This window comes from Hyla sarda, chromosome 5 (genome assembly GCF_029499605.1).
Source record: "Hyla sarda isolate aHylSar1 chromosome 5, aHylSar1.hap1, whole genome shotgun sequence".
NCBI lineage: Eukaryota > Metazoa > Chordata > Amphibia > Anura > Hylidae > Hyla > Hyla sarda.
In genome coordinates, this window is record NC_079193.1 from 177,050,063 (window position 1) to 177,122,151 (window position 72,089).

The following is a 72,089-nucleotide window of genomic DNA, read 5'->3' on the forward strand; positions in this document are numbered from 1 at the left end:
AATCACTGACTAAAAGTAGGAGGAGCAGGAGCATCTGGAGTGACAGAAGGAAGGTATGACACACAGTTCCCTTCAGCTGAGGTGGTGGAGCCTTGGTTGGCTGAAAGAGAGAGCAGCGTGCCACTGGGTAATACAGCAGACTGGACCACTACATCGGAGCTATGGTTCTTCCAGGCTGCTTTATGGTGGCACAGCATATGTTGACGCAGGGCCATAGTGCCAACATTTGACCCTGGCCACGCTTCACCTTCTGCCTACATATCTTGCATGTGGCTATGTTAACCTCCCCGGATGCTTGATGAAAAACTGCCACACCGCCGAGTAGCTGATTTTCCCACCAACAGCCTGCACTAATTGACTGCTACTGCCACAGTCTCTGGAACCCCTGTTCCACTACCTCCCGGTAAGGTAGGCTGCCACAAAGCAGGTGGTCTCCCACAGGCACGTTTGGATCCAGAATTTCCACTTCTGCCACTATGCTGACTGCCAACCATGCTTCCACCTTGCTGGCTCAGCTGCTGCCTCACGGGCAACCAGCAACTCTCTTCTCCTGATGATGATGAAGCCCCTTCTGCACCTGGCTCCCAATTGCAATCGGCTTCATCATTATCAACAAGTGTCTGCACATCACTCATGTCCTCCTCAGGTTCCTCAACAGTGTCTGCTTCAGGACCCTGAAAGCAGGCAACACCGCCTCCCACGTCACTCTCCTCATCTCTACTTGCCTGCCTATCTGGGGAAGCGGTGGATGTCTCCTTCACTTCTTGGCTGGGCAGTAGCTGCTGACTGTCCTCTATTAGATCTTCCTTAGGGAATAGTGGAGCTGAACCCGCAGCATAAGATAAGTCTTTAGGGGAGGGAACAGCATAGGACAGAGACAATGGGAGGGCAGGGACTGCTCCCGGGTCATGCCAACTGAGGGTTGTGTCTGAGGAACCCACCGACTGTTAACTGGGGGTATGAGATGTCACTTGTGATGAAGTGGATGACCGTGTTAACAAATCAATGACGGCAGATGGGTTGCTGGTCGAGACACGACTGCTAGCTGATACCGGGAGCTCAGGCGTCTCGCTGCGACTCCTGCTGCCACTCACCCCTGGTCTGCTGCGACCTCTGCCTGATGAATTTAGGCCTCTGCCACTCCTCTGTGCACATCCTGGCACTTCACTGCCTGACATACTTAATGCGTATGAGAGGAGTACAATACGCTTCACTACGCTTAAAACAGTATTTGTCTAGAACAGCAGCAGGTGTGTACTTTTAGCTGTCCTTTCACAGTATCTAGGCCCTTGACAGATTAACAGCTACAAAATAATACACTACTTAGATGTAGGTATGTGGTGTACACTTATGAGGGCAGAAAAGTGCTCTACAATATGCTTAAAAAGCACTGGGCTGAAACACCAGCCAGAGATTACTTTTGCCTGGACTTCCACAGTATCTAGGCCCTTGACAGATTAACAGGTAAAAAATAGTACACTACTTAGATGTACGTTTGTGGCATGCACTTATGGGGGCAGAAAAATGTGCTACAATACACTTTGAAAAGTATCCAGCCGGTGGATACTTTTGCCTGGACTTTCACAGTGTCTAAGCCCTTGACAGATTACAGTGGGGAACAAAAGTTTGGGCACCACAGGTAAACATTTGTATTAATGTGCATAAAGAAGCCAAGGAAACATGGAAAAATCTCCAAAAGGCATCAAATTACAGATTAGACATTCTTATAATATGTCAACAACAGTTAGATTTTATTTCCATCATTTACACTTTCAAAATAACAGAAAACAAAAAAATTGAGTCTGCAAAAGTTTGGGCACCCTGCAGAATTTATAGCATGCACTGCCCCCTTTGAGAACAATCCATGACACTGGCATGTCTCAGCTTTGCAATCATCATCTGGGAAGACCAGGTGATGTCAATCTCAAAGGTTTTAAATGCCCAGACTCATCTGACCTTGCCCCAACAATCAGCACCATGGGTTCTTCTAAGCAGTTGTCTAGAAATCTGAAACTGAAAATAGTTGACGCTCACAAAGCTGGAGAAGGCTATAAGAAGATAGCAAAACATTTTCAGATGTCAATATCCTCTGTTCGGAATGTAATTAAGAAATGGCAGTCGTCAGGAACAGTGGAAGTTAAAGCAAGATCTGGAAGACCAAGAAAAATATCAGACAGAACAGCTCGCACGATTGTGAGAAAAACCATTCAAAACCCACGCTTGACTTCACAATCCTTCCAGAAAGATCTAGCAGACACTGGAGTTGTGGTACGCTATTCCACTATAAAGAGATACTTGTACAAATATGGTCTTCATGGAAGAGTCATCAGAGGAAAACCTCTTCTACATCTCCACCACAAAAATGGGCATTTGAACTTTGCAAATGAACATATAGACAAGACTGATGCATTTTCGAAACAAGTTCTGTGGACCGATGAGGTTAAAATTGAACTTTTTGGCCGGATTGAGCAAAGGTACGTTTGGAGAAGAAGGGGAACATAATTTAATGAAAAGAAGCATGGGGGTGGATCAATCATGCTTTGGGGTTGTATTGCAGCCAGTGGCACAGGGAACATCTCACGAGAAGAAGGAAAAATTGATTCAATAAAATTTCAGAAAATTTTGGATGCTAACTTGATGCCATCTGTGAAAAAGCTGAAGTTAAAGAGAGGATGGCTTCTACAAATGGATAATGATCCTATACACACCTCGAAATCCACCGGGGATTACATCAAGAGGTGTAAACTGAAGGTTTTGCCATGGCCTTCACAATCTCCTGACCTCAACATAATTGAAAATCTATGGATAGACCTTAAAAAAGCTGTGCGTGACAGACAGCCCAGAAATCTCAAAGAACTGTAAGACTTTTGTAAGTCAAACAAGAATTGAAAAACACTTGGCTGGCTACAGAATGCGTTTACAAGCTGGGGCCGTACAAGATATTAACTCTGCAGGGTGCCCAAACTTTTGCAGACTCAATTTTTTTGTTTTCTGTTATTTTGAAAGTGTAAATGATGGAAATAAAATCTAACTTTTGTTGACATATTATAAGAATGTCTAATCTGTAATTTGATACCTTTTGGAGATTTTTCCATCTTTCCTTGGCTTCTTTATGCACATTAATACAAATTTTTACCTGGGGTGCCCAGCTTTTGATCCCCACTGTAACAGGTACAAAATAGTACACTACTTAGATGTATGTGGTATGCACTTATGTAAGCAGAAAAATGCGCTACAATACACTTAAAAAAGTATCTGAGTAAAAACACCAGCCGGTGAGTTATTTTGCCTTGACTTTCACAGTATTTAGGCCCTTGACAGATTAACAGGTACAAAATAGTACACCACTTAGATGTAGGTATGTGGTATGCACTTATAATGGCAGAAAAATGCGCTACAGTACGCTTAAAAAACATATTTTACCTACCTACACACCTTGCGGCAGAGATAAGGTCTCTTGCCCCATTCCAGTGGCCTTCATCATCTATGAAACCTCTGTGCATTCGACTCCCTAACGCGCTTTCAAAGCTCTTTGAAACTAACTAACCTCCTCTCTTACGAAAACTAACTGACACTTACATGCTTATGATATACCATATCTATTGTGGATGGGCCACAAAAATCTGTTACAAACATATGTACTACCCATATTCCTGTACACTCTGTCCTCACTCCCAACTCATTTACCTAAATCATTCCTTCAAAAGATTAAACGTCTTTTTTCCAACTTTCTCTGGAAAGGGAGGAAGCCACGTTTGGCCCATTCGATATTAATCCGCAAAAAACGAAGCGGTGGGCTTGGCCTACCAGACATAGAGTGCTACTCCAAAGCAATACACCTGAAACGCTGGGTGGAATTGGCCTTGGGCAAAGGTGTTCTCCAAGACCGAGATTTGGAAATCAGACAATTGGGTGATAGGGCCCTTCGACTCCTTAGGCCTCCCACGAGAGATGAAGTCTCCTCCATTGAGAACCCTTTATTGAGGGGTACCTTGCTAGTTAAATGTTGTATGATCCCCTCAGACACTAATGCACAGACAGTATCACCAATCGCCCCAGCTTCCCTTATTCCTCAAGCTTTAAGTACACAGGGTTTCAGACTAACCCGCTGTGGCCCTTAGTCTCCTCCTCAACCATATCAGACTTTCTCAAATGACACCCCACCCTAGTATAGAGGTGCTCCAGTCTCTGCTAGGGTCTCCCCCTGATGCCTTTTTCCACGCCTGTTCTGCAAGACAAACATGTATGACTTTCTTTAAAAAGTTCTCTATTGCCAAGTCCCTTTCATGGATAGACGAGCTCTGCATTCATGGAACTCAGAGAAAACTGAAGCTGTCACTGTTTTATGGCCACTTGGTCCGAGAGAGTGGTAGTAGCCACCCATTATATTTACACTCATGGGAACAGGAATTAGGTTTAGATCTAATGGATGAGCAACATTGCTCTGTGCTCCCGTGTTCACATGGTTTCTCACGTTGTATTAAACTACAAGAGAATCACTTTAAACTGCTTACCAGGTGGTACAAAACTCCGGAAGCTCTATTCAAATTTGGGCTTACATGGGACAAGTCATGCTGGAAATGCAATGCCGGGGTGGGTACGTTTGAACACATTTGGTGGTCATGTTCCAAAATTCCACCCTTCTGGAAGGAAGTTGAAGATACGATTAACTTGGTTTGTAACTGCTCTATCTCTCTCTCCATGGCCACTGTAGCACTGGCCCTCCCCACGGCCTCCTACAGGCTAACAGCTAATTCACTACCTACACATATGCTAGCAGCTGCCAAAACTCTAATACCTTTGCTGTGGAGACAGTCATCCCCACCATCTACCAACCAATGGCTTGACAAAATTAGTCAGATATGTCGCATGGAGGAACTGACTGGCACTCCCACACTCATGACACCTTTGATCGCATCTGGAAGCCATGGCTCACAAACATCAGGCCTTTCCCCACACTGCTGCATCTTCTTGACAACCCCTTTATCATTAGGTAACTGTAACGGCACTCAAACCACATATTAATTACCCTCAATCCCCCCCCCCCCCACACACACACACACTTTCTTAATGCTTCCCTGTTTTACTCACCCCATGGCCTGGCTGGGCCACCCTCTTGCGTGATAACTGTTCTTACCATGTTAATTCAGTTGGTTCAGCAGTTTTCATAGACGAGCCAGGACCCTCTTAACCACACCCACATATCGATGTACTTAGCATATGTAATTGACCGGTCCTGAAATTGACCACTGTTATTTCCTTGTTTATTTACTACAATACTTTATTCCGGAAATACTATAAATGGCCTATGACTACGATGATTATTTTGATCCACAGTTACCAACAATGACATTGCATGCATATGTATACCTTGTACTGAAATCCATCACTACCATTGTACCGTAAATGGCCAATTTGTTCTCTGTTATTCTACTTTTTTATACCAATAAAAAAAAGATTTGTGAAAAAAAATATTTTTTTGCACAACACCAGCATTACACAGTGCTGCAGCACACAGTCGCTGTTGAGTAAAACATCAGCCGGTGATTACTTTTCGCTGTCCTTTCACAGTATGTAGGCCCTCTACAGATGAACAGGTACAAATTTGTACACCACTTAGATGTAGGTATGTGTTATGCATGTAATTAATGAAGTGACGAGCCGCAATATAACTGCCGATTATATAGGACTGTGACATCACAAGGGTGACTGGCTGCTGATTATTCTGCTGCTCCTCCTGTTATTCATGGTCATCACCGCCTACCTGCCTTCCGCCTTCCCAGTGTTCCTTTGCCCATGTACTGACATGTGGATCCACCATTTTAGATGCCCTGGAGCCTGGACAGCACTAAATGGAGTTTAATGAAGTGATCCACGCGATAGAATCGTGGCGATATTCGCATTCATTGCAAATCGAATTCAGATTTGTCAGCTTTGATTCGCTCATCTCTAATAAGTAGCTCCAAACAAGTTCCAAAGATATTCAAGCTGTCCTGCAGGCTCAGGGAGTATCAGTGTCAGCGCAAACTATATGTCGACATTTAAATGAATTGAAACACTATGGCAGGAGTCCCAGGAGGACATAGTATATGTGGGCACTCTTACTGACAGGCAGCACTGAAAAGATCACTGTTATAGTATATGTGGGTGCTATTACTCACAAGCAACATTGAGGAGATCACTGTAATGGTATATGTGGGTGCTATTACTGACAGACAGCACTGAGAAGATCACTGTTAGGCCATGTTCACACATCAGAATTTTTGTGCCGGATTCCGCATTGGAATTCGGCATGAAAATTCCACTGCAGCAGAGTCCCATTGAACTCAATGGGATTTTGCTGTGCTGTGCACTTGGTGGAATTTCCGTGCCAGATGTTTCCGGCACAAAAAATAAATTTTCTGTGTCTGCACAAAGAATGAACACATTCATTCTTTGTACAGAGTTCACACGGAATGCATAGCTATCTATGAGATGGTGCATTCCTGTGCGGTCCTAGCCCCGGCATAGTATGCCGCTGGGGACCCCGCAATCTCTTGGCCGGCAGCGGTGGCGTCCGAAACACAGAAGCTAGGAGCTTTTAATGTTTGTGACATCATGCCCTCTCCATTCATGTCAATGGGAGGGAGCGTGACAGCTAGTACATAGCCGTCACGCCTCCTCCCATAGACATGAATGGAGGGGGCATGGTGACCATGTACGCAAGTCATCGATCATGGAGCGGAGTTCCCTCCGTGCACCGGATGACAGGGGTGTCGCAACAGAGATTAGACATCTTATAGTAGAGTACCCCTTTAACTAGTAATATTGAGACTTTACACTCAGAATTGTCATGCCTTGGAGTGATAACTTCATTATTGGCTTTTTATTCATTTTTTGATTGAATTAGATAAAGTGTGAAAAATTTAAAATATTTTGGGGGTTTTGTACCATTTAAGCATTAATTCAATGAAAGACACCTTTTGCTGTAAGTATTTGCTTTCAGTTTTAGTCTCATCTAACTTTCTGTTTGCTCATGATTAAAAAATAAATAATACCGTAATTCTGAAGACGCCTCCATAAAGCCCCACTCTGTAGTGTGTACAACTTTATGTCCGGTCTGTGAGATGTAGTTGGCAACCTTTTTTTTGTCAGATTTCTAGTTGAGCCATATTTTACATTTCGTTATAATGTATTTAATGGAGATCCAGGTGATGTTCAAAGAATGGGATTTTTTTTTCTTTTTAAGAATCCAACCTTATTTGTACTTCTCCACATCTTTGCCTCTGCCCTCTTTGGTCTTCTTGTTGCTTGCTTAACTGTTTTGCAGACTTAGGGGCCTTGTACATCAGGTATATGTATACTTACATCATATAATTGCACACAGGGGACCGTTATTCTACAAATGGTGTCTTCTCAAATTCATTTCTTGGACCAGACCGTATATAGGGGTTTTTTTTTACAGTAAATGTGTAAATACATATAAACTCTTCAGTTTTTATTAATTTATTCATATTTTAGACAGTATATTGTTGGTTTTTTTTTTATTCCACAGCAACAATCTGAACTTATTTCCAGGTTGTAAAGCAATAGCATTGCATAGCATTGATCAGTGTTATCGGTGCTCTGCTGCTCCAGCCTCCTGAAGCTTCCTGGATCAGCGGTGCACCGATAGTATGGAAAGGAGGCAGGTAAGGGCCCTACCACCATCCTCTCAGCTGATCGGGACATCGTGATTTCACTGCGATGGTCCCGATCAGCTCCGCTGAGCTGCCGGAATGGTTTTACTTTCATTTCACTTTGATCGCAGCATCTAAAGGGTTCATTCCTGGCATCAGTCCGATCGGTGATGCCCGGCATTAACCCTGGGTCCTGGCTGTTTACAGCAGTCAGCATCCACTGGGTTTGAAGCATGCTCAGCTTGTGAACACGCTTTAAACCCTCGTAATGGGACCAGGGTGTACAGGTATGCCCTGCGTCCTTAACAGGTTAAAAGTATGATCTTCATCTTTGTAGAATATGTTCTATATAATGTTTGCTAAGGTGAATGAAACCAACACAATTGTAGACTACAGCAATTTCTAAAGCTTTTTTTTTTTTTTTTTTTTTTAAATAACATAACTATAGTTGAAATATATAATTACATTTCTAAGAATGTTCCTGTAACCACTATAAATGTTCTAAATATAGTAATTCTTTAAAATATGTTCTGGCAACACTGTAAAAGTGAAAGCTTTAAATGTCAAGTATTTCAATCCAGTTGATGTTCCAGAGAAAACGGTCATCTTCTCTACGGGAAAGATTGTCAACTAACTGTAAGAAAAGAGTACATGAAATTGTATTAGTAAAACCATAATTATAATTCATTTTTTAAGTAGGTAAACACCAGGCTGGGTGAAAGTAACACTTGTTAAAGTGGCCTTTAATGGAGAGTTGCAAATTATAATAATAATAACGAAAAGTATTTCCTTAACCCATTAAGGACTCAGCCTATGTTGACCTTAAAGGGGTACTCCGGTGGAAAACTTTTTTTTTTTTTTTTTTTTATCAACTGGTGCCAGAAAGTTAAACAGATTTGTAAATTATTTCTATTAAAAAAAAATCTTAATCCTTCCAGTACTTTTTAGCTGCTGAATACTGCAGAGGAAATTCTTTTCTTTTTGGATCACAGAGCTCTCTGCTGAATCACAAGCACAGTGCTCTCTGCTGACATCTCTGTCCATTTTAGGAACTGTCCACAGTAGGAGAAAATCCCCATAGCAAACCTATGCTGCCCTGGACAGTTCGTAAAATGGACAGAGATGTCAGCAGAGAGCACTGTGCTCGTCATGTCAGCAGAGAGCACTGTGTTCCAAAAAGAAAAAATTTCCTCTGTAGTATTCAGCAGCTAATAAGTACTGGAAGGATTAAGGTTTTCTAATAGAAGTCATTTACAAATCTATTTAACTTTCTGGCACCAGTTGATTAAAAAAAAAAGTTTTCCACCGGAGTACCCCTTTAACCCCTTGGGACAGAGCCCATTTTGACCTTAAAGTCAAGAGCGTTTTTTGCAAATCTGACCACTATAACTTTATGCATTAATAGCTCTGGGATGCTTTCACTTATAAATTTGATTCCAAGTTTGTTTTTTCATGACATATTCTACCTTATGTTAGTGGTAAATTTTTGTCGATACTTGCATAATTTCTTTGTGAAAAATAAAAAAATGTCATGAAAATTTAGAAAAATTAGCATTTTTCTAATTTTGAAACTCTCTGCTTGTAAGGAAAATGGCCATACCAAATAAATGATATAATACTTCACATATACAAAGGGAGGCATTTATCATTGTAGGTATAAGTGAAGCATTTTTCTACACCTTTTTTTTGTGTGCTGGTAATATCTAGGAGCACCAAATTTATTAAATGTTCGCAGAGCATTTTATAAATTTTGTGTAGGAAAACATTTTCTGACATTTTGCTATTCACATACACCATAAAGCTAAGCTAAGTCTGGGCTGGTGTACTTTAGAGACTTTTCAGTGGCTTTACGCCTCTTTTGCACCTTTGCACAATGAGGCGCAGTTCATAAAACCCTTCCATATCATGGGTATTGCCAAAATCAGTGGATTTCAACTCAAAACCTGCAGAAATGTGTAAACCAAAAGGCGCAAAAAAGGCGCAAATAAAACAGCTTGAGCCTTTTTTGCACCTTTTCTAGACACAAAAAACTGTCTAAAGACAATGATAAATGTTGGCCATTATGTCTACTTTATATTGGCATCATAAAGTTGACATGTTTTTACTTTTTGAAGACATTAGAGGGCTTCAAAGTTTTGCAGCAATTTTTCAGGAAAATTTCAAAATCGGAATTTTTCAGGAGCCAGTTCAGATTTTAAATGAATTTGTGGGTCTTTATGTTAGAAATACCCCATAATGGACCCCATTATGAAAATACACCCCTCAAAGTGTTTAAAATGACCGGAGCGACATTGGGCTTTTAGAGAGCGAATTTTGTTGAAATGGTTTTTGGGGGGAATATAGCATATAGGAAGCCCCCAAGATGTCTGAACAGCAAAAAAAAAAAAAAAAAAAAAAAACACATGGCAACTATTTGGGAAGCTACACCCCTCAAGGAACATAACAAAGGGTATAGTGAGCCTTAACATCCCACGGGTGATTGATTTGTTGTCGTTAAAGTGGGAGGTGAAAATAAAAAAATATATTTTTTCACATAAATGCTGGTGTTACCCCCAATTTTTCATTTTCACAAGGTGTAATAGAAAAATCCCCCCAAAATATGTAACCCCATATGTGGATGTAAAGTGATGTGGGCGCTCTACAATGCTCAGAAGAGGAGAGCCATTGAGCTTTTGGAGAGAGAATTTGGTTGGAAAGGAAGTTGGGGATCATGTGCATTTACAAGCCTCCATGCCGCCAGAACAGTGAACCCCCCCCCCCCACATGTGACTCCATTTCGGAAACTACACCCCTTATGGAATGTAATAAGGGGTGCAGTGAGCATTCACAACACACTGCTGTTTAACAGATCTTTGGAAAAGTGGGCTGTGCAAATGAAAAATTACATTTTTAATTTTTATATTGTGTGAGGGGTGTAGTTTCTGAAATGGGGTCACATTTGGCAGGGTTCACTGTTCTGGCATCATGGGGGTTTTGTAAACGCACACGGCCTTCAATTCCAGCCAAATACTCTCTAAAAAAAAAAAAATGTTGTTCCTTCTCTTCAGAGCCCTGTAGTGTGCCTGCAGAGCACTTTAAATCCACATATGGGGTATTTCCTTAAATTTTGGGGGGATTTCTCTCATATTACCCCTAGTGAAAATGGAAAATTTGGGGTAACACCAGCATTTTAGTGAAAAAAAATCAAATTTTTCATTTTTGCACCCAACTTTAACGACAACTCGTCAACCACCTATGGGGTATAAATGCTCACTGCACCCCTTATTTATCACGTTCCTTGAGGGGTGTAATTTAAAAAATGGGGTCACATATGGGTGTTTTTTTTTTTTTTTTTTTTTTTGCGTTTGTCAGAATCGCTATAACTATCAGCCACCCCTATGCAAATCACCAATTTAGGCCTCAAAATGTACATGGCTCTCTCTCACTCCTGAGCCTTGTTGTGCTCCTGCAGAGAACTTTACGTACACATATGGGGTATTTCCGTACTCAGCAGAAATTGTGTTGCAAATTTTGGGGGTCTTTTTCTCCTTTTACCTCTTGTGAGAATGAAAAGTAAGGGGCAACACCAGCAAGTTAGCATCATTTTTTCTTTTTTTTTACACTAACATGCTGGTGTAGACCCCAACTTTTCCTTTTTATAAGGGGTAAAAGGAGAAAAAGCCCCACAAAATGTGTAGCACAATTTCTCCGAAGTATGGAAATACCTCATATGTGGCCTTAAACTATTGCCTTGAAATACAACAGGGCTCCGGAGTGAGAGAGCACCATACACATTTGAGGCCTAAATTATTGACGGACCCAGATGCAAATGTTACACTTGACTCTGCCACCAAAAATACACTACGGCAAGGTTTCCAAAATGGGAGCCTCCAGCTGTTGCAAAACTCCCAGCATGCTTGGACAGTCAATGACTGTCCGACAATACAGGGAATTATTTTGCAACAGGTGGAGGCTCTGTTTTGGAAATTGTGCCATATGTGATGTTTTTCATTTTTATTGGGAGGGGGGGGGGGTCACTGTGTGCATATGTAGTGTTTTACTCTTTATTTTGTGTTTGTGTAGTGTTTTTAGGGTACATTCACACGGGCAGGGGTGTACAGCAAGTTTTTCGCTGGGAAAATTTGCCGCATCTCAAACTTGCAGCGGGAAACTAACTGTAAACCCCTGCCTGTGTGAATGTACCTGGCACAAATCTCCAGCTGTTGCAAAACTTCAATTCCCAGCATGCACTGAGCATGCATGCTGGGATTTGTAGTTCTGCAACAGCTTAAGGCACACGGGTTGGGAGACACTGAGTTAGGTAACAGACCATAACTCAGTGTTTTCCCACTAGTGTGCCTCCATCTGTTGCAAAACTACAACTCCCAGCATGCACTGACAGCCGAAGGGCATATTGGAAGTTGTAGTTTTGCAACAGCTGGAGGGGCACAGTTTGGAGATCACTGTATAGCGGTCTCCAAACTGTGGCCCTTCAGATGCTGCAATACTACAACTCTCAGACGGCCCAGACTGTCCAGGCACGCTGGGAGTTATAGTTTGGCAACATCTGGAGGGCCAGATGTTGCAGAACTACAACTCCCACCATGCCTGGACTGTCTGGGCATGCTGAGAGTTGTAGTTTTCCAGCATCTAAAGGCCACAGTTAGGAGACCACTGCACAGTGGGAGACCACTGCAATGTGGAAGATTAGCAAGACATGCATATGTCCAGTTGCAGGAACATAGCTGCAAGGAGGTATGCATACCATATACATCCTGTCCTTAAGATAAATGTGGTACATACCAGCTGAGAGGTTAAATACTGTCTGACAGATAAAGTTACAGGGATGCGCACACATAGGCATGAAAGGGGGCTGGTGCCCCTGCCCATTTTCTGCACCTGCCCTTTGATGCCCTATTAACAGGCATATCATTGCATTTTGCCTCGATTTGCGCAAAATTGAAGTAAAATAGTGTCAAAAAGGCAGATTGCAATAATAAGAAATGTTTCCAATAGCTGTTTGGGCTGCACAGAGCGCATAGAGGAGCACAAACACTGTTACAGGAGCTTTTAGAATCTGTGATGACATCATCAGATCCTGAAAGGTCCTGTAACAGTGCACAAGTGAAGATGAGGTAATAGAGGAAATATGGGGGAAGAGGAGGTATAGAAACCAATGTATATGGAGGTAGGAAGGTCATACGGAGCAGTAAATGGGGGGGGGGTTGTAGGGAGCAGTATATGTTCCTGAAATGAGGCGGTATATGTGAGATAGGGGGTAAAGAGAGCAATATATAGGGAAGCAGTGTGTAATGGGGCCATTTGAATTGATTAGGGGGTCTGTATCCTAAGATTAACCCCTTAAGGACACAGCAAACTTCCATTTTTGCATTTTTATTTTTCCTCCTCGCCTTCTAAAAGCCATAGCTCTTTTATTTGGCCACCTACAACCCCATATAAGGGTTTGTTTTTTCCAGAACAAATTATACTTTGTAGCATTATCCTCGTACTGTGACATCACTGGGTATTATCCCCGTGCTGTGACACAATTGTGTAAGATTTCTGTACTGTGACATCACTGTGTTCATTATCTCTGTACTGTGACATCACTGTGTGCATTATCTTCATACTGTGACACAGTACTGTCACTGTGCACATTGGGGGAGATCTATCAAAATCTGTCCAAAGGAAAAGTTGCCAATTTTTCCATAGCAACCAATCAGATCGCTTCTTTCATTTAAAAAAAAAAGCTCTGAAAAATTAAAGAAGCTATCTGATTGGTTGCTATGAGCAACTTGGGCAACTTTTGCTTTGGAAAGGTTTTGATAAATCTCCCCCATTATCCCTGTACAGTACAGGGTAAATATTCACCGGGATGTCACAGTCCTGTGTTAATATGCAAAGTGACATCACAGTACAGGGACAATACACACAGTGATGTCACAGTACAGGGATAATTACCCCGTGATGTCCATGTACAGAAATAATACAAAGTGATGTCACAGTACAGGGATAATACACGCAGTGATGTCATAGTACAGAGATAATACACATTTAGGTGTTACACCTAAGAGCGCTTGACGCTTTAAACACGTAATCTTCCTTGTTCCTGTTTGTGTCCATCCAATAAATGGATTTTATTTGCATCTAGAGCTGGATACTGCCTTTCGTTTTTCCACTATTATTTGGTGTTGTCCAGCACCAGGATCCTTGCTCCAGCTGTCTAGCCGGGGTGAGCTGGTTGGACTCTTTTCTCTTCCAATACACATTTATGTCACAGTACAGAGATAAAGCTCACAATGATGTCAAAGTACAGGCCAACTACGTATGACTAAGGTCATTTCTATTGGCCGAAACATGTTACTTCCTGTGTCTCGTTCCTGTGTGTCTATGTAGCATCCAGAAATAAAGCTTGCAATTTGATCAAGAGCAGTCAGGCTGGACATTTGCTACTTTATTGGCCCAGAGAAGTGGGGTGAGATGATCCTAACTGTGTGGACACACAGTGAAGTGCCCTTTTTTTTTTTACTTGAGCCCCTTGTGTCTGTGCATGTCCCTGTAAAATTATAATAGTATTTTCACTGCATAGTGAATGGCATACAAAAAAAAAACAAAAAAAAACATGCAGTCTGGAGAAGGCACCTTCAAACCAGAGACAGCTGGAGCAGTTTGCTTATGAGGGATGGTCCAAGATACATGGAGACAAGGGCAGAAGGCTCATTGAAGGTAAGGTCACATGTAACGGATCCGCAGCGTATTTTATGCTGCGGATCCACCGTTAACCCGACCCACAGTGTGCCTCCGGCTGTTGCCAGCATAAAATACGCCACGGATCCGTTACGTGTGACCCTACCCTGACAGTTACAGAAATCACTTGACTTCAGTGACTGCCTCAAAAGATTGTGCAAGAAAATATTATGTTCAGGTATATATATATATATATATATATATATGATGAAACATGGCTTACATCCTATACTATACTTTTTTATTCACCTAGTATAATATTTGATTATCTGTAAATTCAAATTTCTATATAAATTTTCCTGACTGCTTGAACTTTCTTTATTTAAGTGTCCGTAAGATTTTACTAATTAGTCATTTTCTCAATTTGAAGTTATTTCAGGGAGCATTGTGGGGGTGTCTGCTTTTAACGGAAGGGTACCAACAATTTTGCCCACGTCTGTATTTATAATGATAATCCTTTCTGTTTAGCATGTGTCCAATAGCTTTTAAACACGGCTTTAGAAATCACTTCCCATGTTTGTTCATTCTAATGCAAAAGCAGAGAAGGAACTAGTTTGCACTTCAAAAGGGTTTAGAGTAATTTCAGAAACATTTTTTGGCCAGTACACATTGCATTTTTTGGCCAGTACTTTGACAGAATCCAATGTGTTGTAAGTAAATGTACGCTGCTATCTCTCATCAAAAGTCATAGTACATGAAAAGATGACAAGTCAGACAATGTAAGTGCTCATTCAGCACCTACAGTATGTCAGCATTTCCAGTTCTGGTTTTGTTTCTATACTTTATCTGCATAGTTTTAAGTTCAGAAGCACATTTTTATCATTTAATTATTTTTCTGCACAATAACATTGTACACTACACTACTAGAGCCTTAGGCAGTTTCATGTCAAGCAGTCAGGAAAATTAATATAGAAATTAGAGTTTACAGATAATCAAATAATATATTAAGCAAATAAAAAAGTGTAGTATAGGATGTAAGCCATGTATCATCATTGTATATACCTGTTTTGTATTGTCAGGGATGGCTTGAGCTGAGGCATTAAAATATGAGTGACTGATGCATATGCTGAGGGCCGGCGCAAGGGATTCACACCAGACAGGATGTTGGTATAGTATCTCCCTTCTCAGCATACTCACTAAGGAGCTGCCCAATGAGTTCTGTTTAATTCAGGAAGAACATTTGGTTTTTACATTTGACAAAGGAGGAGGTTTAGTTATGACGTCAAAATCAGCATGTTACATTTTGATTGGTTATTTGAGCTTTATCTCTGTATATATTAGCATATTTTAGGCATCTATTTCTTTCTCGGCCAAAGTTCACTCATGCGGCTCTTTTCACTCTGAGACTGGAAAAACCCGGATCCGTAGCTTCCTCAAATATTTTGTCTTCTAACATCTAATCTTACAAGGTTTCAATCTTAGTAACGAGCAGATATCAAGGTCAGGAACATGACATCAGGAACATGGTGTATCGTTTAAGAGTAGGTAACAAATATATTTTTTCAGCATTAGAAATGGCATATAAATATATAAGTATTAATATATATATATTGATCGGCAGTCAGAATCATTTGAATCAACTTGACAGTACTATATACACTGCATCTTCCAATACCCCTGTGTGCATTTTAACCCAAGCAGGCATCTAACATCAACCAGGGATACTTTATGCCATTTTATTTTAGTGTGAATAACCCTAAAAGAACCACCAGCATATTCATGAAGCTGTTAGTTTTAATTGGTTACCACATGAGGCCATAACTGAGCCTTAAAACCACTCTAAAACTTCTTGAATACATTCCTAGCAGTGTTATACATGGCTTTAGAGCTGTTAGGCAGTGTTAGAAATGTGTTTGGGGCTCATTTACTTTCTAGTTCACATTAAACAAGCCAAATCAAACCGACAATTTTGAAAAAGTTTGATGAACCAGTGAGTCGAACTTTTCAAAAGTTTGCTCATCTCTAATGTTGAGTCATTTTGAGGGGAACACAACATTAAGGCTACCATGCGATGTACAACTTACGCAGCGTATTCCACTCTGCACAAAATCAGCTGCAGCGTGAAATACACTGCGTAACCCCCGATCACTATATACACAGGGCTTTCTGGTGGCAGCCCTATGTGTGCAGTGAGTTGTGGAGATGGGGCCATCGTCACAATCATGCTGGCACGCAGCACCGCCTCCAAAACTCACTGTACACACAGTGCTGCCTCCTGAAAGCCCTGTGTGCATGGTGATCAGGGAAAACAGTGTATTTTCGGCTGCAGCAGCAGATTTTGCGCAGCGTAAAATACACTGCGTAAGCGGTATGTGGGACCTTACCTTAAGCACTGTTATACAAGATGTGCACTCACTACTTTGTAGCAGTGCTACATTGTAGCAGTGTTAATTCTTCAGTGCTATCCCATGAAAAGATATAATAAAATATTTACAAATATGTGAGTGGTGTACTAACTTATGTGAGATACTGTATACAAAAAAGATTAAAAGTGGTCGTTTGGTTTCTGAGACCTTTACTGATCAATATTTATTGATGAACAACAATGAGCGAGCAGAAGAGCCAAGCTGTTATATAGAGAGACATATATTTATAATTAGATATAAATGCTGTGCCCATTTGTTGCTGCTCTGCACTACTCAGCTCTGCTCAGAGAGTGGCATGAGTGGTGTATGGGTTTGGTTTATAGAAAATCTATAAAGTTGAACACTTCAGTTCATTTCTTTCAGTGATCCCTGGAGTCTCAGAACCCAAACACCTGCCACTCAAAACTTCTGACATGTTGTTATGACATGTCAGAAGTTTTCCCACACTGCGCTACTTTTACAAAGTATTGTCTCCATGAAACAATTTCTAGGAATCCCAATCCACCTAATGGGATAGACTGCTTCTTCGACCCTTTTTATTTTCCCCTGGGACCTCTTTCCTTCCTATAGACCCTGTTGGGAATGCCTTCCATCTCTTTTGTCTGGTTCTATTCTTCTTCTACTCCTCTTTTCTCTATATATTTATTCTTGTTGTGTTTATTGGTAGTTTACACCATGCTTGGCATCCTGCCTTGGTTTCTTTCTATTAAAACATACATTTTCCTATTCAAGCTTAAACTTCTGTGGAATCAACAAAATGATTAACCATTATGATCATTTACAATGCTGCGGAATAAGAAAACATTGTTTCCTAACCTAACAATTTTTTTTTTGTTCTTTTTATTTACTGTATGTACAATTTATCCCACAACTAAGAAACACAAACTTTATTAATGATATAGTCTGATAACATACTGGAAGAACATTTGCGACTGTATGAATTGTTTAACTATTAATAAAGCTATCATCAGATTAAAACAGAAAACTGGAAACTCTGGGGGAAAATAAATGAGCCATTTAGCCATACTCAATCCTCATTTATTACAGCATCAGATTTATCTGTCCCAAGCAGCTCTCCTTAAAAGTTTCTGCACTGCATAGATTGTTTTATCTTCATTATACATGGCCCCTACATGTTTAAGAGTTTTATCATTCAATAATAATTTGCATAATTATTTCCAGGTGCATTGAGGTGCTCATAAAATGCCTTGAACAAGCAGATGGTTTAGTCTTAATTGGGATTTAATTTTGGGCAAAAGTTTTATTGGGTTATTGATTTATTGCGTACATTTTTATGTAAAAATCAGTCTTCAGAACTTAATTTGACACTAAAGCCAAAGAAGTAAAGTAAAACAGCACTGAAAGAAATAATTAAAAATATAATTAGAAAATAGAAGTGAAGCACTTACAGGGGTTACCAATACAATTCTTTTTTTAATTAGAATTCTTTTTAACTAATGCTTCTGTGTCTAGATTTTGTTGTTACATATGTGTAATGACACCTTTATGTGTCCTTTCTATTACATTCATACAAGGTCTACCTTATGTGTCCAGTGCCTGTGCAATCTCTGAGTAGCTAACATTTTGGCAGTCACATTGTAAATCATTTTTGATATTTAGTTAAAATATTACTATATACAGGGTGATGAATGGGTAATCTTATTCACAACCCCCCATTACTTCCATACTTCCATCTACTCTAAAATATCTGAGAAAATAGATAGCTTTTTGGAGTGTTTAGCTGTTGACTACTGGAGAGTAATGTGTGTATGTGTATATATAAATATATGTATTAAGGAAAGTTTGTATGTTGAAAAAAACAGGGTCCTGTGTGTCCAAGGTTCATTCATGTACGTTGGAAGAATTATACAAGATTGTAGATGTGCACCATGTCGGTTTTCTACCCGAATTCACACTATGTTGGAAGAATGTCTTAATGGATGTGGACCCACTATCTTACCTTATCTGTTTGACTTAGGCTATGTTTACATGTCGGAATGTCCGCACGGAAAATCTCTGCAGACTACGGGCATCGGCACTAGGACCGCACAGGAATGCGCTGACTCATAGACGGCTATGAATTCCGTGCGGTGTCCACAGACAGAATGAACAGGTTCACTGTTTCTGCGGACATGGAAAAGGAAATCTCCATGTCGGAAACACCTGGCACGTAAATTCCGCCGCATGCACAACGCATAGAATCCCGTTTGTTTCAACAGGACTCTGCTGCAGCGGAATTTTTGCTTGGACAGTCCAAGCGGAATTCCACATGGAAATTCTGACGTGTGAACATGGCCTTAGGGTCAAACTAGGGAGTGGAGTCTATTTATCCTCTAGTTTTTCAGACTTTTTCCAACTCCAGGATTTAGAAGTTGGACTTCTACTGGTAGAGGATATCAGTTTGCTGTCCCAAGCATGGTCCTGTCGTGCGGTAATAACTCAATTATGAATGATGACTTATGGTGATAAAATTATTAATTATGAAAAATTAAAAATTATTACAAATCTCAAAATTATCACCTGGTGAATTGTAGAAAAAGCTAATCAACACAATTCACATCTGAGTCCGACTATTTCCTCAGATATTAACAAGTTCTTTTTATGATGGGATGACAGTAATGCTTAAGGATGTAGTTTTGCAATATACAAATAATACACAGGTATTATAAAGTATGCAGATTTATTGGTTATATGATTATAAACATAAATGAGTAACAAACACAATGATATATGCAAATGAATATCAATTAGATATTAGTAAACAATACAAGACTTTTAATTGACTACATTTAGTAGAACAATACATGTGGGTAGTAAGTAATTTGTTACAATAAACAAAAGCTACCAGGTTAGAATATCATATAAGAAAAAGGTTACATATCACTCTATTCAGAGGAACCTCATGATATTAAGGTGGGCAATATCTAATCATTAGACATCAATATGGAATGCTAAATTCACTCCCTGTCCCCTTCTAACCACTACAAATCACATGACTCCAAGAATGGGGAAATCCATCTAAGATATAAATATGGAAGAATTATGACATACTTCTCCCCCCAGCCCCCCCCCCCCCCCCCCCCCATTCTGGACTATTTCCTATACATTATCTTGGTAAGACATTAAGACAATTAGCAGAGATATATGATCTTGCTCTATATTTTAGGAGGAAGAACTTGAAACAAGTTTCCTTTGTGGGAAATATAGTTATGACACTTAGCTTGGCGAATAGGAATTCTATCAATATGTATAAGCAATTATTTAATGCTTTGATAGATTATGAGTAATGATTCTTCTGCAGGTAGAATAAAATCTCTGTTACGCCGAGCGCTCCGGGTTCCCGCTCCTCCCCGGAGCGCTCGCTTCACCTCCTCCGCTGCAGCGCCCCGGTCACGTCCTCTGACCCGGGGCGCTGCGATCCTGCTGCTAGCCGGGATGCGATTCGCGATGCGGGTAGCGCCCGCTCGCGATGCGCACCCCGGCTCTCCTACCTGACTCGCTCCCCGTCTGTTCTGTCCCGGCGCGCGCGGCCCCGCTCCCTAGGGCGCGCGCGCGCCGGGTCTCTGCGATTTAAAGGGCCACTGCGCCGCTGATTGGCGCAGTGGTTCCAATTAGAGTTATCACCTGTGCACTCCCTATATTACCTCACTTCCCTTGCACTCCCTTGCCGGATCTTGTTGCCTTAGTGCCAGTGAAAGCGTTCCTTGTGTGTCCCTTGCCAGTGTTTCCAGACCTTCTGCCGTTGCCCCTGACTACGATCCTTGCTGCCTGCCCCGACCTTCTGCTACGTCCGACCTTGCTTCTGCCTACTCCCTTGTACCGCGCCTATCTTCAGCAGCCAGAGAGGTGAGCCGTTGCTAGTGGATACGACCTGGTCACTACCGCCGCAGCAAGACCATCCCGCTTTGCGGCGGGCTCTGGTGAAAACCAGTAGTGGCTTAGAACCGGTCCACTAGCACGGTCCACGCCAATCCCTCTCTGGCACAGAGGGTCCACTACCTGCCAGCCGGCATCGTGACAGTAGATCCGGCCATGGATCCCGCTGAAGTTCCTCTGCCAGTTGTCGCTGACCTCACCACGGTGGTCGCCCAGCAGTCACAACAGATTGCGCAACAAGGCCAACAGCTGTCTCAACTGACCGTTATGCTACAACAGTTGCTACCACAGCTTCAGCAGTCATCTCCTCCGCCAGCTCCTGCACCTCCTCCGCAGCGAGTGGCCGCTCCTGGGATACGCTTATCCTTGCCGGATAAGTTTGATGGGGACTCTAAGTTTTGCCGTGGCTTCCTTTCCCAATGTTCCCTGCATCTGGAGATGATGTCGGACCTGTTTCCCACTGAAAGGTCTAAGGTGGCTTTCGTAGTCAGTCTTCTGTCCGGAAAAGCCCTGTCATGGGCCACACCGCTCTGGGACCGCAATGACCCCGTCACTGCCTCAGTACACTCCTTCTTCTCGGAAATCCGAAGTGTCTTTGAGGAACCTGCCCGAGCCTCTTCTGCTGAGACTGCCCTGTTGAACCTGGTCCAGGGTAATTCTTCCGTTGGCGAGTATGCCGTACAATTCCGTACACTTGCTTCAGAATTGTCCTGGAATAATGAGGCCCTCTGCGCGACCTTCAAAAAAGGCCTATCCAGCAACATTAAAGATGTTCTGGCCGCACGAGAAATTCCTGCTAATCTACATGAACTTATTCACCTAGCCACTCGCATTGACATGCGTTTTTCTGAAAGGCGTCAGGAACTCCGCCAAGATATGGACTCTGTTCGCACGAGGCGTTTCGTCTCCTCGGCTCCTCTCTCCTCTGGTCCCCTGCAATCTGTTCCTGTGCCTCCCGCCGTGGAGGCTATGCAGGTCGACCGGTCTCGCCTGACACCTCAAGAGAGGACACGACGCCGTATGGAGAACCTCTGCCTGTACTGTGCTAGTACCGAACACTTCCTGAGGGATTGTCCTATCCGTCCTCCCCGCCTGGAAAGACGTACGCTGACTCCGCACAAGGGTGAGACAGTCCTTGATGTCTACTCTGCTTCTCCACGTCTTACTGTGCCTGTGCGGATGTCTGCTTCTGCCTTCTCCTTCTCTACAGTGGCCTTCTTGGACTCTGGTTCTGCAGGAAATTTTATTTTGGCCTCTCTCGTCAACAGGTTCAACATCCCAGTGACCAGTCTCGCCAGACCCCTCTACATCAATTGTGTAAATAATGAAAGATTGGACTGTACCATACGTTTCCGCACGGAGCCCCTTCTTATGAGCATCGGATCTCATCATGAGAGGATTGAACTTTTGGTCCTCCCCAATTGCACCTCGGAGATTCTCCTTGGACTTCCCTGGCTTCAACTTCATTCCCCAACCCTGGATTGGTCCACTGGGGAGATCAAGAGTTGGGGGTCCTCTTGTTCCAAGAACTGTCTAAGACCGGTTCCCAGTAACCCTTGCCGTAACTCTGTGGTTCCTCCAGTAACCGGTCTCCCCAAGGCCTATATGGACTTCGCGGATGTTTTCTGCAAAAAACAAGCTGAGACTCTACCTCCTCACAGGCCTTATGATTGCCCTATCGACCTCCTCCCGGGTACTACTCCACCCCGGGGCAGAATTTATCCTCTCTCTGCCCCAGAGACTCTTGCCATGTCCGAATACGTCCAGGAGAATCTAAAAAGGGGCTTTATCCGTAAATCCTCCTCTCCTGCCGGAGCCGGATTTTTCTTTGTCTCCAAAAAAGATGGCTCCCTACGTCCTTGCATTGACTACCGCGGTCTTAATAAAATCACGGTTAAGAACCGCTACCCCTTACCCCTCATCTCTGAACTCTTTGATCGCCTCCAAGGTGCCCACATCTTCACTAAATTGGACTTAAGAGGCGCCTATAACCTCATCCGCATCAGAGAGGGGGACGAGTGGAAAACGGCATTTAACACCAGAGATGGACACTTTGAGTATCTGGTCATGCCCTTTGGACTGTGCAATGCCCCTGCCGTCTTCCAAGACTTTGTCAATGAAATTTTTCGTGATCTATTATACTCCTGTGTTGTGGTATATCTGGACGATATCCTAATTTTTTCTGCCAATCTAGAGGAACACCGCCGGCATGTCCGTATGGTTCTTCAGAGACTTCGTGACAACCAACTCTATGCCAAAATTGAGAAATGTCTGTTTGAATGCCAATCTCTTCCTTTTCTAGGATATTTGGTCTCTGGCCAGGGACTACAGATGGATCCAGACAAACTCTCTGCCGTCTTAAATTGGCCACGCCCCTCCGGACTCCGTGCTATCCAACGCTTTTTGGGGTTCGCCAATTATTACAGGCAATTTATTCCACATTTTTCTACCATTGTGGCTCCTATCGTGGCTTTAACCAAGAAAAATGCTGATCCCAAGTCCTGGTCTCCTCAAGCAGAAGACTCCTTTAAACAACTCAAGTCTGCCTTTTCTTCGGCTCCCGTGCTCTCCAGACCTGACCCTTCCAAACCCTTCCTATTGGAGGTTGATGCCTCCTCAGTAGGAGCTGGAGCTGTTCTTCTACAAAAAAATCCTTCCGGGCATGCTGTCACTTGTGGTTTTTTCTCTAGGACCTTCTCTCCAGCGGAGAGGAACTACTCCATCGGGGATCGAGAACTTCTAGCCATTAAATTAGCACTTGAGGAATGGAGGCATCTGCTGGAGGGATCAAGATTTCCTGTTATTATCTACACCGACCACAAGAACCTCTCCTACCTCCAGTCGGCCCAACGGCTGAATCCTCGCCAGGCCCGGTGGTCTCTGTTCTTTGCCCGATTTAATTTTGAGATTCACTTTCGTCCTGCCGATAAGAACATTAGAGCCGATGCTCTCTCTCGTTCCTCGGATGCCTCAGAAGTTGATCTCCCTCCGCAACACATCATTCCACCTGACTGCCTGATCTCCACTTCTCCTGCCTCCATCAGACAGACTCCTCCAGGAAAGACCTTTGTTTCTCCACGCCAACGCCTCGGAATCCTCAAATGGGGTCACTCCTCCCATCTCGCAGGTCATGCGGGCATCAAGAAATCTGTGCAACTCATCTCCCGCTTCTATTGGTGGCCAACTCTGGAGACGGATGTTGGGGACTTTGTGCGAGCCTGCACTATCTGTGCCCGGGATAAGACTCCTCGCCAGAAGCCCGCTGGTTTTCTTCATCCTCTGCCTGTCCCCGAACAGCCTTGGTCTCTGATTGGTATGGATTTTATTACTGATTTACCCCCTTCCCGTGGCAACACCGTTATTTGGGTGGTCGTTGATCGATTCTCCAAAATGGCACATTTCATTCCTCTTCCTGGTCTTCCTTCTGCGCCTCAGTTGGCTAAACAATTTTTTGTACACATTTTTCGTCTTCACGGGTTGCCTACGCAGATTGTCTCAGATAGAGGGGTCCAATTCGTGTCTAAATTCTGGAGAGCTCTCTGTAAACAACTCAAGATTAAATTAAATTTTTCCTCTGCATATCATCCCCAGTCCAATGGACAAGTAGAAAGAATTAACCAGATCCTGGGTGATTATTTGCGACATTTTGTTTCCTCCCGCCAGGATGACTGGGCAGATCTCCTTCCATGGGCCGAATTCTCGTATAACTTCAGGGTCTCTGAATCTTCCTCCAAATCCCCATTTTTCGTGGTGTACGGCCGTCACCCTCTTCCCCCCCTCCCTACCCCCTTGCCCTCTGGTCTGCCCGCTGTGGATGAAATTTCTCGTGACCTTTCCATTATATGGAGAGAGACCCAAAATTCTCTCTTACAGGCTTCTTCACGCATGAAGAGGTTCGCGGATAAGAAAAGAAGAGCTCCCCCCGTTTTTTCCCCTGGAGACAAGGTATGGCTCTCCGCTAAATATGTCCGCTTCCGTGTCCCTAGCTACAAGTTGGGACCACGCTATCTTGGTCCTTTCAAAATTCTGTGTCAAATTAATCCTGTCTCTTATAAACTTCTTCTTCCTCCTTCTCTTCGTATCCCTAATGCCTTTCACGTCTCTCTTCTCAAACCACTCATCCTCAACCGTTTTTCTCCCAAATCTGTTCCTCCCACTCCTGTTTCCGGCTCCTCGGACGTCTTCTCGGTCAAGGAGATTTTGGCTGCCAAAAAGGTCAGAGGAAAAAATTTTTTTTTAGTAGACTGGGAGGGTTGTGGTCCTGAAGAGAGATCCTGGGAACCTGAGGACAACATCCTTGACAAAAGTCTGCTCCTCAGGTTCTCAGGCTCCAAGAAGAGGGGGAGACCCAAGGGGGGGGGTACTGTTACGCCGAGCGCTCCGGGTTCCCGCTCCTCCCCGGAGCGCTCGCTTCACCTCCTCCGCTGCAGCGCCCCGGTCACGTCCTCTGACCCGGGGCGCTGCGATCCTGCTGCTAGCCGGGATGCGATTCGCGATGCGGGTAGCGCCCGCTCGCGATGCGCACCCCGGCTCTCCTACCTGACTCGCTCCCCGTCTGTTCTGTCCCGGCGCGCGCGGCCCCGCTCCCTAGGGCGCGCGCGCGCCGGGTCTCTGCGATTTAAAGGGCCACTGCGCCGCTGATTGGCGCAGTGGTTCCAATTAGAGTTATCACCTGTGCACTCCCTATATTACCTCACTTCCCTTGCACTCCCTTGCCGGATCTTGTTGCCTTAGTGCCAGTGAAAGCGTTCCTTGTGTGTCCCTTGCCAGTGTTTCCAGACCTTCTGCCGTTGCCCCTGACTACGATCCTTGCTGCCTGCCCCGACCTTCTGCTACGTCCGACCTTGCTTCTGCCTACTCCCTTGTACCGCGCCTATCTTCAGCAGCCAGAGAGGTGAGCCGTTGCTAGTGGATACGACCTGGTCACTACCGCCGCAGCAAGACCATCCCGCTTTGCGGCGGGCTCTGGTGAAAACCAGTAGTGGCTTAGAACCGGTCCACTAGCACGGTCCACGCCAATCCCTCTCTGGCACAGAGGGTCCACTACCTGCCAGCCGGCATCGTGACAATCTCACAATATCCTAAAACTATAATCTCAATATCGAGATAATTCATTATTTTATTTAATTAATTTATTCGCCAATCTAAATTATATAATTCCATCCACATTTTCTCAATTAGTCTTAATTAAATGGAATACCATTTTTGTGTCTCTTACCAAAACGTTGTATAAACCTTACTTCTGCTCTGAGGAACACTGAATGGTCCATCTCATCGTCAGGGACAGCCATTGGATTGGTACCATGTAATAAGTCCGGCATCTGGAATCTCACATGGCTTCCATGGCATCCATCTTGTGCACCTCTTCCCTTTGTCTCAGCCTCCAGTTCAATATCAGCTCTCAGTATTCAGCTCCAGGGAGCTAACATCTGGTTTACCAGATTTTTTAATTAGTTATGACACACCCTCCTAAATTGGAATTCCCCAATGAATGTAGGTTGGGCGTGTACATATGGTAATGACTATGACATCACTTTACTACCCAGAATGCATTGAGCACTTCACCCATAATGCCTTTCCTGTCAGTGTAATGTTACCTACCCATACACTAGGGGGTTTTATTGCATGAGCAATTAGCATAATTACCATTAAGGGTTAACTGTCAATAACTGGTCTTAAACAACATTCCACACTTTGACGAATGGACCAATAATTAACAGACAGGGATTACTTTTTGACACCTATAAGTAATCAGACCCTGGATTCTCATAGACATATTAAAGCCTATTAGACATCCTAAATTTATTGGAAAGATAAGAATCATGGAGGTCTCTAACACAGATGTGTGACTGTTTATGTCCAGTCAAATGAGTAATTAACTGTTAAACAGGATAACATTCACAAAGTCTTAGGAATACTCCACTAGTCGTCATCTCACCCCCCTTTACTTGGGTGAATTTTAGTAGTGATGTCTAGAGAATGTAACCAGACCCCTTATTAGTCCCTTATCTCAAACACCATAAATAAACTACAGATACAAGGAGCATTGTAATCCCAGACTGTCATTAGAGATGCAGTAGAGATGAAACTTCAGAAATTGGCCTATTTTGATTATACGCAAAAATGGCTGACATCATGTGATTATGTCATGAAACATATTAAAACATAGAGATTCATTTTTGGGGTGTCCACAAAATGCATGACAGTCCCAGTATTGGTAATATGGCTAGTATTAGTAGCCGGACACTAACCACTGATGATGGGGAGCGACAATTCCACAGCCCTCTGTCATTAACCCTCAGTGCCGATCATGCCGTGTTAAAGTAGATCATAGATGCCAGTAATAAAAAATAAAATCACCTTTATTTTCCCATAAAAAAAATTTCCTACTTTTTGTTTTCCCATTTAAAAAAAATAAATCCTTTTTGTTTTCTTGTTTTATCTTCTGACGGGTCAGGGGGGGTGGGCTTTAGTATATAAGGGTAACCCCAACCCCATGTGAGTACCTGCTGGCTGCAGCTGGTAGAGGACTTAGTTTCACTGCAGGAGGGGCAGTCATGATATTTTGTTGTGTAGTGTGATAAGTGTAAGTATGTGTGCCCCACGGGGTGTTGTGTCCTTTAAAATTAGTAAAAATTATATAAACCTTAAAAAAATAAATACAAATAATAAACATATATAGTATTACCACATGCAGAATATTCCAAACTATCAAAATATAGGCCGGCATTTATCATTGTAAAGTAGGTGTAAGTGAAGTATTTTTCTACATTTTTTTGTGTGTGCTGGTAATGTGTAGGAGCACCAAATGTATTAAACGGTCGCAGAGCATTTCATAAATTTTGTGCAGGTACACATTTTCTGAAATTTTACTCTTCACATACACAAAAAAGCTAAGATAAGTCTGGGCTCGTGTAGTTTGAGACATTTCAGTGGATTTTGTGCCTTTTTTTGCGCCTTTATACAAAAAGGCGCAGTTCATAAAACACTTCCATATCATGTGTATTGCCAAAATCAGTGGATTGCAACTCAAAATCAACAGAAATATGTAAACTTTTTTGCGCCTTTTCTAGACAATGATAAATGTCGGCCATAATGTCTGAAATCCTTCATGGTGAACCGAGTAAATGTGAAAAAATACCAAATGACACATATTTTGCAGATCAGAAAAACAAATAAAAAAAAGTCCCATCAAAATAAAAATGGTATCGAAAAAACAGCAGATCAGCGGACCTCTTGAACTGCTTCTGGTCCTGCTATTCTATTAGAGTCTTCTGTCCTTCTGGGAGCGGGTCCGGGTGTACACGGCCTTCCATCTCCGAATGACTTTCCCTCTTAACCCCCTATTGGTGTATATTTAGCATTCCCCCGGACTCTTCCTTAGCGAGATTAGTCAGCGACAAACGCCTTTTGTTCTATATCTCCGCAGCCGCCCTGAAATCCATACTCCACTGCTGGATATCTAACTCACCCTCCTCCATCAATCTCCTCCTTGTAAAGAGCATTTTTATTTTCTGTATTGACTGGATAGAATCTTCACTACTTTTTCCTTACCTGGACCAGTTTCCTACACCTATTCCCTGCACTTACTGGACACCACTTAGTTTCTAGAACAGACCATAGTCGTTGGTGATCCACTAAATCTTGGTTAATACCGCTCATCCTCTCCAGTATCTTGTACTTTTGGGTTTCCTCATCTACGGGTGCCCAGACTTCCCCCACCCCCTAACCCTACTCTTCCTCCTGGTTTGCTCTGGTTATTCTGGGATTGCCTTTTGGACTTATGGACTTGTCAGTTTTCTATTTGCTATGCAGTATACAGAGAACGAAATAATGTCGGCAACTCACCGTTTCTTCTCTTTTCTTCTTTATTAAGTTCTACTCACATGCATGTAAAGCAGGGAGGGACACACACGGGGGGGGGTAAAGCGGAGGGCGACAATCAGCTGTTGTTTCGCACGGAGTACGTGCTTCGTCCGGCCAGACGAAGCACGTACTCCGTGCAAAACAACAGCTGATTGTCGCCCTCCGCTTTACCCCCCCCCCGTGTGTGTCCTTCCCTACTATACATGTTTGAGGGGTGCAGTTTTCATAATGAGGTCCATTATAGGGCATTATTAAATAAAGACCTACATAAAGACCCTCAAATTCACTTCAAAACTGAATTGGTCCCTGAATGATTCAGATTTTTACATTTTTGGAATAAATTGGAAAATTGTTGCTAAACTTTGAAGCCTTCTAATGTCTTTAAAAAGTAAAAACAGGTCAACTTTATGATGCCAACATAAAGTAGACTTATTGTTTTTTTGAATCAATATATAATTTATTTGGAATGTCCATTTTTCTTACAAGCAGAGAGCTTCAAAGTTATAAATACATAACATAAAATAAAAACAAAAATAAACATATGTGGTATTGCCGCATGCGGAAATGTCTGAGTTAAAAAAAATATACTGCTAATTAAACCGCATGGTCAATGGCGTACGCACAAAAAAATTCGTAAATAGCGTATTTTTGGTCACTTTTTATATCATGAAAAGATGAATAAAAAGCGATCAAAATGTCAAATCAATGCAAAAATGGTACCGACAAAAACGTGAGATCACGGCGCAAAAAATGAAGCCTCATAGCGCCCTGAACACGGAAAAATAAAAAAGTTATAGGGGTCAAAATATGACAATTTTAAACGTATACATTTTCCTGCATGTAGTTATGATTTTTTTCTGAAGTAATACAAAATCAAACCTATACAAGTAGGGTATCATTTTAACCGTATGGACCTAGAAAATAAAGATAAGGAGTCATTTTTACAAAAAAAATTACTACGTAGAAACAGAAGCCCCCAAAATTTACAAAATGGCTGTATTCTTTCAATTTTGTCGCACAATGATTTTTTTTCCCATTTTGACGTAGATTTTTGGGTAAAATGACTGATATCATTACAAAGTAGAATTGATGGCGCAAAAAATAAGCCATAATACAGATTTTTAGGTGCAAAATTTAAAGAGTTATGATTTTTTTAAACGTAAGGAGGTAAAAACGAAAGAGCAAAAACCGAAAAACGCCCGGTCCTTAAGGGGTTAAGGACCAAGGGTGTATAGGTATGCCTTCGCTCCCTGGTACTTAAGGATGAAGGGCATACCTGTATGCCCGTAGGAATTTTGGTCCACGCCGCGTGCGGGGACCTCTAAATTGTAGCCCTCCAAATGTTGCAAAACTACAACTCCCAGCATGCCCAGACAGCTGTTTGCTTTGTATTTTTGCAACATCTGGAGGGCCACAATTTTGAGATCACTTTGCAGTGGTCTCTAAACTGTAGCCCTCCAGATATTGCAAAACTGCAAATCCCATCATGCCCAAACAGCTGTCTCAAAATGCTGGGAGTTGTAGTTGCGTACCTCCAGCTGTTGCATAAATACATTTCCCAGGATACCTTTCGGCGATCAGAACATGTTGGGAGTTGTAGTTTCGCAACAGCTGGAGGCACACTAGTTGGAAAATACTGAGTTAGGTAACAGAACTTAACTGAAGGTTTTACAACCAGTGTGCCTCCAGCTGTTGCAAAACTACAACTCCCAGCATGCACGGTCTGTCAGTACATGCTGGGAGTTGTAGTTTTGCAAGAGCTGGAGGTTTGCCCCCCATCCCCCCCCCCCCCACAGGGTACATTCACTTGGGCGGGTTTACAGTGAGTTTCCTGCTTCAAGTTTGAGCTGCGGCAAACTCACCGTAAACACCCACCAGTGCGAATGTACCCTAAAAACACTAAACTACACTAACACATAATAAAGGGTAAAACACTACATATACACCCCCTGCACTGTCCTTTCCAATAAAAATGAAAAACTTATCGTACGGCAGTGTTTCCAAAATGGAACCTCCAGCTATTGCAAAACAACAACTCCCAGCATTTCCGGACAGCTACTGACTGTCCAGGCATGCTGGGAGTTTAGCAACAGCTGGAGACACCCTGTTTGGGAATCACTGGCGTAGAATGCCCCTATGACCACCCCTATGCAATACCTAATTTAGTTCTCAAATGCGCATGGCGCTCTCTCACTTCGGAGCCCTGTCGTATTTCAAGGAAACAGTTTAGGGCCACACATGGGGAATTTCCGTACTCGGAAGAAATTGCACTACAAATTTTGGGGGGCTATTTTTCCTTTTACCCCTTATGAATAATGTTGAGCGGCATAGGCCATATTCGAATTCGCGATATTTCGCGAATATATGGACGAATATTCGTCTATATTCGCTACATTCGCATATGCATAATATTCGTGTAAATTTTCGCATATGCGAACATTCACATATACGAAAATTTACATACGAAAAAATGCGCATATAAAAATATTCGCATATAAGAATTTAGCATATGTACAAATGCGCATATGCGAAACATTTCATAACAGAAAATTCGTATATCAGAAAATTAGAATATGTGAAAATGCGCATATACGAAAAATGTCTTGCCAGAAAATTTGCATGTAAGAAAATTAACATATGCGAAATTTTACATAGGTGAAAATTCGCATGTAAGAGAATTAGTGCATGGGAAGATTCGCATATACGAAAATCTACATAGGAGAAAATACGCATATAAGAAAATTAGCATATGTGAAAATGAGCATATGCTAAAATTTGCATAAGCGAAAAAAACTGAATATTCGTAATTGCGAATATATAGTGCTATATTCGTGAATATTCGCGTATTCGCGAATGTGCGATATTCGAGAATAAAATTCGAATTGCGCATATTCGCGAGCAACACTACTTATGAAAAGGAAAAGTTGGGGGCTACACCAGCCTGTTAGTGTAAAAAAAATAAAAAATACCCCATATACGGAAATACCCCATATGTGAATGTAAAATGCTTTGCGGATGTACAACAAGGCTCAGGAGTGAGAGCGCACTATGTACATTTGAGGCCTAAATTGGTGATTTGCACAGGGGTGGCTGATTTTACAGCGGTTCTGACATAAACCCCAAAAAATAAATACCCACATGTGACCACATTTTGGAAACTACACACCTCACAGAACATAATAAGGGGTATTGTGAGCTTTAAGAGAGCACTTGATGTCCACACATGGGGTATTTCCATACTCAGAAGAAATTGGATTAGAAATTTTGGTGGGCATTTTCTCCCATTACCCTTTCTAAAAATTGTAAATTTGGGAGGGGGGGGGGGGGGGAAACTGCACTTTAGTGAAAAATTGTTTTTTTCATTTACACATCCGACTTTAACGAAAAGCTGTCAAACACCTGTGGGGTGTTAAGGCTCACTGGACCCCTTGTTATGTGCCTTGTAGTTTCCAAAATGGTATGCCATGTGTTTTTTTTTATGCTATTCTGGCACCATAGGGGCTTCCTAAATGCAACATACCCCCCAAAAACCATTTCAGCAAAATTCCCTCTCCAAAATCCCATTGTTGCTTCTTCCCTTCTGAGCCCTCTACTGCGCCTACTGAACACTTGACATACACATATTTCATTACTCGAGAGAAATTGGAGATACAAAATATCAAAATATAGAAATTGGGTCTCATAGTCTTGAATATAGGATTTAAATTAAAATGTTTATTAAATATATGATGTAATGTACTGTGGATCACAGGGCCCTTGTGATCCCACAGTAAAATTTATAAATATTTAATATTTATAATCCTTGGCAATTTAATAATATATATAATGTTACAATATTAAAAACAATAATATATTAAAAACAATAAATAAGTGTCCACATATCTATAGAAATAATTGAAATTGGTGATTTGTGAATAGCAGTGATAACAATTTGAGCTGCTATTTTCACAAATATTTGTATCCAGTTAGAAAAGGAAAGTGGTTAAAGTCTTGAATAGAATACAGCAAAGATGAATGGCAATTGTATCATTTATTGTATACTTTTGTAGCAGATTTCAATCCTCTAGGCAGAGGGCCCCCAGCTGGAGACACTGCCGTCTCCTAATTGTGCAGCCGCAATATGACAAATGAATGAAAAATAGCGTTAGTTACAATAAGTTCCGATCCTCTATGTAGAGGGCTCGCAGCTGGAGACACTGCTGTCTCCTAAATATGCAGCGGCAATAGAAGTATAAGTGTAAGTGAAAGTCAGCACTTATATGGCAAATGACGATCCTCTATGCAGAGGAATCGCCGCTGGAGACACTGCCGTCTCCTATATGCGGCGATATTATGAAGAAAGCAGCGCTTATATCTATAGTCAGAGTGAGTAATTTATGCAGATAGCGCTAGTCGTCAGACGGTCCTGGTCCCTGGATGGAGGGTGCGCTGCTGGAGCCTCGGCAGCCTCAGATATGCAGCAATAGAAGTGGGCTCCGTCTATGAGTACTGCAGCTGTTGTCCTGCTAACAGTAATGCTGGGCGTCGGTCTCCACGTGTTGGGGAGTAGCACGTACTGTCAGGGGTTGATTGACAGAAGTGATTAATCTTTTTTTGAGAAAGCTGTATTCTTTGATTAAAGGTGATGTGGCACTTGGAATAAATGATTGAAGCTGGACGCGTTTCAGGTCCTCCTTAGGACCTTTCTTCAGCAGCAAAAAATAAATGTAATGCTCTTGGAGATCATTTGGGGGTTTATATATCCATTACTCCTCCTTTTTTGGGATGTCACATCCAATTAGCAAAAAATGGGATTCATGGAAGAAGTGGAAAGAGTAGAAAATGAATGGAATACATACATAGATGTTAGTGTCATTTCAGTGAGACTTATGTGATTTATTTTATGATTTCTGTACATATCTGTAGCATATTGGAATATTATTCCTAATATAAATATATGAATGATTGGAGGAATAAACATTCGTACCCTCCATTATTTATCAGTGTATGTTTATTTCAATTTATCTGAGGGAAATAGGGATAATGACATGAATTAAAAAGTGGAAATAAATACATAGATGAATGCAAGTGATAGGGGATGGGGGGATGTGTAAAGAGTGGGTAGTCAGTGTATAATTAGTGTGTGTATATTGCGGATTTAAGTGTATAAAGGCTTGGTTGAAATTTGTGATTTGCTAGTAGTGTTGAGCGGCATAGGCCATATTCGAATTCGCGAATATTCACGAATATATGGACGAATATTCGGCATATATTCGCGAATATTCGCAATATTCTCGATTTATTTTCCCATATGCGAGAATTCGCGTATGCGAAAATTAGCTTATACAGAAATAAATGCAAGCTAAAATTTGCATATGCGAAAATTAGCATATGCTAATTTTCACATATGCGAAAATTCGCACACAGGTCTCACACAGTAGTATTAGAGCCTTCTTTACACCACACAAGCTGGAAGCAGAAAGGGATGATCACTGTGATGTGTACTGTGAAAAAAAAAAAAAAAAAAAAAAAAAAAACAATATTCGTAATTACGAATATATAGTGCTATATTCGCGAATATTCGCGAATTCGCGAATATGCGATATTCGCGAATAAAATTCGCATTGTGAATATTCGCGAGCAACACTATTTGCTAGACTACTTAAAAGTGATATTGTGATAGGGATGTTGTGATGTGTTAATAATATAATAGGGATGTGTAAAAAGGGATGTATACAAATTTTTTAAAAAAATTTGAATTTCTTAAAAAATTCCCCCAAAAATGTTTTCAAAAAAATTCTTCCAAAAATCTTTAAAAACTCTTTTAATCTTTTAAAAATATTTTTTTTTAAGTTTTTTATTTAAAAAAATTATTTTATATATAAAAATATATGGAAAAAAATATTTTCAAAAATGTTTTTCTAAATTTTTTTTCTCATTTTTATTATTATGAAGATCTGTAGAGATATTTGTATATTGTGTGCTTCAGCTCTGTTTGATGAATACCAGGAGAGAGGTCCTTACTGTAGAGAAATTGGGTTACAAATTTTGGGGGGATTTTTCTCTTATTTCCCCTTGTAAAAATTCAAAAACTGGGTCTACAAGAACATGCGAATGTAAAAAATTTAGATTTTGAACTTTGTCCTTCACTTTGCTGCTATTCCTGTGAAACACCTAAAGGATTAACACACTTACTGAATGTCATTTTGAATACTTTGAGGGGTGCAGTTTCCATAATGTGGTCATTTGTGGGGTATTTCTAATATGAAGGCCCTTCAAATCCACTTCAAACTGAACTGGTCCCTGAAAAATTCTGATTTAGAAAATTTTGTGAAAATTGGAAAATTGCTGCTGAACTTTGAAGCCCTCTGAGGTCTTCCAAAAGTAAAAACATGAAAATTTTATGATGCACACATAAAGTAGACATGTTGTATATATGAATCAATATATAATTTATTTGGAATGTCTATTTTCCTTACAAAGAGAGAGCTGTTTGCATAACATTTTGGAATTTTTCACCAAGAAATTATGGAAGTATCAACAAAAATTTACCAATAACATAAAGTAGAATATGTCAAGAAAAAACCCCAGAATAGGAACATAGTTGTCCCCCAGATTAGGAGCATAGTTTTCCCCCAGATTAGCATAGTTATCCCCATATTAGGAGCATAGTTGTCCCCCAGATTAGCAGCATAGTTGTCTCCCAGATTAGGCAACATAGTTGTCCCCCAGATTAGGCAGCATAGTTGTCCCCCAGATTAGGCAGCATAGCTGTCCCCCAGATTAGGCAACATAGCTGTCCCCCAGATTAGGCAACATAGCTGTCCCCCAGATTAGGCAGCATAGTTGTCCCCCAGATGAGGCAGCATAGTTGTCCCCCAGATGAGGCAGCATAGTTGTCCCCCAGATTAGGCAGCATAGTTGTCACCCAGATTAGGCAGCATAGTTGTCCCCCAGATTAGGCAGAATAGTTGTCCCCCAGATTAGGAGCATAGTTGTTCCCCAGATTAGGAGCATAGTTGTCTCCAGATTAGGAGCATAGTTGTCCCCAAGATTAGGAGCATAGTTGTCCCCCAGATTAGGCAGCATAGTTGTCCCCCAGATTAGGCAGCATAGTTGCCCCCCAGATTAGGCAGCATAGTTGCCCCCCAGATTAGGCAGCATAGTTGCCCCCCAGATTAGGCAGCATAGTTGCCCCCCAGATTAGGCAGCATAGTTGCCCCCCAGATTAGGCAGCATAGCTGTCCCCCAGATTAGGCAGCATAGCTGTCCCCCAGATTAGGCAACATAGCTGTCCCACAGATTAGGCAGCATAGTTGTCCCACAGATTAGGCAGCATAGTTGTCCCCCAGATGAGGCAGCATAGTTGTCCCCCAGATTAGGCAGCATAGTTGTCCCCCAGATTAGGCAGCATAGTTGTCCCCCAGATTAGGCAGAACAGTTGTCCCCCAGATTAGGAGCATAGTTGTCCCCCAGATTAGGAGCATAGTTGTCCCCCAGATTAGGAGCATAGTTGTCCCCCAGATTAGGAGCATAGTTGTCCCCAGATTAGGAGCATAGTTGTCCCCAAGATTAGGAGCATAGTTGTCCCCCAGATTAGGCAGCATAGTTGTCCCCCAGATTAGGCAGCATAGTTGCCCCCCAGATTAGGAGCATAGTTGTCCCCCAGATTAGGAACATAGTTTTCCCCCAGATTAGGCAGCATAGTTGTCCCCCAGAGTAGGAGCATAGTTGTCCCCAGATTAGGAGCATAGTTGTCCCCCAGATTAGGAGCATAGTTGTCCCCCAGATTAGGAGCATAGTTGTCCCCTAGAATAGGCAGCATAGTTGTCCCCAGATTAAGCAACATAGTTGTCCCCGAGATTAGGCAGCATAGTTATCCCCCAGATTAGGCAGCATAGTTGTCCCCTAGATTGGGCAGCATAGTTGTCCCCTGGATTAGGAGCACAGTTATCCTCTAGATTAGGCAGCATAGCTGTCCCCCAGATTAGGAGCATAGTTATCCCCCAGATTAGGCAGCATAGTTGTCCCCCAGATTAGGAGCATAGTTGTCCCCCAGATTAGGCAGCATAGTTGTCCCCCGGATCCCCCAGATTAGGCAGCATAGTTGTCCCCCGGATTAGGCAGACAACACACAGACACACACAGACACATATATACACAGACAACACACAGAAACATATATACACAGACAACACACAGACACATATATACACAGACAACACAGACACATATATACACAAACAACACACAGACACATATATACACAGACAACACACAGACAACACAGACACATATATACACAGACAACACAGACACATATATACACAGACAACACACACACAGACATATATATACACAGACACAAATATACACAAACACACAGACACATATATACACAGACAACACACAGACACATATATACACAGACAACACACGGACACATATATACACAGACAACACACAGACACATATATACACAGACACATATATACACAGACACATATATACACAGACAACACAACACACAGACATATATATACACAGACAACACACAGACATATATATACACAGACACATATATACACAGACAACACAACACAATACACATATATACACAGACAACACACAGACACATATATACACAGACACATATATACACGCAGACACGTATATACACATATATACACAGACAACACACAGACACATATATACACAGACAACACACAGGCACATATATACACAGACAACACACAGACACATATATACACAGACAACACAGACACATATATACACAGACAACACACAGACACATATACACAGACAACACACAGATACATATAGACACATACAACACACAGACAACACACAGACACATATATACACGGACAACACACAGACACATATACACAGACAACACACAGACACATATACACAGACAACACACAGACACATATACACAGACAACACACAGACACATATACACAGACAACACACAGACACAAATATACACAGACAACACACAGACACAAATATACACAGACAACACACAGACACATATATACACAGACAACACACACAGACAACACACAGACACATATATACACAGACAACACACAGACACATATACACAGACAACACACAGACACATATATACACAGACACATATATACACAGACAACACACAGACCCATATATACACAGACAACACACAGACACATATATACACAGACAACACACAGACACATATATACACAGAGAACACACAGACACATATATACACAGACACATATATTGACAGACAACACAACACACAAACACATCTATACACAGACAACACACAGACACATATATACACACATATATACACAGACAACACACAGACACATATATACACAGACACATATATACACACATACACATATATACACAGACAACACAAAGACAACACAGACACATATATACACAGACAACACACAGACAACACAGACACATAATTACACAGTCAACACACAGACACATATATGCACAGGCAACACACAGACATATATATACACAGACAACACACAGACACATATATACACAGACAACACACATATATACACAGGCAACACAACACACAGACACATATATACACAGACAACACACGGACACATATATACATAGACAACACACAGACACATATATACACAGACACATATATACACAGACAACACACAGACACATATATACACAGACAACACACAGACACATATATACACAGACACATATATACACAGATAACACACAGACACATATATACACAGACAACACACAGACACATATATACACAGACACATATTTACACAAACACACAGACACATATATACACACACACACACATATATACACAGACAACACAACACACAGACACATATATACACAGACAACACAACACACAGACACATATATACACAGACAACACACAGACACATATATACACAGACAACACACGGACACATATATACACAGACAACACACAGACACATATATACACAGACAACACACAGACACATATACACACAGACAACACACAGACACATATATACACAGACAACACAGACACATATATACACAGACACATATATACACAGACAACACAACACACAGACACATATATACACAGACAACACACAGACACATATATACACAGACACATATATACACAGACAACACAACACACAGACACATATATACACAGACAACACACAGACACATATATACACAGACAACACACAGACACATATATACACAGACACATATATACACAGACAACACAACACACAGACACATATATACACAGACAACAAAAACACAGACACATATATACACAGACAACACACAGACACATATATACACAGACAACACACAGACACATATATACACAGACAACACACAGACACATATATACACAGACAACACGGAAACACTCACCCGGCCGGAGTTTAGAGCTGAGGGGAGGGGGCGAGGGAGACAGGATACACAGCCTCTCCTCTGCCTTCAGAGGTTCTAAGACTGCACGGCAAAGAGAAGGCGGGGGAGGGGAGAGAGTGCACGCCCCCTCCCTCTTCCTGTCAGCACTTCCTGTCATTGCACGGGAGCACAGTGCACAGGCTGGTGCAGATCTGGGCATTGTATGGCCGACAGTCAGTGCGGCCGGTCAGAGCCAATCAAAGGGCCGAAGGTGGCCCGTGGGCCGTACAATGCCCAGGTCTGATCTAGAGAATAAAGAGAACATGTAATTTGTACCATAAAGTTAACTGTGTAAATAGAAACCCCTCCATAATGAGCAAAATCATGGTTTTCTAATGTTCTTTTTAATTTTTCAAAACAAATAATATTTTTATGGTTTCACTGAAAATGTTATGAAAAATACAAAAATGGAGATGGCGTCTGATGCCGTTATCCTATTAATTGGAAGGGAGATGCAAAAAAAGATAAGGAGCCGCTCACCTTTCAGTGTTGTACTGGCAGGCACAATACTGTTGATAGCTTTATGGTGGTGGCACTGATCAGGAGCCACTTGCTATCAGTTAGCTTGGGTAGCTGTGCAGGGTGCAGATGCAGTGAGGGTGATTTTCGGGGTATTTCTGGCAGGGAATCACCCCTATATCCAACTTGGAGACGCAGCACTTCACCGAAGTCACAGGACACAAGGGGTGTAGAAGTTAGCAGAAATTTGTTTTTATTTTTTATAGTACAGGTACATCTTAGAACGGTAAAAGTACATATAATATTTGGACAACGTGTTTCTAGAGGTAGCCTCCTCTTTTCCTCAGATCCAATCTTATTTAAGATGTACCTGTACTATAAAAAATAAAAAATTATTTCTGTTAACTTCTAACCTCATTCTGTCCTGTGACTCCGGTGAAGCACTGCGTCTCCAAGTCAAAAATAGGGGTGATTTCCTGCCAGGAATACCCCAAAAATAACCCTCACAACATCTGCATTTTTATGGGTTTGCCATACATTTCATGGTAAAAGGAAAAGTGTCATTACAAAGTACACTGCTCAAAAAAATAAAGGAAACACTAAGATAACACATCCTAGATCTGAATGAATGAACTAATCGTATGAAATACTTTCATCTTTACATATTTGAATGTGCTGACAACAAAAACCTACAAAAATTATCAAAGCAAATCAAATTTATCAACCCATGGAGGTCTGGAAAGGGAGTCACACTCAAAATCAAAGCGGAAAACAACACTACAGGCTGATCCAACTTTGATGTAATGTCATTAAAACAAGTCCTGCCAGACCTGGACTAAAGCATCTGCCAACTCCTAGACAGTCTGTGGTGTGGTGTTGGTGGATGGAGCGAGACATGATGTCCCAGATGTGCTCAATCGGATTCAGGTCTGGGGAACGGGCGGGCCAGTCCATAGCATCAATGCTTTCCTCTTGCAGGAACTGCTGACACACCCCAGCCACATTAGGTCTAGCATTGTCTTGTATCAGGAGGAATCCAGAGCCAACCACACCAGCATATGGTCTCACAAGGAGTCTGAGGATCTCATCTTGGTACCTCATGGTAGTCAGGCTAGCTCTGGCAAGCACATGGAGGGCTGTGCGGGCCCCCAAAGAAATGCCACCCCACAACATTACTGACCCACCACAGCACCCAGGCAGCAGAACGTTCTCCACGGCGTCTCCAGACTCTGTCATGTCTGTCACATGTGCTCAGTGTGAACCTGCTATAATCTGTGAAGAGCACAGGGCACCAGTGGCGAATTTGCCAATCTTGGTGTTCTCTGGCAAATGCCAAACATCCTGCATGGTGTTGGGCTGTAAGCACAACCCCAACCTGTGAACGTCGGGCCTTCATACCACCCTCATGGAGTCTGTTTCTGACTGTTTGAGTGGACACATGCACATTTCTGGCCTGCTGGAGGAAATTTTTCAGGGCTCTGGCAGTGCTCCTCCTGCTCCTCCTTGCACAAAGGCGGAGGTAGCGGTCCTGCTGCAGCATTGTTGCCCTCCTACGGCCTCCTCCATGTCTCCTGATGTACTGGCCTGTCTCCTGGTAGCACCTGCATGCTCTGGACACTACGCTGACAGACACAGCAAACTTTCTTGGCGCAGCTCTCAGTGATGTGCCATCCTGGATGAGCTGCACTACCTGAGCCACTTGCGTGGATTGTAGAATCTGTGGGTTGTAGATTCTACTACTAGAGTGAAAGCACCGCCAGCATCCAAAAGTGACCAAAACATCAGCCAGGAAGCATAGGAACTGAGAAATGGTCTGTGGTCACCACCTGCAGAACCACTCCATTATTGCCTATAATTTCCACCTGTTGTCTGTTCCATTTGCACAACAGCATGTGAAATTGATTGTCAATCTGAGTTGCTTCGATGGACAGTGTGATTTCACAGAAGTGTGATTGACTTGGAGTTAAAATGTATTGTGTAAGTGTTCCCTTTATTTTTTTTTGAGCAGTGTACAATTGGTCGCATAAAATAATAGCTCTTAAATAGTAAGGAGGAAAAAAACTAAGATGTACAAATGAAAATTGGCTATGTCCTCAATGCCAATATAGGCTGTGTCCTTAAATGGGCACTGTCAGATAATAAAACTGTTTATATGTTGTAATTCTTGGCAAAACATTAACCTTTCTAATTTACTTCATAAGAAAATATTATTTCCTTTTTATAGAAATCATAACTAATAAAATCATGGCTTTGTCCAAGCTGAACCACAGACATGGACAAAGTCCACTAAATAAGGGTGGATTAGCACTTCTCTATGCTCTCTCCTGTCTGATAGCACTCCTCTGTGCTCTCTTCTGTCTGACAGGACTCATCTGTGCTCTCTCCTGTCTGATAGCACTCCTTTGTGCTCTCTCCTGTCTGATAGCACTCCTCTGTGCTCTCTTCTGTCTGATAGCACTCCTCTGTGCTTTTTCCTGTCTGATAGTACTCCTCTGTGCTCTCTCCTGTCTGATAGTACTCCTCTGTGGTCTCTCTTGTCGGATAGTACTCCTCTGTGCTCTCTCCTGTCTGATAGTACTCCTCTGTGCTCTCTCTCTATTGTCTGATAGGACTCCACTGTGCTCTCTCCTGTTTGATAGTACTCCTCTGTACTTTCCTGTCTGATAGTACTCCTCTGTGCTCTCTCTCTATTGTCTGATAGCACTCCTCTGTGTTCTTTCCTGTCTGATAGTACTCCTCTGTGCTCTCTACTGTCCTATAGTACTCCTTTGTGCTCTCTTCTGTCTAATAGCACTCCTCTGTGTTCTCTTCTGTCTTATAGCACTCCTCTGTGCTCTCTCCTGTCTGATAGTACTCCTCTGTGCACTCTCCTGTCTGATAGCACTCCTCTGTGCTCTCTTCTGTCGGATAGGACTCCTCTGTGCTCTCTTCTGTCGGATAGGACTCCTCTGTGCTCTCTCCTGTCTGATATCACTCCTCTGTGCTCTCTCCTGTCTGATAGGACTCCTCTGTGCTCTCTCTTGTCTGATAGCACTCCTCTGTGCTCTCTTGTCAGATAGTACTCCTCTGTGCTCTCTCCTGTCTGATAGTATTCCTCTGTGCTCTCTCCTGTCTGATAGTACTCTTCTGTGCTCTTTCCTGTCTAATAGTACTCCTCTGTTCACTCTCCTGTCTGATAGCACTCCCCTGTGCTCTCTCCTAATAGTACTCCTCTGTGCTCTATCCTGTCTAATAGCACTCCTCTGTGCTCTCTCCTGTCTGAAAGTACTCCTCTGTGCTCTCTCCTGTCTGATAGCACTCCACTGTGCTCTCTCCTGTCTGATAGTGCTCCTCTGTGCTCTCTCCTGTATGACAGGACTCCTCTGTACTCTCTCCTGTCTGATAGTAGTCTTCTGTGCTCTCTCCTGTCTGATAGGACTCCTCTGTGCTCTCTCCTATCTGATAGGACTCCTCTGTGCTCTCTCTTGTCTGATAGCACTCCTTTGTGCTGTCTGGTAAGACAGGAGTGAGCATAGAGGAGTGCTAGCCCATCCTCACTTACTGGACTTTGTCCATGCTTGTGCTTCAGCTCGGACAAAACCATGATTTTATAAGCCATGATTTCTATAAAAAAGGAAATAACATTTTACTTTGAGGAGGAAAAAAGACCTGAAATAAAATAGTTCTATGTCTCGCAAAAGGCATGAAACCAATTGTTATTTCACAAAAACGAATGAAATATCATCAAACTGAAAAGATAAGGGACTGATTCATTATTAAAGTAATCAGCAAGAATATTAGAGGGCACTCACCAAAGTCATGGCTTCATATCTTTATTTTACTTGATTGCAGTGAATAGGAGTGTGGTGTCAGGCAGGTATCATGGCAGAGACACCGAGGACCTTCATGCTGAGGTCCTCGGCGTCTCCGTCATGATACCTGCCTGACACCGCACTCCTGTTCACTGCAATCAAGTAAAATAAAGATATGAAGCCACGACCTTGGTGAGTGCCATCTAATATTCTTGCCGATTACATTATGGAACTGTTTACATTTCTATAGACTGAGCAATACAACCAAAGAATAAGTTGGCCAGCACTATTAATTCCAAACTATTGTAAAAACCTAGCTTGCAGGTGCAGGATGCTGGGCTAAATATACAGCAACAGGAGAATACAGCAGCACACTGCAAGCACAAACATATAGATGAAACATGAGTATATAGATTAAACATGAGTATATAGATAGAACATGAAAAGCTATACAGCTGTAATGCAATAAATGAAGATATGAAACTATGAAATTATGAGGTATTTAGCTTGCAAATTTGGCGCCAAATAGCGTGGACCATCCCACCACGGTAAGGTGACCTCATTCTGGGACGGACCCTACACTATGAATATGCCTCTGTGTGAACAGTACAGCAGGCATTGCAAGGTCTGAAACATCCTGCAACCTGTACCCCACCCACCTCTATTAGGTGTATATTAGGTGCCTTAGATGTTTCAGACCTTGCAATGCCTGCTGTACTGTTCACACAGAGGCATATTCATAGTGTAGGGTCCGTCCCAGAATGAGGTCACCTTACCGTGGTGGGACGGTCCACGCTATTTGGTGCCAAATTTGCAAGCTAAGTACCTCATAATTTCATAGTTTCATATCTTCATTTATTGCATTACAGCTGTATAGCTTTTCATGTTCTATCTATATACTCATGTTTTATCTATATATTCATGTTTCATCTATATCAGTGTGCTGTTGTATTCTCCTGTTGCTGTATAGACTGAGCACCTTCATGGTCTTTGTGCTACTCATCAATCCTCCTGTATTCAACTAATCCGTTACATCAGCAGTCCCGTTGCTTTGTCTCTATACCATAACATTCATTATTAAAGGGTTGTGCCTGTTTAGGAAAATATGTGCTTTCAACACATAATGACAAGACATGTAATCTTCCCAAAGTCACTTATCTGCTGTTTTCTCAGTATGCATAGGCACTCACCAGCAGGAAATGTTCTAAAATCTTCTGGGTACTGTCATCTTTGTCTCCAGCTCACTTCTTTCACATCCGCTCCTCTCCCAGGAGACAATGATCACATGTTTTTTCAGTGGAAATGTGGGTTTTGCTTGCAACTATGTCTGCTTGCATGCCAGGAGGCTTTGCCACATCACCTACTGCAGCCCATCCCCCATAATGTCATGTTGTATCATCATGTGACAAGTAGACTGGCTGAGAAAGGGGGCATGTAGTGCCACATATGCAAAGTACATGATCCTTCTGTGCTGGCAAAGTGGGTGTGGATTTGGGCTGAATGAGAGGGTTCCCGATGCGTAGAGAAAGCAAAGAATGCAATGGACTCTGAAATTCACAAAGACTAATATTCAAACAGTTTTATTCACAGGTGAATTACACAATACATAGGATGGTCCTAATTAATGGAGTTTTCGATGGCTGGTGAATGGCATCCCTCATGATTTGGGACAGAATATTGAGAAGTGAAATAATAGATTCTATCTGAGGATTTTCTGCGATGGTATAAAAGAAAAAATCCAATGAGGACCTGTTGAGCATCCAAAGGGAAAGGAAGATCTATGAGACTGCCTTTATCAGTACTTCCACTTGTAATAACATACAAATTGTTAAGCCTGTCGAGGATAAATAAATACATACATAAAGAAACCAATCCTTGCACATGCTGACTGTTTAGGGAAAACAAACAAAATGCCATTTCCATAATAATTTAGAATGTAGCGTATAGTACAGAATATTTTTTGATAACAGTAGACTGTGCTTTAAGCACCGGAGAAAGTAGGTATGCGTGGTATTCCCGGCAGGGAATCCCCCCTAAATCCGACTTTGGTGTGGAACGCTTCACCGGAGCTTGCAGGACACAGTACAGGTGGGGTATTGCAGTGCTAATTTGTAATTCTTCAACAAGCAGGTGCATAAAAGGTGGTGCACGGATATACAGGACATCATATGAACAACGTGCTTCTAGAGTTGGATTCCTCTCTTCCTTAGGTCCAATCGAACCTAGCATTAGCATTAATAATGGGTTAAAAATTAAAAATGTTTGGATCATTTTGAACATTTGTCTTCTATAGAGTGTGTACATTACAATACAATACAAGCTGTTAGATGCTATTTAGAGCTGGTACCATGCGACAAGTACCATGACAGCTCAAGTCTACAGCTCCTTCTTCTGCTCTACTAAATGTTAATCTAAGCTGATATATTTACAATCAAATACATTTTGGTCATAAGATGTTAGCTCAGATTAACATTTGGGAGAGCAGAGAAAGGAGCTGTAGGCTTGTGTGATGGAATGAGATCTAAATGGCATCTAGCAGCTGATATTTTACTGTAAGACATATCAGCTGCACAAGACAAATGGCCCAACAATCCTCCTTGCTTGCTAGAGACTTACAAGCAAAATGCAATATGCAATGAGCATGTATGAACGTCTCAGTGGATACCCAAGGCTATTGTAACTAAGAACAACAGGGCAAAACATAGCAGGCCCATGGGGAATTAGTAAGTATGTATAACACGGTGGCTCTGTGGTTAGCACTGTTTCCTTGCAGCTCTGGGGTCCTGGGTTTGAATCCCACCAAGGACAACGTCTGCGAAGATTTTGTATGTTATCTCCATGTTTGCGTGGGTTTCCTCCAGGTTCTCTGGTTCCCTCCCATCCTTAATAACATACTGATAGGTCTAGATTGTGAGCCTCAATGGGGACAGGGGACAATTTAAAGGGGTTAGCCACCATAAGGTGATTTTAGTACGTACCTGGAAGACAGTAATGGACATGCTAAGAAAGGATCTGCGCTTGTCTTGGGGCTAAATGGCTATTTTGTGAGATTACCATAATACTGTGGCTAACTTTTTGTGAACTGGTATTTCCTGTCTGGGTTTCCTTCTTTGCCTACAAATCCCATAATTCAATTTTCCTCCCTCCCACACATCAGCCACCCCACCTTTTGAAACATAAGTGAGCTGCATTCATTAAAAAGACCTGTGTTTTTCAATCAGGGTGCCTACAGCTGTTGCAAAAACACAATTAGTTGCAGATTGATCTCTCTCCCACCAAGAGATCCCTCCACGCATTGAAGCAGACAAGCTGACTAGTGAGTCAGGTATCGGCCGCATTGCAACCTGGGAAAAATCTGAGACAACAGTCATTTTGCATGCTGTTAAAAATAAATATTGGAGTGAAAATCACAAAAGAATTGTGAGAAAACCGTCACACACAGGTACAGACACTATATTATGAACCACACTAACTTTACAGCCCCTGTAGCATAGTCAAATAAAAAAAATCCTGGAATACCCCTTTAACCCCTTAAGGACAATGGACGTACTCCTACGCCCCCGTTTCCGAGTCCTTAAGGACCGAGGACGTAGGAGTACGTCCTATCCTTTCCCGGCCCCCCGCCGCTAGCCGGAGGGGAGCCAGTGCCTGATGCCTGCTGAAATCGTTCAGCAGGCATCGCGGCATATCGCCCAGGGGGGTCATTATGTCCCCCCATGTCGGCGATGGCCGCAGATCGCTGGACAATTCAGTCCAGCGATCTGCGGCGATTCCGGGTCAATCGGGTCTCCAGTGACCCGGTGACCCGGAATTACTGGCTGATCGGGGCCGTCAGAGACGGCCCGAACAGCCAGAGCCTGCAGGGGTGAGGTGGCACTGGTGCCACCTCACGATCGCCCTGATTTGTCGGCCGGATTACCGGCCGACCAATCAGGGCGCCTGCTGCGGGTGTCACTCCCGCACCCGCTCCGCCCCTCTTCCGGAGGACGTGAGCAGGTGCGGGAAGAAGACCCCGGGTGCTGGGGACCCCGATCCCCGGCGTTAATGTTGGGATCGGGGCCCCAGGAGCGACGACGGCGGCGGCGGCGGGACTGACCTGTGCGGCGATCAAGCAGCAGCAGGAGGTGAGTGACAGCCTCCTGCTGTTGCTTAGCAACAGCTCCCAGCATGCAAAAAGGGCATGCTGGGAGCTGTAGTTATGCAACAGGAGGAGGCAGACCACCACAACTCCCAGCATGCACTTATGGGCATGCTGGGACTTATGGTTTTGCAACAGCTGGAGGCACATTCTTTCCATGGAAAAGTGTACCTTCAGCTGTTGTGTAACTACAACTCCCAGCTTGCACAAACAGCTTAAGTGCATGCTGGGAGTTGTAGTGGTGCATCTGCTGGTTGCATAACTACAACTCCCAGCATGCCCGTTGGCTGTCGGTGACTGCTGAGAGTTGTAGTTTTGCAACAGCTGAAGGCACACTGAGTTAAGTAGCAAACCAGTGTGTCTCCAGCTGTTGCATAACTACAATCCCCAGCATCCCCAGCCAAAGTAGTATGCCTCCCGCTGTTGCATAACTACAACACCCAGCATGCCCTTCCGCTGTCCGTACATGCTGGGGGTTGTAGCTTTTGCATCAGCTGAAGGCACACTGGTTGCAAAAAACTGAGTTTGTTGCCAAACTCGGTGTTTCACAACCTGTGTGTCTCCAGCTGTTGCAAAACTACAACTCCCAGCATGCACTGATAGACCGTACATGCTGGGAGTTGTAGTTTTGCAACAGCTGGATGTCCCCCCCCCCAATGTGAATGTACAGGGTACACTCACATGGGCGGAGGATTACAGTAAGTATCCGGCTGCAAGTTTGAGCTGCAGCAAATTTTGTGCTGCAGCTCAAGCTGCCAGCGAGAAACTACTGTGAACCCCCCGCCCGTGTGACTGTACCCTAAAAACACTACACTACACTAACACAAAATAAAATAAAAAGTAAAAAACACTACATATACACATACCCCTACAATAAAAATGAAAAACGTCTGGTACGCCACCGTTTCCAAAACGGAGCCTCCAGCTGTTGCAAAACTACAACTCCCAGCATGCACTTATAGATCCTACATGCTGGGAGTTGTAGTTTTGCAACAGCTGGATGTCCCCCCCCCCCACCCAATGTGAACGTACAGGGTACACTCACATGGGCGGAGGATTACAGTAAGTATCCGGCTGCAAGTTTGAGCTGAGGCAAATTTTCTGCCGCTGCTCAAACTGCCAGCGAGAAACTACTGTGAACCCCCCGCCCGTGTGACTGTACCCTAAAAACACTACACTACACTAACACAAAATAAAATAAAAAGTAAAAAACACTACATATACACATACCCCTACACAGCCCCCCTCCCCTCCCCAATAAAAATGAAAAACGTCTGGTACGCCACTGTTTCCAAAACGGAGCCTCCAGCTGTTGCAAAACAACTACTCCCAGTATTACCAGACAGCCACTGACTGTCCAGGCATGCTGGGACTTTTACAACAGCTGGAGGCACCCTGTTTGGGAATCACTGGCGTAGAATACCCCTATGTCCACCCCTATGCAAGTCCCTAATTCAGGCCTCAAATGCGCATGGCGCTCTCACTTTGGAGCCCTGTCGTATTTCAAGGCAACAGTTTAGGGTCACATATGGGGTATCGCCGTACTCGGGAGAAATTGTGTTACAAATTATGGGGGGTATTTTCTGCTATTACCCTTTTTAAAAATCAAAAATTTTTGGGAAACCAACCTTTTAGGTAAAATGTATATATTTTTTTTTTACATATGCAAAAGTTGTGAATCACCTGTGGGGTATTAAGGTTCACATTACCCCTAGTTACGTTCCCCGAGGGGTCTAGTTTCCAAAATGGTATGCCATGTGGTTTTTTTTTGCTGTCCTGGCACCATAGGGGCTTCCTAAATGCGGCATGCCCCCAGAGCAAAATTTGCTTTCAAAAAGCCAAATGTGACTCCTCCTCTTCTGAGACTTGTAGTGCGCCAGCAGAGCACTTCTCACCCCCATATGGGGTGTTTTCTGAATCGGGAGAAATTTAGCTTCAAATTTTGGCGGGTATTTTCTGCTATTACCCTTTTAAAAAATGTAAAAATTTTGGGAAACCAAGCATTTTAGGTAAAAAAAAAATGTTTTTTTTTTACGTATGCAAAAGTCGTGAAACACCTGTGGGGTATTAAGGTTCACATTACCCCTTGTTACGTTCCACGAGGGGTCTAGTTTCCAAAATGGTATGCCATGTGTTTTTTTTTTGCTGTTCTGGCACCATAGGGGCTTCCTAAATGCGGCATGCCCCCAGAGCAAAATTTGCTTTCAAAAAGCCAAATGTGACTCATTCTCTTCTGAGACCTGTAGTGCGCCAGCAGAGCACTTCTCTCCCCCATATGGGGTGTTTTCTGAATCGGGAGAAAATGCGCTTCAAATTTTGGGGGGTATTTTCTGCTATTACCCTTTTTCAAAATGTAAAAATTTTGGGAAACCAAGCATTTTAGGTAATTTTTTTTTTTTTTTAACATATGCAAAAGTCGTGAAACACTTGTAGGGTATTAAGGTTCACTTTACCCCTTTTTACGTTCCCCAAGGGGTCTGGTTTCCAAAATGGTATGCCATGTGGGGTTTTTTTGCGGTTCTGGCACCATAGGGGCTTCCTAAATGCGGCATGCCCCCAGAGCAAAATTTGCTTTCAAAAAGCCAAATGTGACTCCTTCTCTTCTGAGACCTGTAGTGCGCCAGCAGAGCACTTTTCACCCCCATATGGGGTGTTTTCTGAATCGGGAGAAATTGGGCTTCAGATTTTGGGGGATATTTTCTGCTATTATCCTTTTTAAAAATGTAACATTTTGGGAAACCAAGCATTTTAGGTAAAACATTTTTTTTTTTTTTTACATATGCAAAAGTTGTGAATCATCTGTGGGGTATTAAGGTTCACTTTACCCCTTGTTACGTTCCCTGAGGGGTCTAGTTTCCAAAATGATATGCCATGTGTTTTTTTTTTTGCTGTCCTGGCACCATAGGGGCTTCCTAAAGGTGACATGCCCCCCAAAAACCATTTGACGCTCCTTCCCTTCTGAGCCCTCTACTGCGCCCGCCGAACAATTAACATAGACATATGAGGTATGTGCTTACTCGAGAGAAATTGGGTTTCAAATACAAGTAAAAATTTTCTCCTTTTTACCCCTTGCAAAAATTCAAAAATTGGGTCTACAAGAACATGCGAGTGTAAAAAATGAAGATTGTGAATTTTCTCCTTCACTTTTCTGCTATTCCTGTGAAACACCTAAAGGGTTAATACACTTATTGAATGACATTTTGAATACTTTGGGGGGTGCAGTTTTTATAATGGGGTCTTTTATGGGGTATTTCTAATATGAAGACCCTTCAAATCCACTTCAAACCTGAAAAGGTCCATGAAAAATAGCGAGTTTAAAAATTTTGTGAAAAATTTCCAAATTGCTGCTGAACTTTGAAGCCCTCTGGTGTCTTCCAAAAGTAAAAACTCATAAATTTTATGATGCAAACATAAAGTAGACATATTGTATATGTGAACCCAAAAATGTTTTATTTTGAATATCCATTTTCCTTACAAGCAGAGAGCTTCAAAGTTAGAAAAATGCCAAATTTTCATTTTTTTCATCAAATTTGGGGATTTTTCACCAAGAAAGGATGCAAGTTACCATAAAATTTTACCACTAAGTTAAAGTAGAATATGTCACGAAAAAACAATCTCGGAATCAGAATGATAACTAAAAGCATTCCAGAGTTATTAATGTTTAAAGTGACAGTGGTCAGAATTGCAAAAAACGCTCTGGTCCTTAAGGTGTAAAATGGCCTGGTCCTTAAGGGGTTAAGTGTACAGCGCTGCGTAATCTGTGTGTTCTATAGAAATAAAGAAATATATATATTTATATTTATTATGAGTTTAGCTTAGTAGAGATGGGCAAGCAGCAGTAAACAGGCAGAGAGTAAGAAAATCAGAAAATACAATTGTATTCACATTGGCACAAAAAGCAAGGTGGCCTACTTCTAGCTACCACACAACACTTTAAATGTTTTACCTTACACACTGGCAATTGTCCCTCAGAGAGATCTCAACACCGCAGGACTTCAGGTTGAGTACCTAACAACCTCCCAAGGCAACCTGAATCCCAGCCATACTTAGAGGACAGTTGATAAGCTGGCTTCAGCACCTGTGCTGCTCTGGGCTTGTCTTAAAACCTGGAATGGTCAAGGAAGCAGAAAGAAAGGCTATCAACCTGCCTTTCAATCTCAAATTGTTAATTTTCAAAAATACTTTATATTCCATACAGAAGTCCCACTAGACACCTAAATTTAATTTGCTCTCATATTAGCTTTATTGGTCAAGATTTACTATAGTAAATCTGCCAGAATATTGGTGCAGTCTTACAAAACTTCTGCCACATTTATTTTGCCTTACTTTTACTGCTTACCGTATTTTTTTGGACAATTTTCCTGCCTCTTCCGCCACAGGGGTGTGTCCTCGGTTAAAAAGGCTTCCTGGGAAAGAACATGGCTTTAGAAACAACCAAAAATTGCACCAACTTTTAGTTTACACTTTGGTGCAGGTTTTAATTTTGTACTTTAAGTTTGCACTGTCTGTTGTCATAGACATATTGGTAAATCTGTGTCATAGGGGGGTATTTATCAATTTTGTCTGTTGACAGTTTCTTTTTACCCTTTTTTTTCACTTTGGTTTTCGTGGACATGCACCACATTTATCATGTGATGCAAGTTATTAGTAATTTTGGCTCAAAAGTTGAAATCAGCTGTTCACAGCGCCTTTTACACAGAACTTACCACCACAGAGGACAGCGTATTTTACCCTGTAGAGCCGCCATTTCAGAGTCCCTCCTGCAGGATATCAGCAAGCGACATGAGCTATTTTCTTTTGTGGAGTTTATAGTCACCATGTGAAATGGATTTTATTTTCAACTTGGGGAGTTTTTTTGTTTTTTTGTTGTTACTTTAGTGCAGTGGTCTTCAACCTGCGGACCTTCAGATGTTGCAAAACTACAATCTCCAGCATGCCCGGACAGCCGTTGGCTGTCCGGGCATGCTGGGAGTTGTAGTTTTGCAACATCTGGAGGTCCGCAGGTTGGAGACCACTGCTTTAGTGCTTAGCTTTCCTGAACCTGTGTGGCCATGTCCAATGCTGGATCAACGGAGGGTGAAGGTTCCTCAGAGACAACTATGTCGCAGGATAGCATTGAGCAGCCCTGGAGGCGTCGCTGCTTTCACCCCAAAAAAAAATGTTTATGTATTTTGACGCCTTTTCATTTTCTGACATTGCTAAGTGTGTTTTCTATGTGCAAAATTCCTTGGCGGGGATTTGCGCCCAAAAAACGTGATTTGCGCCAAAATTGCGGCGCAAATGATGAATTACTGACTAAAGTTAAAATCACACACAGGACCGTGTGATTTTGAGAAAGTTCTAAAAATGACAGTGGAGAAGATGCCCCAAACTTTGGCGCAAAAAGACACTGCGCCAAAGTATTGCGCCAAAGACACATAAATCCTTTGATAAATACCCCCCATTGTGTCTATGCAGCCCTTACATTAAAATAAGGTGAACTGCTAATAATACTCATGCCAAAAAAAATAAATAAATAAAAAAAAAAACTTCAGCAATATTCAGGTATTTATACCAAATTCAAGTATGTCTTTTTTTTGGTATAAAAAATTGGGAAATGGGCTCCAAAGGAGGGGCCAACCAAATAAAGTGACTACTGCAATAGTCCTGGAAAGCTTCATGAATGCTCCCCTCTCTATAGGGCACAATGGGGGAGATTTATCAAAACCTGTCCAGAGGAAAAGTTGCCCAGTTGCCCATATCAACCAATCAGCTTGCTCCTTTCATTTTTAACAAGACCTCTGCAAAATGAAAGAAGCAATCTGATTGGTTGCAATGGACAACTGGGCAACTTTTCCTTTGCACATGATTTGATAAATCTCCACCACTGTCTTTCTCAGCACATGCACTGGGAATTGAAGTCATTCTTAGGCCCCTTTCACACTACATAATTACTCGGCAGTAAAATGGCAGTAACAAAATCCTATATGGCCGTTAGAAAATCCCGTTATATATACATTTTGTTCAGATTAAAAGATTATTTTAACACCTTAAAGGAGAACTACGGGATTGAACATTTTATCCCCTATTCTAAGGATAGGGGAAAAGTTTCAGATCGCGGGGGGTCCGACAGCTGGGGCCCCCCACGATCTCCCATACGGGGCCCCGGCTCTCTGCATAGAGAGCGCGTGTCGACCACCGCACGAGGCGGCGGATGACACGCGCCCTCCATTTACTGCTATGGGGGAGCCAAAGCGCTGCCTTCGCCAATTTCCGGCTCTCCCATAGCAGTGTATGGAGGGGGCATGTCGGCCGCTGCTTCTTGCGGTGGTCAACACGCCCTCTCTATGCACCGTACGGGAGATCGCGGGGGGCCCCAGCGGTCGGACCCCCCGCGATCTGAAACATATCCCCTATCCTTAAGATAGGGGATACATTTTTCAATCCCGTAGTTCTCCTTTAAGGACCCAGCCAATTTTCACTGTAGGACCCGGCCATTTTTTGCACATCTGACCACTGTCATTTTAAACATTAATAACTCTGGGATGCTTTAACCTTCCATTCTGATTCCGAGATTCTTTTATCGTGACATATTCTACTTTATGGTAGTGGTAACATTTTGTCGATACTTGCATAATTTCTTGGTGAAAAATTCCAAAATTTGATTTAAAAAAATGGAAAATTATGCTTTTTTTTTTTACTTTGAAGCTCTCTGCTTATAAGGAAAATGAATATTCCAAATAACTTATATATTGATTCACATATACAATATGTCTACTTTATTATTGCATCATAAAGTTGACATGTTTTTACTTTTGGAAGACATCAGAGGGCTTCAAAGTAGAGCAGCAATTTTCCAATTTTTCACAAAATTTTCAAATCGAAATTTTTCAGGGACCAGTTCTGTTTTAAAGTGAATTTGAAGGGCCTTCATATTAGAAATACCCCACAAATGACCCCATAATAAAAACTGCACCCCTCAATGTATTCAAAATGACATTAAAAAGGTTTGTTAACCCTTTAGGTGTTTAACAGGAATAGCAGCAAATTAAAGGAGAAAATTCAAAATCTTCATTTTTTACACTGGCATGTTCTTGTAGACCCAGTTATTGATTTTTTACAAGGGGTAAAAGGAGAGAAATCTTCCTAAAATGTGTAACCCAATTTCTCCTGAGTAAGAAAATACCTCATATGTGTATGTCAAGTGTTCGGCGGGCGCAGTAGAGGGCTCAGAAGGGAAGGAGCGACAGTGGGATTTTAGAGAGTGAGTTTTTCTGAAATGGTTTTTGGGGGCATGTCACATTTAGGAAGCCCCTATGGTGCCAGTACAGCAACAACAAAAAAACACATGGCATACTATTTTGGAAACTACACCCCTCAAGGCACATGAAAAGGGGTCCAGTGAGCCTTAACACCTCACAGGTGTTTGACGACTTTTCGTTAAATTGGGATGTGTAAATGATTTTTTTTTTCCACTAAAATGCTAGTTTTCTCTCAAATTTTAAATTTTTACAAGGGATAATAGGACAAAATGCCCCCCAAAATTTGTAACCCCATCTCTTCTGAGTATGAAAATACACCATGTAAGGATGTAAAATGCTTTGCGCGTGAACTACAATGCTCAGAAGAGAAGGAGTCACATTTGGCTTTTGAAAAGCAAATTTTGCTGAAATGGTTTTTGGAGGGCATGTCGCATTTATCAAGCCCCTATGGTGCCAGGACAGCAAAAAAAAAAAAAAAAAAAACACATGCATACTATTTTGGAAACTACATCCCTCAAGGCACGTAACAAGGGGTCCAGTGAACCTTAACACCCCACAGGTGTTTGATGACTTTTCGTTAAAGTTGGATGTGTAAATTATTATTTTTTTCACTAAAATGCTGGTTTTCCGTCAAATTTTAAATGTTTACAAGGGATAATAGGACAAAATACCCCCCAAAATTTGTAACCCCATCTCTTCTGAATATGGAAATACCCCATGTGTGGACGTCAAGTGCTCAGCTGGAGCACTACAATGCTCTGAAGAGTAGGAGCGCCATTGAGCTTTTGGGAAAAAAATTTTTGGAATGAAAGTCAGGGGCCATGTGTGTTTACAAAGTCCCCCGTGCTGCCAGAACAGTGGACCCCCCCACATGTGACCCTATTTTGGAAACCACACCCCTCACAGAATTTAATAAGGGGTGCAGTGAGTATTTACACCCCACTGGCGTTTGACAGATTTTCACTTTCATTTTCACGGACCACTGTTCCAAAAATCTGTCAGACATATGTGGGGTGTAAATGCTCACTGTACCCCTTATTACATTACGTGGTTTTCAAAATGGGGTCACATGTGGGGGGTCCATTGTTCTGGCACTATGAGGGCTTTGTAAACACACGTGGCCTTCAATTCCGGACAAATTTTCTCTTCAAAAGCCCAATGGTGCTCCTTCTCTTCTGAGCATTGTAGTTCGCCTGCAGAGCACTTTACATCCACATCTGGGGTATGGTCTTACTCAGAAGAAATTGGGTTACAAATTTTAGGGGGCTTTTTACTATTTTCCCTTGTGAAAATAAAAAATTTAGGGTAACACCAGCATTTTTGTGAATTTTATTTTTTATTTTTCCATCCAACTCTAAGAATTTTCATTAAACACCTGTGGGGTGTTCAGACTCACTTTACCCCTTGTTAGGTTCCGTGAGGGGTGTAGTTTCCAAAATGGGGTCACATGTGGGTATTTATTTTTTTGCGTTTATGTCACCAATTTAGGCCTCAAATGTACAGAGTGCTCTCTCACTCCTGAGCCATGTTGTGCACCCACAGAGCATTTTATGCCCACATATGGGGTATTTCCGTACTCAGGAGAAATTGCGTTACAAATTTTGTGGGTCTTTTTTTCCTTTTAACGCTTGTGAAAAAGCCCCCCAAAATTTGTAGTGCAATTTCTCCAGAGTACGGAAATGTGTCCCTAAACTGTTTCCTTGAAATACGACAGGGCTCCGGACTGAGAGAGCTCCATGCACATTTGAGGACTAAATTAGGGATTGCATAGGGGTGGACATAGGGGTATTCTACACCAGTGATTCCCAAACAGGGTGCCTCCAGCTGTTTTTAAACACCCAGCATTCCTGGACAGTCAGTGGCTGTCCAGAAATGCTGGGAGTTGTTGTTTTGCAACAGCTGGAGGCTCTGTTTTGGAAACACTGCCATACAATACGTTTTAAATTTTTATTGGGGGGACAGTGTAAAGGGGTGTATATGTTGTGTTTTACCCTTTATTATGTGTTAGTGTAGTGTTTTTAGGGTACATTCGCACTGACGTGTTACGGTGAGTTTCCCGCTAGGAGTCTGCGCTGTGGCGAAAAATTTGCCTCAGCCCAAACTTGAAGCAGGAAACTTACTGTAAACCTGTCCATGTGAATGTACCCTGTACGTTCACATGGGGGGCAAACCTCCAGCTGTTTCAAAACTACATCTCCCAGCATGTACTGACAGACCGTGCATGCTGGGACTTGTACTTTTGCAACAGCTAGAGGCACACTGGTTGGAAAACCTTCAGTTAGGGTCTGTTACCTAACTCAGTATTTTCCAACCAGTGTGCCTCCAGCTGTTGCAAAACTACAACTCCCAGCATGTACTGATCATCAAAGGGCATGCTGGTTGATGTAGTTATGCAACAGCTGGAGGTACGCAACTACAACACCCAGCATGCCGAGACAGCTGTTTGGGCATGCTGGGATTTGCAGTTTTGCAACATCTGGAGGGCTACAGTTTTAGAGAACACTGCAAAGTGATTTCCAAACTGTGACCCTCCACATGTTGCAAAACTACAAATCCCAGCATGCCCAGACAGCATACAGCTGTTTGGGCATGCTAGGAGTTGTAGTTTTGCAAGATCTGGAGGAATACAGTTTAGAGACCACTATATAGTGGTCTCAAACTGTAGCCTTCCAGCTGTTGCAAAACTACATATTCCAGCATGCCCAAACAGCTGTCTGGGCATGCTGGGAGTTGTAGTTTTGCAACATCTGGAGGGCTACAGTTAGAGACCACTGTATAGTGGTCTCAAACAGTACCCTCCCGATGTTGCCAAGCAACTCACTGGCTTCCGTAGGATCCAGCCGCATGACGTCGCCGCCCGCTGATCTCCGTCGCCCGCAGCCTCCGGATCGGTAAGTGGATCTTCGGCGCCAGTCCCTGTCAGATTTCCCCATCCTGCCCCGCCTATTGTGGGTGGGCAGGATGGGGAAAATGAAAGTTAACCCCCCCCCCCCGCGCCCCCGATATGCTATTGGTCGTCGCTTCTGGTGACCAATAGCAGGGATGGAGGGGTGACACTCCTGCCACCTCACTCCTATCCCTTCAGGGGGATCGTAGGTGTCTTAGACAACTGCGATCCCCCTCATATTCCAGGTCACCGGGTCACCATAGACCCGGAATGACCGGAATCGCGCAAATCGCAAGTGTGAATTCACTTGCGATTTGCTGTGATCGCCGACATGGGGGGTCTGATGACCCCCCTGGACGTTTGCACGGGATGCCTGCTGAATGATATCAGCAGGCATCCCGGTCCGATCCCCGCGCGGAGTACCAGGTTGTCATGATGTACGCGTACGTCAAGGGTCCTTAAGGGGTTAAACATCCTAAAAAAAAAATACCTGAACTATAAAAGTTCACGTTATCACTTGAGGAAGTGTAACATGGGGGTATATTTTTTTAAATCCTAAATAGCTCATACATTGCTTTTAAATTCTGCATAAGTGTTCCTCCACATTTAGATTCATAAGACACGCCAGTTGTACTTTTTTGAATCTCTTTGCATGAGTGGAGCTTATCAAACTAGGAAATATCTATTTTCCAAAGATTCCCAATGATATATGAAATGCTCATATGACAAAATACTGTGAGGGTAGAATTCCACTGAGGATTTTCACGCAAAAACACAGTAAAAAATGCCCATTTTGCCGCGCGGCATTTTTTCTGCTAAAAAATGCAGTGTCCAGATGTTAGCTGCAAGTCAATAAACTGCAAAATGCCAGATCCACTTGGTGTTTCTCAGATTGTCATTTTTGTTTTATCCTTTGGGCGTGCTTCAGCTATTTTGGGCTCAAAGGCTGGTTTTCAAAAATGACCTCCAAGTTTGGCATTTTTATTGGGAAAATATTGACGTTTTCCTCCCATAAAAGTCTAAGGGAGTGTAAAAATGCCACGAAAAATGCCGTGTGGGTTTAAACTTTGGCATTTTTGCAGGCGTTTTTTATTCTTTTTTGGAGATACCTGTTTTTAATAAAAGTTCATAGGGTTCCATTAAAAAAATAGTAATAAAAAAGATACAGTAGTGATGGAAAAAATTGTATTTAACAAAATGTATCTTTTTTTATAATGAAATTTTTATTTTTTAAACAGGGATCAATTTATGTGGGCGGGCAGGGCACTAAAAATGTAGCCGACAATAATAAAAATGTAGAGTGTGTGTGTTTTTCACTTTTTTTAAAAATGTTTTAGTTAGTACTATTACTTCCAGCATGGAACACACTGTTCCATGATGGGAGAAGTAGTACCTGTATTAATTGACAGATCGCCCCGTTGCGATCATCCTGTATAATGTATAGATGCGTGCGGCCTCTCTTCTATGGTCCCCTACACTGCCATATATATACACCTATTCATATTTCTCGCAGAGAGCTATGATTGGCCAGATGGTTCCAGCCAATCACAACTCTCTGTGGGAAATGTGAATATGTGTATATATACGTCAGTGCAGGGGACCATAGAAGAGTGGCCGGCCACATCTATACCGTATACAGGAGGATCACAATGGGTGTCAGGAGTGAGGGTGCGTTCACACGGAGTAATTCAAGAGGAATTTACTCGAGTAATTTCTCTTGAATTCTCCGCTCCGAATTAATGCACATCTCCTCTGCCCATTGACTTTAATGTTATTTCTGCTGGCCTGTTCACACTGCGGAAATTCTGCTAGCAGAATTCCAATGCTGAATTCCGTTCCACTTGAAGAAAGAACATGTTCATTCTTCAAGCGGAATACGCTAGCAGAAATCAATTGATCCAGCATGTCGCCCAGCCTGAGGTGAGTGAATGTCAGGGTCCCATCCGATATGAGGCCACCTCCGCGTGGTGGATGGGGGGACACGTTTTGATCAAAAAGTGCGCTAAGAGCCTCCATTTTGTTGACCAAGTGTGCTGCTGCTATTTTCTTTTTTTATATGTTTTGTACTTGCCACAGCAGCGTGCACCCGTGTATTGGGTGTAGGTGCTGGCTACATTTTTTTAAAAGTTTTTTTTGTTTTTGCTGTGCAATTTGGGGGGGGGGGGGGAGTGGCTCCCTCTGTAGCCGTGCATCCCCTCCCCTATTTCACAGGAGGTGGTTTTACGTTGTTAGTGGATCCAGCATGTCGCCCAGCCTGATGTGAGTGAATGTCAGGGTCCCATCCGATACGAGGCCAGCTCCGCGTGGTGGATGGGGGGACAGGTTTTGATCAAAAAGTGCGCTAAGAGCCTCCATTTTGTTGACCAAGTGTGCTGCTTTCTTTTATTTACATGTTTTGGTTGTCTGGGAATGCTGGGAGTTGTAGTTTAGCAACAGCCAAAATGCAGTTGTACAGTTGTGCATATATATGCTGGGGGAGCAGATACTGCGCTTGTGGTCCGTTGCTAAGGGCGATCTCCAGCATAAAATCCATACAATGGGGGATGCCTGCAGCAGACTACAAGTGCCACAATGGCATCCTACACCTGATGAAAGGTGTGGATGTGTAACATACAGAATAATACATGAATTTAGGTGCACTACTGTGGTAGATGTAGACAGTAAAATATGACTAACCCTCAAAATGATGTTAACATTGAGACATTAGTCAGTATATCCTTATATGAAAGACATACCTCCTCTGAAGAGAACAAGAAGAACTGGCAGGACAAGTTAAATGCATATATATTGAGGGAAAACAGAAATAACTTTATTTATGGGACAACAGAGATTTGTACAGGCAGAGAAGCCTGATAAATATTTGATCGCAATAGCCCAAAACCAACAAGTTAAGAAAAATATAACTGCTATAAAACATGAAAAGAGACAATGGTATACAGAAAGAGGTAAAATATTGGGAAAATCTGAGGAATACTATGTAGGGCTGTATAGATCAGAATTCAATAAGAGTAAGGAAGAACTAGAAAAATATTTGGATAATACAGATTTCCCAAAATAGATAATGAACAGAGAGAAAAATTGTAAGCCCCGTTAACAGAAAGGGAACTGGAGTTAACATTAAGATCATTAAAGGGTAAATAAAGGGTGCCTGGGGGGATGGTTTTCCGTTTGAAATATATCGTAAGTTTGGTCAAGTTCTCATCCCAGCTTTGGTAAGAGTTTTTAATACAGGACTGGAAAAGGGCCAACTCACTGGATCAATGTGTGAAGCCACAATAATTTTAATATTAAAGCCGAAAACAAAGAGAAAAAAGATATGGGGTCGTACAAACCCATATCATTATTAAATACCGATGTTAAGATCATAGCAAAAGCAATGGCCAATGGGCTAAAAGAGGTGATAACGGGCTTAATTGGAGAAGATCAGTGTGGCTTTATTCTGGGGAGGATGGCTAAAACTAATAGTTATAGGGATCTGACTAATATTCAGCTGGGTAATGAGAATGAGGGGGACCCCCACTCCATCCTGTCTTTAGACACAATTAAGGCATTTGACAGGGTGGAGTGGGAGTTCCTATGGGGGGGTGGTAATGCAAAAATTTGGTTTAGGGGATAGGTTTGTGGATATGGTTAAACTACTTTATAATAACCCAGTAGTAAGGAGTTCTGTGAATGGAGGGTTATCTAAGACCTTTTCTCTTACTAGGGGAACTAGACAGGGCTGCCCCCTCTCCCCCCTGCTCTTTGCCATGGCCATAGAGCCGCTGGCAATAATGATTAGGGGGGAGGATGGAATAAGTGGGTTTGGAGCGAGGGGGAAGGAGGACAAACTGTCATAATAAACGGATGATATATTGCTCTTTTTGGAAAATCCAATAGTGTCAATACCTAGAGTAATGGAACTTATAGGAGAATATGGTGGGTATTCGGGGTTAGGAATTAATTGGTTAAAATCTACTATGTTGCCTTTAGGAACAGAGGACATTAAAGGTTAAAATTATGGGAAAAGATGAACAGCTAGGTTATTTAGGAATACAGATATCAGGGAAAGTGAATGAATATCATGAATGGAATACGAAACTCCTGATTGAAAAAATGTAAATGAAAACCAAAGTATGGGGGGGTATTAAAAATTTCAAGGGTAGATAAGATCGCATTGATTAAACGATCCTTCTTCTTAAGCTCTCGTACATGTTTGGAGCGGCACCTATATGGTGCGAGAAACATTGGTTTAGAAAAACAATAGCAGTTTTTAATTCACCTATATGGGGCAGGAAAAGGACTCGCATAAAGATAGAATGTTTGTGCCTTCCAGGAGATAGAGGTGTACTGGCGTTTCCACATATTATGAAGTACTTTTTGGCAGCTCAAGTATACTTTATTAGATAGTGGAAAACATTATTTTTTTTGAATAACTGATTAAAAAAATTCAAATGGGGATTACGACAACATTCATGAGTTATTAGAATCTGAGAAGTTGAAAGAGGGAAAATGGAAAGGTAAGTTTGGTTAAAGGAGTTTGGTTAAATCCTGGGATTTATTTAAAAAGGAATTGGGAAGAGTAGGTATGGGAGTTTGGATAAATCCTGGGACTTATTTAAAAAGGAATTGGGAAGAGTAGGTATGTTAGATATAGTGTATAGATTATATTATACCCCATCTTTTTTGTGTAAAATAGGAAAGAATACAAATAGTAACTGCAACTTAAAAAAGTTTCGAACCCGAACAGGGTTCTTCGTCAGGCAGGGGGTTACCAACACAAATGGTGCCAACATTAAATGTACAGTCAGCTGAACGCTACCAGGTCACTGGGTCATGGTCAGCTTGAAGGTTACAATGATAACTTGCATACAGAAAATTTTAAAAAGTATAGAAATAGCGAGAGGCAAAATAAATAATTAATGCATACAAATAGGACTGGGGAACAGCTCCGGGTGATGAGCGGTGAGTAGATATTTGCATTTATTGGCATTTTTTGGGGAGCGCTGCAGGCGCACATCGGGAGACCACCTGATCTAATGTGAAGGTTATGGGATGGCGTTTTGTCCGTCAGCCGTGTGTATGGTATATTGCATGTTGCCTGTGTCATTCAGATGCTGGGGTGAGGATCACTGCCTGTTAAAGATACTGCTCGTGTACTCCATGTGAATCCATCCATTGGTTCATGCCAGTGTATAGAAGTGGATAGGTGGTAACTATGTAGCGTAAGTGAAACATGAATGAATTGTAACTATGTAGCGTAAGTTAGTGTATAGTGGAGGGGCTGGGTATATAGGTGGGATCGTAACCGGTTACCATGTTTAGAGTGGGCGATGTGTACAGTCCGGTCTGGGTTCAATAGATGGTAATGGTAGATGGTTATTGAGGGTATGTGGGAATTTGGTAGTAATGTGTATATTCTATACTCATATTGGGTGACCGAGATTTTGGCCACGCTGGGGACCCATAGAATTGGTCCCACTAAGATGCACTTTAGATTATAGTGAATATGATCTCAGTTGCATTGTGGACTTGTGCAGGGGTATCCCTTGTATTTTAGAGTCCTGTTTGCATGATTCTTGTGGGTCTTGCAGTCGGAGAGGAAGATTGGGGGCGATAGGTATCGCATGTAGACCAATAGTGAAAGTATGTGAGTTTGAAAATACATCAAATTATGGTCTCTACAATTTCATTGAGACCCCGAGGTGAGATTTTTTCAATCTTGTATATCCAGTATATTTCTCGTTTTTTCAGTAACTCAAAATGGTTGGAGCATGTTTCTGGTATCTTGTCAATTGGGGTGATTTTGATTGGTTCTGGTTCAGTGGGATGGAGTAGGGAGTAGTGTCTTGAGAGACCATGCAGTTGGAATTTATTCTTGATATTTTGCCTATGCTTATTTATTCTACAGTGGAGAGGTTGTATTGTTCTTCCTACATATTGTAGGCCACAGATGCATTCGATGAGATAGATAATATAGGATGATTGGCAGGTGAGTCTATGTTTTAGTTGGTATTTTTCTTTATTTGAGTTTGACATTATTTCTTGAATGTTATGTTTTATTTCTTCGCAGCACTTACACCTTCTTTGGCCGCATTTGTAACTACCAACCGGTAGGCCATCTTTTTTAATTTTTTCTTTATGCTGGCGGATTTGGCTGGGGGCTAATAGATTTTTTAAGGAGGGTGCCCGTCGGAAAGTGATCTGGGGTTGGTTCGGAATTTTTCTTTTCAGATGGGTATCGTTGAGGAGGATGTGCCAGTTCTTCTTAAGAGCTGCCCATATTCTTCCTGCGGAGGCACTGTAAGTGGTGATGAAGTTTATCTTCTGTTTTTCTTCTTCGTCTTCTGTTTTTTCTTCATTCGTTTTGGCCGGCACCAAACAGCCTTTGTCCTATCGGACAAAGAATTTTACACAGAAATACCAGAAAACCCTTTTCCACAGATGGAAAAGAACCTGCATGTGCTGATTGATGAAGGCTCAAAAAAACACATTCTTAATAAGGATGAACAGAAATACCTCAAACCACACAATGCAAATAAACCTTACTTTTACTTCTTACCAAAAATCCATAAATCTCTAAGTAACCCATCCGGACGCCCCATCATCTCAAACACCAACTCAGCCAACAGCAATGTAGCTCATTACATTGATCTATTTCTACAACCATACATAATCCAAGCTACCTACGGGATTCCACTGCACTGATCCAAGCACTACTAGACATACCTTGGAAATCCAGCTACCAACTAATCACAAGTGATGTAACTTCCCTCTACACCAATATCCCCCATGAATTGGGGCTAATGTGTGTCAAAGAATTTCTGGATCTGGATAATACTGTAACATCTGAACAGAAAAACTTCCTCATAAAAGGCCTAGATTTCATTCTTCATAATAACTATTTCAGATACAATAAAAATACCTACCAACAGTGCAAAGGGACCGCGATGGACTTGAAGGTGGCACCTGCCTACGCAAACCTATTTATGGGCGCCTTTGAGTCACATCACAAACAACCCCGTTCTTACACCCCATATCGTCATGTACCGCAGGTACATTGACGATTTGTTTTTCATCTGGGATGGACCAGAAAAATCAACTGTAAACCTGCTAAACACCCTTAACAATAATAATTGGGGCATCAAATTTACATTAGAAGCCAGTCCTGAAATCAACTACCTGGATCTGACCATTTCCCACAGTGACAGCAACTTCACCACTTCCACATTTTTCAAAAAAGTTGATGTAAACAGCTATTTGGAATATAACAGCGGACATTATAAACAATGGCTGAATAATGTACCCTATAGTCAATTCCAACGGAGCAGAAAAAACTGCACGGAAGATCATACCTTTTTCCAAGAAGCCAAAATTCTAGAAAATAGATTTAAAGAGAAAAAGTACCCCAAACCTATCATCAAACAGGCATTCAAAAAAGTACTAAATAAAACAAAAAAAGACTGTTTGGTACCGGCCAAAACGAATGAAGAAAAAACAGAAAACGAAAAAGAAAAACAGAAGATAAACTTCATCACCACTTACAGTGCCTCCGCAGGAAGAATACGGGCAGCTCTTAAGAAGAACTGGCACATCCTCCTCAACGATACCCATCTGAAAAGAAAAATTCCGAACCAACCCCAGATCACTTTCCGACGGGCACCCTCCTTAAAAAAATCTATTAGCCCCCAGCCAAATCCGCCAGCATAAAGAAAAAATTAAAAAAGATGGCCTACCGGTTGGTAGTTACAAATGCGGCCAAAGAAGGTGTAAGTGCTGCGAAGAAATAAAACATAACATTCAAGAAATAATGTCAAACTCAAATAAAGAAAAATACCAACTAAAACATAGACTCACCTGCCAATCATCCTATATTATCTATCTCATCGAATGCATCTGTGGCCTACAATATGTAGGAAGAACAATACAACCTCTCCACTGTAGAATAAATAAGCATAGGCAAAATATCAAGAATAAATTCCAACTGCATGGTCTCTCAAGACACTGCTCCCTACTCCATCCCACTGAACCAGAACCATTCAAAATCACCCTGATTGACATGATACCAGAAAGATTCTCCAACTGTTTTGAGTTACTGAAAAAACTAGAAATATACTGGATATACAACCTTGAAACAATCTCACCTCGGGGTCTCAATGAAATTGTAGAGACCATAATTTGATGTATTTTCAAACTCACATACTTTCACTATTGGTCTACATGCGATACCTATTGCCCCCAATCTTCAACTCCGACTGCAAGACCCACAAGAATCATGCAAACAGGACTCTAAAATACAAGGGATACCCCTGCACAAGTCCACAATGCAACTGTGATCATTTTCACTATAATCTAAAGTGCATCTTAGTGGGACCAATTCTATGGGTCCCCAGCGTGGCCAAAATCTCGGTCACCCAATATGAGCATAGAATATACACATTACTACCAAATTCCCACATACCCTCAATAACCATCTACCATTACCATCTATTGAACCCAGACCGGACTGTACACATCGCCAACTCTAAACATGGTAACCGGTTACGATCCCACCTATATACCCAGCCCCTCCACTATACACTAATTTATGCTACATAGTTACAATTCATTCATGTTTCACTTACGCTACATAGTTACCACCTATCCGCTTCTATACACTGGCATGAACCAATCGATGGATTCACACGGAGCACACGAGCAGTATCTTTAACAGACAGTGATCCTCACCCCAGCATCTGAATGAGATGGGCAACATGCAATATACCATACACACGGCTGACGGACAAAACGCCATCCCATAACCTTCACATTAGATCGGGTGGTCTCCCGATGTGCGCCTGCAGCACTCCCCAAAAAATGCCAATAAATGCAAATATCTACTCACCACTCATCATCCGGAGCTGTTCCACAGTCCTATTTGTATGCATTAATTATTTATTTTGCCTCTCGCTATTTCTGTACTTTTTAAAATTTTCTGTATGCAAATTATCATTGTAACCTTCAAGCTGACCGTGACCCGGTGACCCGGTAGCGTTCAGCTGACTGTACATTTAATGTTGGCACCTTTTGTGTTTGTAACCCCCTGCCTGACGAAGAACCCTGTCCGGGTTTGAAACTTTTTTAAGTTGCACCAAATAAATTGCCTTTTTATGGTTTTAATTCAAACCTAGGCTAGTTTTGATTTAGAATCTTTCCGAAGGAAGGCGCCGTCCTCGTCCGATTTTTTTTAATCTCTTTTACCCCTACAAATTCACCGGACCTGCCAGTCACAGTAAAGGACGTAGGGGCAGCCACCTTGCATCATAAATCTGGGTATCTACCATTCGGACCACAACCGACGCCAAGTGATCTGATAAGCCTGCAAAGGTGTTGTGCCCTCAGCGCAACACACGACGGAAAGGTGCATTAACCTGTGCTTGATTGCTTGCCCACAGATGATATCACACTAGGAGCGCGCCTCTTTTTATCCTTATTTTTTAGGATGCCATTGTGGCATTTGTAGTCTGCTGCAGGCATCGCCCATTGTATGCCTTTAATGCTGGAGGTGTATAAACTCCAAATCTAATGTGCCTTAATCACTATTATAGGCAGCATTTTGGTGCACCTGTGAGGCCGGCAACATATCAGCCTACTTGGGTGGGGCTCATAGCCTTCCTCCCTCCTCCCACTGTATGTGTGCTTAGTCACATTGGAGGTAACTGGGAGCAGGCTGAGTCGGACCTAATGCTGCTGTAATTGCCCACTGGCCCCTGGTATTGCCCATACGGCACAGGTAGGTTTAGTGTTAGGTCCCGTGCCGCTTGAGAAACCTTGGCATTGGCATGCGGGCTCACGTATGTCCTTCATATAAGGATATACTGGCTAATGTCTCAATTTTAACATCATTTTGAGGCTTAGTCGTATGTTACTGTCTACATCTACCACAGTAGTGTACCTAAGTTTATGTATTGTTATTATGTTGCTCTCACATTCATCTGCCTTTGTAAAAAGAATGTCTTAGTTCATTCTAATGTAAATAACTCTATATTTCTAAGGCAGTTGTGCTTGCATGCATTTAAATCACTATGTTGTGCCATGATATAATGATAGCTATAAACTTGTTATTTCTACATGATAACTTTGTGAATCTGTCACATAGATTACAAAAAACACATTTACATAGAGGCCCTAATTTGCATTTATGGATGTGCAGCCTAGAAACTATTCACTAGGGGGGAAAATGCAGTAGAATCTATTTAGTGAACTGAACAAGTCCATGATTTATTTATTCCACCAATCACTGGAAAACATTTAGTTTCTCTTAACAATAGCACCTGTCAAATGGTAAGGCTCTGCAGTCAGTTAATAGCCAAAGCTTGAAGCTGGCAGGTCTTTTGGAATGTTTGGGGTACACAGTAGTTAGTACAAAATAAAAGAGGTCCAAGAAAGGACAACTGGTGGACTAGCAACAGGATCATATGTGCCCAAAGCTCATTTATGTGCATAGGGAAAAGGGAACTTGTTGGGTCCTCAGGGAGTCACACATTGGTCAGGTTTTAAGCATTCCTGCAATATTACAGAGAAAACTTTATTGAAGCAGCCATGTCTGGCTTTACAGTCGCAGTGAGTAGCTACTGTCAGGGCTGCCATGCCCCCTCCTGCAAACAAAGTTCCATGAATGCAGGTTGTCAATTGTACTTGTCTGTGAGGGAGGGGGCACAGCAGCCATAACTGCAAATACTCGTGGTTACCGTAAAGTGTTTTACAGCTGCCACCAATAAACTTGATTTTCGGATCTCGGCAGAATTTCTGCTGTTCTTCTGACCTGTTCGGTCCCGGGGCCAGTTTGTGAGGCCTAGGGACCTGACAGATTCCTTTTATTGCTTACAATGGTAGCACATATCAAATCCCAGCTCAACCCCTTAGGGACCAAACCCAATAAAATTTTTTGCATTTTCATTTTTTCCTCCTTGCTTTCTAAAAATCATAACTCTTTTATTTTCCCATATGAGGGCTTGTTTGTTGTGCACCCATTTGTCCTTTGTAATGACATCACTCATTTTACCATAAAATGTATGCGGCAACCAAAAAAATATTATTTGTGTGGAAAAATTGAAAAGAAAAAACGCAAATTAGAAAATTTTGGAAGGTTTTGTTTTCACGCTGTATACTTTACTATAAAAAATGACGTTTTTTTTTCTGTTGGTCAATATGATTAAAATGATGCCCATGGTTACATACTTTCATATTATTGTACTGCTTTAAAAAAAATCTAAAACTTTTTAAACAAAATTAGTATTTTTAAAATCACTCAATTTTGACCACCTATTCCATATACAGGGCTATATGAAGGCGAATTTTTTTGCATCGTGACCTGTATTTTATATTGGTACGACATTTGCTTATATGTAACTTTTTTATTCACTTTTTATATAAATTTTTATTTTGAAATAAAATATTACAAAAAAACACCAATTTCAGCCTTTTTTTAATATTTCGATAGTTTGGACATTTACACATAGCAAGCAATACAAAATATGTTGGCAGTCCCTGTCCTCCCATTGCCTCTGTCCTATGCTGTTCCCTCCCCTACAGAAGTATCTTATGCTGTGGGTTCAGCTCTACTATTCACTGATCGCATCCAGGGACCCACCGGTAATGGCCGGATGTCTGCCATTAACCCCTCAGATGCCATGATCAATACAGATCACTGCATGTGCGGGAGTGCAGTAAGAAATATGGATGATTGGATCGCCTGCAGCGCTGCCACGGCGATCCGATCATCCAGAAAGGCGTAAATGTCCGAACTATTAAGATATAATGTTATTGACTCCATATGGTGAACGTCGTGAACGTAAAAAAAAAAAAAAAAAAGTTGCTGTCACATTTTATTTAAAAAAATAATAAAAAAATGTATAAAAGTTTTATATACGCAAATGTGGTATCAATAAAAAGGTACAAAAAAATTTGCCCTCATACTGCTGCTTATACGGAAAAATGAAAAAGTTATAGGTCGTCAAAATAGGAGGATTTTAAAGATACTAATTTGGTTAAATAGTTTGCGATTTTTTTTTAAGCACAACAATAATAGAAAAGTATGTAACCATGGGTATCATTTTAATCGTATTGACCCACAGAATAAAGAACACATGTCCTTTTTACCATAAATTGCATGGCGGGAAAACGAAACCTTCCAAAATTTGCTAAATTGCGGTTTTCTTTTTAAATTCCCCACACAAATAGTATTTTTTTTTTTGTTGCGCCTTACATTTTATGGTAAAATGAGTGATGTCATTATGCAGGGCAACTGGTCACACAAAAAACAACTTGGTAGTGGAAAGAATGACCTTTAGCCAGGCGCTCGGGGATCCAAGGAGATCTCACAACCAAGTCATGGAGGTGGATATGAATTGAAGCTTTATTAGTATACAACAATGCGTTTCGGGGTTAGCATACCCCTTCTTCAGATTGACAGATTCAATCTGAAGAAGGGGTATGCTAACCCCGAAACACGTTGTTGTATACTAATAAAGCTTCAATTCATATCCACCTCCATGACTTGGTTGTGAGATCTCCTTGGATCCCTGAGCGGCTGGCTAAAGGTCATTCTTTCCACTACCAAGTTCACCAACAGGACCTCCCTTTGGATCCATCCTGAAGACCTGCAGGCTTGCATGGATTCCTCTACTATTACCTCAGACTGAGGTTATATGCGTATATAATATACGCTCCAGGTGAGCGGCCATTCATTAGACCCCCTACTTGTCCCCACTTTATGTGGGTTTTTGATTTAATATTTAGGGTAATGCACTAGGCGCCTCCTTGGGCCTTCTCTTTTTTTCTTTGTTTACAGGTTACACAAAAAACAAGCCCTCATACTGGTCTGTTGATGAAAATATAAAAGAGTTACCATTTTTAGAAGACGAGGAGGAAAAAACGAAAATGCAAAAATAAAATTGGCCTGGTCCTTAAGATCAAAATGGGCTTGGTCCTAAAGGGGTTAAAGACTTTTCTTTATGGGATGATTTTTTACTTTATCATCATAGGGTACATAGAAAATATTTTTAACAATAAACATTTTCGTGAGGGAATTGAAAAACAGCAAATGCAGAATCGTTTTTTTGCCTTTCATAAAGTTCATGTCAACGTTATTCTGCAGGTCAATTGTATACAGTTTTGTTTTACTTATTTTGCCCAAAATAAACTATTTACAATATTTAGGGGTTGATGTGAATTTATTTTGGGATTTGGTGTCTGATATTTTTTTTAAGGATCTTGGGTATGAATATTCAGGGGTCTGAATTTATTCCCCGACTTCTTGAACATATCTCTAACAATGAGAGAGCAAAGAGTTCCTCTGACAGAAATGTCTCTCTGGGAACAGCAAAAAAATTTTTGGAAGATTTAGTGCAATCAGGTTGCAAATTCAGAAAGCCTTAGAATTATCTGCCAGGAAGTAAATGATGTTCAATAACATAAAATATTACTTTGAAGTGAGGTAATAAATAAGCTTTAACTCTAGTAATTGTTTATATTAGCTCATTTTAAATAACATTATAAGAAAACTTATAAGAAAGAGTTATTGTGTTTCCAGAATGGCTTTTCTTTGCCTTTATAAATGTGAATACTTTGTTATTGCCGAGTGTTACTTTGATAAAGTGAAGTCTTCTGAAATGTCCATTTTGACTTGTTATACAATTAGAGGTGGCACAAGCCATCATTCACACTTGTCAGTAGGTGAAATGAAATTCAGTTTTGACAGTTTTATTGAAAAACATGAGACTAGAACACAAACACAAAACCTTGTTCTTTAATAATATCATTTGTATGCTATATCAGAAGGGTGACAACAGCAATGTATGAACCCTCACTTTTCTCATCTTAATTCCAGCTTCCAAGGCAGTAAAAAAAGAAGCAAAAATTCAGTTAGCTGCATCATGTGACCAAACTAAAATAAAAAATATAAATGATTTACATATAATTATAATCATTGTACGGGAGTTTCCTGAGCATAAAATTGTGTAACGACTCAAGCTTCTCTTCAATCCAAACTAATGTCCCAAAATTTTTTCAGATAGATTCACTCAAATTAGCTGTCAGATTCGGTTGGGATTTGACAGCTGATTTAGGTTCATATAGGAGCAGGAACTCCCTGCTCCTGTTCACTGAGCGCATACATTGTTTAGAAGCACTTATTCAGGCCAGCTCCGCCCGCTCACTGATTCCTGAGTGTTGCTGTGGTTTCTAAGTGTATCCGTATCTGACCCTTTTATATGTATACCTAGACTGTTGATCCAGAACCTATGCCACCTGCCTCAACCTTCATGCTTGTATTTGACTATGCCTCTGCCTAATCTTTGTGTACCAAACCAACTACTCTCCAGTGTTTGACCCAGACTGCTTTCCTGACCCCAGCTGGTGCAGACACTGATTCACTGGGGCATCCACTACTCATACTGTGAACCCACATGTTGAGCGCACTGGTACCCTCTAGAAGAAAAAAAGTTTAGTTTCTGCATCCTGGAGAAGGATAAAGGATAAACACCTAGAAGATGATTAGATTCCCCGCTTGAGAATGACTCAAAGTAAAACCGGTTCAGTAGGAAAGAGAGTCCACACACATTGCTTGTTA

General features: G+C 41.8%; 1 long non-coding RNA gene across 2 annotated transcripts; it reads right to left on the reverse strand.

Moving 5' to 3' along the window:
- Positions 1–8,141: 8,141 nt before the first annotated feature.
- On the reverse strand, positions 8,142–51,789 carry LOC130273654 (uncharacterized). Of its 2 annotated transcripts, none has more exons than XR_008844074.1 (3): positions 51,711–51,789; positions 51,318–51,477; positions 8,142–8,292 (listed from the first exon to the last, which is right to left on the reverse strand). It is a non-coding gene; the product is annotated as an uncharacterized LOC130273654 (long non-coding RNA). The 2 variants fall into 2 exon arrangements; XR_008844075.1 differs by lacking the exon at positions 8,142–8,292 and adding an exon at positions 44,853–44,982.
- Between the last annotated feature and the right edge of the window lie 20,300 nt (positions 51,790–72,089).